Raw genomic sequence first — 72,089 nt, 5'->3', positions numbered from 1 at the left:
CCTGCCTGCATTGAGGTTTGTGAGGGTAGGGCATGGTATTGTCCGCTGTACATAATGATGGTTATGGGGTGCTTCTTTCTTTCTGTGCACTGAAGCGGGTGTTCATTATTGCATCCAGCCATTTGTTGGTCTCGTGAATAAACTGGCTTGTTCTGTACACTTGTCTTTGTTAGCATTCACGCACACCTACATGGCTGCACATGCACATATACAGTCACGTGAAAAAGTAAGTACACCCCTGTAAAGTTTTGACTTTTTCAACATATTTCAACATACAGCTATTTGATCTTAATTTCAACAATATTGATAGATAAAGGTGATATAATATAACAAATATCATGAAACATTTACATTTTGTAGTCCATTGTATAATTTAAATAAACATAAATGCAAATTTCGCATGTGGAAAAAGTAAGTACACCCGTGGCTCTAATAGGTGGTATTGCCCCCTTTGGCAGAAACAACCTCAAGTAGGCGTTTCTTATAACTGTCTACCAGTCTCTGACATCCACTTGGAGAAATTTTGCCCACTCCTCCATGCAGAATTATTTCAGCTGTGCGATGTTTGAGGGGTTTCTTGCATGCACAGCTCGTTTCAAATCCCCCCACAACATCTCGATGGGATTTAGATCCGGGCTTTGACTTGGCCATTCCAGAACCCTCCATTTCTTTCTTTTCAGCCATTCCTTGGTGGATTTACTGGTATGTTTAGGGTCATTGTCATGTTGCAAGGTCCACCTTTGGTTGAGCTTCAACTTTCCGACAGATGGCCTCACATTATCCTCAGGCACCCTCTGGTACAATGAAGAATTCATAGTGGATTCTATAATGGTGAACTGCCCAGGCCCTGATGCAGCAAAGCTGCGCCAAACCATAATATATCCACCACCATACTTTACAGTTGGTATCAGGTTCTTGTGGTCAAATGCTGTCTTTGGTTTTCGCCAAACATGTCGTCTGATACTGTGGCCAAATAGCTCTACCTTTGACTCATCTGTCCAGAGCACATTGTTCCAGAAGTGCTCGTCTTTGCCGATGTGTTCATTGGCAAACTTTAGTCGAACCCTGATGTTCTTTCTGGACAGCAAATGTTTCCTCCTGGCACACCTCCCATGTAGATCAAATTTGTGCAGCCTCTTTCTAATGGTAGACTCGTGCACTTTGACATCCACAGTGGCAAGAGCTACCTGTAGGTCCCGTGATGACATTCTGGGGTTCTTAGAGACTTCTTTCAGCATCTTGCGGTCTGCTATCGGGCTGAACTTGCTGGGGCGCCCTGGCCTGCACAAGTTGGCAGTTGTTTGGAATCTTCTCCACTTGTAGATGATCTTCCGGACAGTCGAATGATTGATTTCAAATTGTTTGGAGATCTTTTTAAACCCCTTCCCAGACTCGTAGGCATCTATAACCTTCTATCTGAAGGCCTCAGAGAGCTCTTTTGATCTCGGCATGGTGACGCCGCACACTTCAACAACAAAGAGCAAACAAACTAAATGTCTGAGGTTTAAATAAGACAGGTTCCTTCAAGATCCTCTCTAACGATGTTCTAATCATTTGCACCTGAGCTGGTGCACCTGATTCTAATTTTAGGTATTTGAAGTAGTGATAAATGTAGGGGTGTACTTACTTTTTCCACATGTGAAATTTGCATTTATGTTTATTTAAATTATACAATGGACTACAAAATGTAAATGATTCATGATATTCATATTCATTCTTTATCTATCAATATTGTTGAAATGAAGATCAAATAGCTGTATGTTGAAATATGTTGAAAAAGTCAAAACTTTCCATGGGGTGTACTTACTTTTTCACGTGACTGTATGCACACACCTGCACCGACATGCCTATCGACCCAACTACACCTACACACCTATCTACGCCTCCACACCTAGCTACCTATCTACACCTACCTACCTATCTACACCTACACACCTAGCTACACTGGCACATTTTTCGATACCTCGCGCTACCAATAGCTAGTCCGACACACACGCACAAGCACGGATTACCTACACATGCATGTACCTACGCATGCACGCACATAGTACCTACTACACATGCATGCACGTCGTACCTACCTGCGCATGTACCTGCCTACCTACCTGCACACCTACCTGCCAACACACACACACACGAGGTGGATACTTTGAAACCTTGGAGGTCCACTTTCTGAAACCCACATATGCAGATAACACCCGACCCCCACACACGCATGTGCACATACCTCCGTGTGTACCGACTGACACCTACCTACCTACGCAGATCCAACTACATATGCATGCACCTAGTACCTACTACACACGCACGCATGTCATACCTACGACACACGCATGCACATAGTACCTACCTGCACACGTATCTGCCTACCCACCTGTACACGTGCTTACCTACTTGCACACGTGCCTGCCTACCTGCACACGTGCCTACCTACCTGCACACGCACCTACCTACCTGCCAACACACATGAGGTGGATACTTTGAGACCTGGGAGGTCCACTTTTTGAAACCCACTTATGCAGATAACAACCGACACCCACACACATGTGCACATACCTCCGTGTGTACCGACTGACACCTACTTACCTACGCAGATACCTACCTTTGCAAACATCTACCGACACCTTCGCACAGCTTTTAACCCTTTATCCTTTATCCTCACCTTTTAACCCTATTTAACGAGCTCCATAGAATCCTGGATGACTTTCCCCCACCGAATAAAGACGTTATCCTTGGACCTAATGTTCCATAGTATTCAGATGCCCTTCAAAAAGCCAAGCAGGATCGAAGGAGAACTGAACGGTTATCACTTAAGTCAGATCTTCAGGTTCATGAGATATACCAGAGTCAATGTAAGATTTTCTGGGCAAGATTGATGTCTTATGAGCATTCGTTTAAGAGTGGAAAAGTCTTTGTCCTCACCAGCCCCAACACAGATTCTACCCCACTATGAGTGTCCTCTACAGTTAGCCAACTCCTTTGGTGACTTCTTCGATCAGAAGATCCAACTTGTACAAGACGAGCTCAATATGGAAGTAAATGAAGACCTGTCAGTTGAAGTCGTTGAACACCGTGAAGCATCCATGGAGCAGTTTTGTGCCGTCACGGAAGATGAAATTGTCAACATCCTCGAGGCTGCAGCCACCTCATATTGTGAGCTTGACCCTTTACCAACTTCACTATTGAAAAAAATGCATCTGTGTTCTTCTACCTGCTGTAATGAGGATGATGATGAATACTAGCTTGCAAACTAGGGGAGTCTCTGGTTTGATGAAACGTGTCCTTGTGCCCCCTCGGCTGAAGAACAGTCTCACATGTGAGGTGCTCAGTAGCTATCGCCCAATATCTAATTTTAACTAACTATTCGTCCGTGGGCCAAAAGCAGAAATTTCATTTATTGTTACCATCTTGGGTGGCAAAATCTGACTGATTTTTGAATTGGTCTATGTCTATAGGATATATTTCTCTTGCCATGAGTTATAGCGTACCAGTGTACCAGATTATGACCAAATGAGCTTGCATACCTTTGAACAATTTGGGGTGCATCGCTTTGGTACCTGGTACCTCTCACCAAATATTGTAGAAAGAGGCTGACAGACTCTGGAATAAATGGGTCCACTTTCCTTTGCTTCTGCTACCTGTGGTAGCCAGGCTTAGGGGGAAATTTTGCTTCATGTCTGTTCTAATCTGCAGGGTGGTCACGGCTATAACATCTGCAGTGAGAGACTTAAGGGTTTTCAGTGCCTCGTTGGCCTTTGCAAGTTTAGTAATTGACAGGTTGTTTACCATAGAAGTTTATAGAGAAGACGTTTCCCTTGCTCATTGGGGAAGATGTGTAGAGCTTCACCAAACACACTTTATAGCTTTTGGCGGAGGTGCTTTGTGGAAGAGTCCTTCACCTGGTCAATGCCAATATACTTCATTGATGCAATCAGTTTAGTTGTGAGATTGGCCATCGCTATAGAGTCGAGATTCTGAAATTCTTCAGGACAGATGCAGCATCATTCTTCCACGAGAAAGTCATTCAACTCCACCTGTTTGATGGAGGTGTAAAACGCTGTCTTTGGCATAGTTCCAGAATATCCCATAAATGCTTGGATTGGGTTCAGATCTGGTTACTGAGAAGGCCATGATGTATGGATAACATGTGTGATGCTCATCAAACCATTGGGCGACCACACGTGCTCTGTGGATTGGGCATCGTCATCCAGGAAGACACCCTTCCCGGCAGGAAAGAAATGCTGCAACACGGGGTGAAGATGATCACTCAGTACCATTAGGTAGCGATTGGCATTGATCCTACCTTATGAGGGAATGACTGCATCCAAACCATGCCAGGAAAATGCGCTCCCAACATTACAGAAACACCAGAACCCTTCACGGTTGGAATCTAGCACTCAGGGTTGTAGATTTATTTAGGTTGGCGCCACACGTGCGCTCGTCTGTTTGTTGAGAACATGGTGAAGGATGATTCATCTGAACATATCATATTTTGGAGTTCCATGCCGACATCACCTTGGACACCGTAGCTTGTGAAACGTCAGCACTTGAGCTGTCTTTGTCACTGAAGCTCCTGCCAAACTTGCCCCAACAATCACTCCTCTTTGAAAGTCACAGAGGTCTCCTCTTGAAGCCATTCTGACCATAATTTCGGCAGCCCGGTCTGTGCAGAATTTTTGTACATGACCCAAAGCATGCTGGGATATTATTTGCTTCATTAAAACAACCACACCTGTGTGGAAGCCATTGCTTTCAATATACGTGGTGTCCCTCATTTACCCATATGTTCTCCATTTTTTTGTCCACTCCCTGTAGATATTTGTGTGTAAAAGATTCATCCTGTTTGATCTAAATTATATATTTTTGGAGTCGGTTCTTGGATTTTGACTTGTCCTCTTGATGGGAGACAGAAACCAATTTGTGTCAACCAATGTGACGCTTCTGTCAGCCTGCCAGCAGGTGGTGCAATGTATCAGTAAAGTTCAGGTGTGAACAGGACAATTTCAATCTTCCTGCCTTTTACACTCTGTAATCATCCAGACTTGACTGCGGAAAACAAAAACAAAGGAGACATTCTATTTATTACATGTGCAAATGTGGTGTTTTTTTGTTGTTTTTTCACCATATCCACATCCCGCACCACTGCCACTTATGGTATACTCCACACATACTGCTTCCCTCTCCTTTTTCTCAACACTCATCCCACACCCCTCAACCTCTCTCTTTTTTACTCGATCTCTCTCAACCAATCAAATCTCTCTCTGTTCTCTCATTGTTTTTTGTCGTTTTCCCTTCAACACACCATTTAAAAAAATATATTTACAGGGTCAAAGCTCATGGAGGAGCTACGACACAAATTACGGACACATGCAGACAGACGAGACAACATCAGAGTTGACTTTCACACAAACAACCACTTAGATTGGGGGAGATGACCACTTCCTGGATCACTCTGAGTACCTGCAACGTCATCTTTGTGACCGCTTTTTCTCTCCACCCTGAGTGGGGCAATCAAGGAGGAATTTCTTCCTCCACATGGAGGCCAACCTATGGTGGTAAGTAACAAGTTGATGGCACAGAAGTAGAATATCAACTGATTGTTTAATTCCAGAATGGTTTGAAGTAATGGATTTCTGTTTGTTTGATGTTGATTTATGAATATTCCCAGTGCACAAAGTTAGTGGATTATCAAAGTGATGATGACAAGGTTTTCCCGAACCATGGTTCTGCACACGGCGAAACTCAGCACCAATGTTCGCCCTTTCCTTGGAATTTTCCAGCTCGTGTCACACATTTTCCCAGTCATGGGGGAGTTTCCTGATGTCATCGGAGTGTGTATTTCTATTATTAATTGTAAAAGGGAACAAGGTTTTCGTTCTGCCTCATACTTTTATCAGATTTGTAACTTCGTGTTTTTAGTGTTCTGTTTTATGTTCATGACTTTGAACTGGCCCAACGAAATATATACATGAACGATAACGAGTGAAAGAGAATGGACCGAGCACGATACCCAAAAGGGGAAACGATACGAGCACCAATTGCCAGATATTACAAATCTGTTTTGCTGCCCCCGAATGCCTGGGCTCCCACAGAACACTGTTGTCGCATGATACATATTCACAATATCTGGTGTCGTGGGCTTGCTTAAGGGAAGTTTTTCTTTTCCAGAAAGCTTTTTTCAAAGGCGGCTGATATTATCTTAGGTGGGTGGCTTAACGATAAAGGTGGCTGGCTTGAGGTCTTAAGGTCCTGAGTTTAAGCCTCTGTCGTGCTATACATATAACACCTGGTGGGTCGACTCAGCTTGGCATCATTCAGAGGTCGACAAAATGACTACCTGCTCTGGAAAAAATGAGCCATTGGAGTATCCTGCGATGGAGTGGTGACCTGTCTAGGATTGTGCCCCCGAGCAATGAATGAAACTGTTTTGGTAGCTCGATGTGCCTGATGGAATGAAAGAAATGGTTATTGTTTTTCATTTATATCAGGATAACTTGTTTGTGCGAATGCCTCTGTAAAACTAGAATAGCACTCAGTAGGGTGTGTACCTCCACCAGGCTGAACGGTTTACATTTTGGACCTTACTGATAGGCCGGATCTGGATCCAGACCTTAACCAAAATCTAATCAGCTTGTTCTTGTCACCGACCCAACTCATCCACCAAGTTTGGTCATAAACTGTCCATAACTTTTTGATGTATCATGCTCTATATTGTTTTTGGCCCTATCCGGATCTTCACCAAAATCTAATCCATTTGTCCTTTTGCACATCCAATATGTTCAAGTTTTATCCCAGTCCGTCCATAACTTTTTGAGATATCTTGCTCACGAACAGATAGACAAACAGGGATAAAACATAACCTCCCCGTCTTACCTTTGGTGGCAGAGGTGACATATCCCCCCTTTATCATATTCCATTAATCACATATTTTGGTTCTCGGTGAGCCCTGTGTACCCCAAAGTTGGTTTTCACACTCGGAGCGGTAACGTAACTGGGTGAACCTGCCTGCTCCGTTCCATCACTTATTGAAATGGGGGAACTAAGGTTGTATTTTCGGTGGTTGCTGCAATTCATTTCATCAAGTGTACAACTTTTATGTGTTTTTAAAAGACACAACAATGACTGATTGATGGGGTTCGTTCACACAAGAAACAAAAAAGGAAATTATTGCGAAGGGCACTTTTTGGTGGTTTTCCAAAAGCGAGGGAGAAATTGGAGGCTGAGAGAGTCGAGGAGGCGGTGAGAGGTTCCGTATTTTTTGCATCCTTTGGAAATGTCGTTTGTCACGGAAAAACCCAATAAAGGGATTGTTGATCGCACGGGACTTTGCCATTGCTAATGTTATGCCATCATGTTGCAGTCAGTGTTGCATAAAAGGATTCTTAAAAGCAACTGCCAATCTTTCTGACAAGTGGCCTTGTGTTGTCTGCCTCTACCTTGCTGTTGCTGTGTTTTCTTTGTTTTTCTTGCATGAATTAAGGCTCAGCATGGAGCCGCACCCAACGCAGATGGACATGCAGATCAACACATATGGCACAAACAAGATTGTTAGATGAGCTAGAAAACAGCCGCTGAGATTAGGGGAAGTGATGTCCAGGTACCAGCGACAGCACAAAAATGGCTCCGCCTTTCCACGCACTTTCTGAGGATGCAATTCCTCCTCCCCATGGATGCTAACTTTTAGGAATTGTCCATGTTCTTATCCTTTTCAGATGTTGAATATCACGCAAGGAAGCAGCAAGTACCATTTTTGAAGTCTTTGGTACGGCTCAGCCGGGGTTTGAACCGCCGACCTCCCAGACCCGGAGCGGACGATCGAACAATTACAACTCCTAGTTGGGTTTTCCCTGCTTTCTTTTGTATTTTAGCTGTTCTGTTTCCTACCTCTTCCATGAGCCTCAACTCTGTTCCTTCCAAACAAAGCTGAAGTACTGTGAAAGTCTTCAGCATCACACAATGTAAAAAGTACACACAGGACAGGTAGGGCGAGGCAACTAACAATTGATTCAATATGAGAAGATGTTTCAAGTTGAGCACATCAAAATTTTTGGCCATTTCCATTTTTTTTTTTTTTTGCATAAACCACCCAACGGAACATGAACCTCAAAGTTTGATGAAGATACTGTTGCAGATATGAGGACTGTATTTTTTTTTGATTGTGCTTTATTATTAATATTGGTTATTCTGCGCCTCCTGCCTCCGGAGCTGTGTAAAGGTCAAAGGGCGTCCCATAATTAGTCCATAGAGCACCCACACAACAGCTAATCATAGAATACCCCTGTTCGATAGCTTATATCTTATTATGTGTTTTAGGGTAAGGCTGTGTCTCCCATTAATTTAAATACTCCATTGCACCAGTGAAAGAGATAGATTCCCTTCATTCCCATTCCCAAAGCCTCCATTCCCCCTTTCGTCGATTGGGAACTACCTCCGCTCCAACAATTGCCACCATTGGCCACGAGGCAGGGTTGGGGAAGAAAGGGGGGCCCCACCTCGTCATAGAGGGGAGGAGTGAGTCAGCCCCACTCAACCAACCACGAACAAGGGGTTGGACTTGGAAAGGGTGTGGAAAGAAGCATCGAGGAGGTTCGCGAAGGTTGAGGGGTGGGGCCTATATAACCCGGCAGGCAGGGCGTTTCCCAAGCGGCGGAGATGAGATGAGCTTTTACCGAAACTGTGAGAGAAGTCCAGAGTTGAGCTGCAGATCGAGCCACCGAAACTGCGAGAGAAGTCCAGAGTTGAGCTGCAGATCGAGCCACAGCAACTGCATTTTACTGCAGCTGGAGCCACCGCAACTGCAGCCACAGCAGCGTGAGGCCTGGACGGCAGTTTGGAGCAGGGCCGCGAAGGGGCGGCGGCGGCCCAACGAGTCGATCGGGGCAGGACCAGTTGGACCTCCCTATCCTGCCAGCCATCCACCTCCCGCCCGTCCTATCATCATTCCCCGTGTAAGTGTGCTCGTAGTCTGTCTTTTGTCTTGTCCCTGGGTAGTAACAATAAGTCTGTATAAGCTAGTATTTTCACTGTGTCACCTGCGTCTCATGTGCTTGTAAATAAACGTGACTGCTGTCTTTTTGCTTATGTGTGTAAATAGTAAATAAATTTAGTAGTATTTCCAAACCTTTCTTTGCCTTCGTTTTCCTCTTTGCATTCGGTCGCTTTAGAGTTTTCCCGATTGAATAGCGGTGGCGCGATCCGGCCAAAGTTTGGGGCAAATCGGGTATTAGTCGGGGAATAACTGTTCGGTCGCGGTAATACACCACCGCTCGGTCAAAATAACATCTTAACCGCGTCCGTAACAATACATTTGGCTATGCCTGAGAAAATGGCGACACATACATGCACACAAACACACTTCTCTTGTCGTTATAGATTCAAAGTCCCACACCTGTCACCTTTATAATCCGAATAAATCTGATCCTTATTAAGCCGATAATCATTTAAGGATTTTCCAATTGAGGATTAACATATTTATCAAAGCTTGTGACTTGATGTATCTTACTATAATTCACCAAATGTCCATTCGAAGGTACCGCAAAAACGGCTGAACCGATCGCAACGATATTTTGGGTGGGTAATCCTAGGACCCCCTGGAGTAAAATAGGCTGTATTGTTTTTCCAAGTTTTCCAATTTCCCAGTTTTTCCAAACACGATGGAATAATATTTACCGATATGAACAGTTATGTGGCTTTTCTTGAAATTCTACGTACCAGGAGAGAGTAGATCGACTCCTGACGAACTCTTCCTATATAGTCAGGTTCACTATGTTTTTTCGTTCAAAATCATGGTAGATTAGCAAACCTATACATTTTTGGAAACGTTATTACATGGAAAATCTGAAAATCAATGTTTACATTTGCCAATTCCGACCAATTCGATTCGACCAATCGACCAATTCCATTCGACCAATCGCTTCGATCGACCATTCGTTCGATTCGATTCATCGAATTCGATTTGATCGACCATTCGACCAATTCGATTTGCCAATCAATTTGACCGACCTTTGCTTGTGTGGAACGGACTGAAAACGATGCGGACTATATTGTCGGATACGACACACAGGACAGTGATGACGAACTCTAAATGGCATATTCTGTAATCGTGTATGTTTGATGCCATTGACTGCCTGTGTATATTTTGTCATTGACTGCCTGTGTAGATGTGAAGTTATACTGACTGCATGTGTATATATGATTTTGCTGACTGCCTGTGTATGTTTGGTGATATGAATTATTGTGACACATTTTGATGTTATTAACTGCCTGTACAAAATGATAACATGTATTTGATTATGCAACTTATTGCGAATATAAAGACAGTATTTTGCAATTCAAAACCTTTGATTCGTGTCTTACCATTCCCCAGAGCACTAATTTGATACTTTCATTGGATTCCTTGTCCCTGAAAATATAGGTTTGGTATATTTTAAAAAGTTTTTAGGGTAATTAGAGGCAGAAATAGAACAAAATATGTATTTTACAGTGGCCATTTTGAAAATCCAAAATGGCCGCCATACAGGTATCTCTCCAAATGTAAACATTGATTTTTAGTTTCCTTATGCTATAACCTTTCCAAAAATGTATAGGTTTGCTAATCTACCATGATTTTGAACGAAATATAATAATTTATTGACATAGTGAACCTGACTAATATAAACGTGCGGCTCCGAAGTAACACGGCAGCGTGTGCAAAGTGACTGAGAAACAGGTGTAGCGGCCGCTTCCGTGTTACAGATTCGGCGAGCACTCTTCACACGTAAACATGCGACTGAGAAAAACCGGCCGCTTCCGTTTTGCAGAATTCAATCTTTTTTCAAAATGGGTGCCATGTACTGTTTCGATTTTGATGATTTGCGTGTGATATGATTCAACGGATGTTTATATGAATCGTTTAAAATAAAAAAAGCCTTCAATTTCTGATATTTTGCCTTTTCATTTGGGCTTCCCAATTGAAGCCCCGCCCATAGAGCGGGTACCGTTGCTAGTTTGTATGATGTAAACATGAACTGATTAAATTTTGGGTCAAGAGGTCAGAGGTCATGTTAAGTGATAATTATGTTGTCACACCAACTCATGAACCAGTGATGGGATTTTGACCAAACTTGGTATAAGTAAATATTATAATGCAAAGATGAACTGATTAGAATTTGGTATCAAAGGTGAGGAGTGAGGTGATTTTGGTGATGTCGGAGGTCATGTCAGGTAAAAATGTGATATTTGAGAACAGCTGAAAGGACTTAAATCATACTTGGTACAAGTATTATAATGATGCATTAATGTGGGCGGAGGCATATCGGTCGACGTTGTGACCTGACGTCAGAGTGTAGCTCTCCAGTTCACTTCAACTTGTGATTTGGCTGAAGCATGGTCTCTCTGTTTTTGCTGTCTCTTGTGATGGTCTCGATGTTTTCTTTCTTGTATTCTCCAACAAATTGCTCCCTCTGCTATATCAGGCCTCCCCAACAACCCAACAACAACCAACCCTCCCCAACAACTCCCCGATGTACGCGCTCCTCCAGTAACTGCCTTCCTGGTTAAGCTTTCAAAACCCAAGTTGATTGCACACTTCAACTCCTTTCTTCCTCACTTTTCCTGTCTTGGAGCTGCCTTTCAGAGGCTGTTCTCTCCCACTCGAGGATTTCAAGCAGGCACTGCACCATCACCTCGTGTCATCCCCATTAACCCTTCCAAACCCAACTCTCTTACTTTCTGGTTGCAGTGTTTCCTCTCCCTCTCTTTCTTTATCTTTTTTCACTCTTTTTGTTGTTCGTTTAGTCCCTTACTGGTTTTGTCCAATTGTTCCCCCACTACCCCATTGTCAATTCACCCTTGCTCTTCCATGAGCCTCGTTATTGTGGAGAACTCCCCACTAAAGTCATTTCTGACAGAATATTTCATGTTCTGCTCGTATAAATTAGCGCTGTAATTTGGTTGTTGGAATAACATCACTTTATAGCTCAGATCCATGATATATCATAGTTTGTGCACTTGTGGAAAAGTACATGTATTGATTTGTAATTAAAGGAAAAATAGGACCGCGGGTCCTAAAGCTCACCTGGATCAGGAGCAAGTCAATGACGTCATAAAATATGGAAATTTTGTTCATGCTCAGAATATGGTCACATGATTGGTTACATGTAAGCCCTCTGGATGCTGATTGCAGAGATACATGTTTACAGGTCATGTTCTTACAGGTTGGGGATAGAGCCTGTGATTGATGCTGTGAAGAGAAACAGGTTGAGATGGTTTGGTCATGTGTTGAGGAAGGATGAAAGTGACTGGTTGAGAAGAGTGACGGAAATGAATGTAGAAGGAAGTAGAGGACGGGGAAGACCGAGAAAGACTTGGCTAAAGATGGTCGAAGAAGAAATGCGGGCAAGGGGGTTAACAAGGGGAGATGCAGAAAATATGGCAAAATGGAGAAGATTGTCATGGGGACCGCAAGGCTAACCCCCGCTCTTGCAGGGAAAATGGCCTTAAAATGCATGTTGTTGTTGTTCTTCTTACAGGTTACAAATCATGTTTTTATAGGTCATGTTTCTACAGATACAGGTCGTTATTTCAGATACAGGTCATGTTTTTACAGGTTACAGGTCATTTTTTAAACATGTTTAACGGTCATGTTTTTACAGGTTCCAGGTCATGTTTTTACAGATACAGGTCATGTTTTTACAGGTTACAGGTCATTTTTTTACATGGTTAAAGGTCCTGCTTTTACAGGTTCCAGGTCATGTTTTTACAGATGCAGGTCATGTTTTCACAGATACAGGTCATGTTTTTACAGGTTACAGGTCATATTTTTTATACAAGTTTAAACGTCATGTTTTTACATGTTTAAAGGTCATGTTTTTACAGGTTCCAGGTCATGTTTTTACAGATGCAGGTCATGTTTTCACAGATACAGGTCATGTTTTTACAGGTTACAGGTCATATTTTTTATACAAGTTTAAACGTCATGTTTTTACATGTTTAAAGGTCCTGCTTTTACAGGTTGCAGGTCATGTTTATTTCAGATGCAGGTCATGTTTTCACAGATACAGGTCATGTTTTTACAGGTTACAGGTCATATTTTTTATACAAGTTTAAACGTCATGTTTTTACATGTTTAAAGGTCATGTTTTTACAGGTTCCAGGTCATGTTTTTACAGATACAGGTCATGTTTTTACAGGTTCCAGGTCATTTTTTTTTACATGTTTAAAGGTCCTGTTTTTACAGGTTACAGGTCATATTTTTAAAGGTCATGATTTTACAGATACAGGTCATGTTTTCACAGATACAGGTCATGTTTTTACAGGTTACAGGTCATATTTTTTTCAAGTTTAAACGTCATGTTTTTACATGTCATTTTTTTGCAGGTTACAGGTCATATTTTTGGCTAAGGGCATGGCTGTGTTGCTGATATAATGCCCACCTGTCGGTTAGGGCAGGAATTATTTGCGTTTTTGACCTGAGTTCAACCCGTTAATGAGCGCAGATTTTGATGCGGTCATTACACCTTCATTCGGCATCAGATATGAAGCTTGTGGCTAAGTTTAATCAAAATCATGTGTTTGGTTCAAGAGACAATGACTGAAGTGTTTACAGACTCACTGACTGACTGACTGACTGACTTACCTACAGACACTGCACGATCGCATAAGCTCACCGGACTAAAAACACAAGAATAGCCATTGATACAAACTTTCAAATTGTCTTATCGCAGTTCCTACAGCAGTGTCACATAAACCTCAAAATGTACACCTAAGAATGAGCAGAAGCCTCAATGATTAATTTTCCTATTGTAAGAAACACATGTTCACATCGGCACTTTGTCCAGAACTTGCAATTAACTTGACTAGAGAAATACCCGTGCTACGCACGGGTGGGAGACCAGAAGCAAACAGGCAATGCAGATACGGTGAATGCTAAAGCTTAAAACCAATAAATTCCACGTTCCTGTAGCACCTTCAGTCGCACGTCAGACATGGACAGCAAGTTCGTGAAGGACCTCCATGAAAAACGTACCCGTTCGCAAACAAACGGGTACGTTCACGTATACTCAGATCCTGGGGGGACAGGGCCTTCTCCATCGCTGCTCCCATAATCTGGAACTCACTACCTCAAACCATCAGAGACTCCTCCTCACTCACCACATTCAAATCATCACTCAAGACCCACCTGTTCAACACCGCATTCAACCCCTGACCGTCTCTTCTCCTCCTTCCTTTCTGTTTGGTTATTTAATTATGTTTTTTTGTCTTTGTTTTACGTACTATGTCAAAGCGTCTTTGGGTTTCTTGAAAAGCGCTAAACAAAATAAATGTATTATTATTATTATTATTATTATTATTATTATTATTATAGAAACATCGATCGTGGGTCCGTGGCGAATCTGCATATGGCGATGGCAAAATATCAGAAATTGAAAGTTTTTTTATTTTAAACGATTCATATAACCATCCGTTGAATCATATCACACGCAAATCATCAAAATCTAAACGGTATCTTTACTTTAGAATTTCAATAAAAGCCACATCACTGTTCATATCGGTAAATATTATTCCATCGTGTTTCAATTCGTGATCGATACACTATGATCGTGATCGATAATCGTGTTCACAATCGCTATGTCGTATGTACACCCGATACGTGTACTAAATTCCCGATACGTGTAACTGTACCAAATCAACAGTTAAAAGGATTTTGAGCCGATAGGTGTTGCGGCCTTGGCAAGATCGATGGAGACAGCGAGTTCTGTTACTGTTAGATCGGATCCTCCTTCATGCCGAAGTGCAGATCCTCCTTTATGCCACATCCGATCGGTGCAGCCGTTTGTGCGGCACACTGTGCAGCGATTGGTGCAGCCGTTTGTGCGGCACACGGTGCAGCGATCGGTGCAAAAGTGGACTCCCACACTGCCACATCCTGGTGATACTTGCTCCCGCATGACGTTATTTTCCCGGGTGCCGCACAAACGGCTGCACCGATCGAGATTTAACGGATGTTTATATAAATCGTTTAAAAGAAAAAAAGCCTTCAATTTCTGATATTTAGCCTTTTCATTTGGGCCTGCCAATTGAAGCCCCGCCCGTAGGGCGGGTACCGTTGCTGACGTAAGAGACGTCACAATGAACGTCATGCAAACGCGAATGTTATGCAGGAGTCCAAACCTGAGAATGCTGGAGACTAAAGCTGAAATTGGGAAAACTAAATAGCCTATTTTACTCCTGGGGATCCCAGGATTATCCACCCAAAATATCTTTGCGATCGGTTCAGCAGTTTTTATGGTACCTTCGAACGGACAGACAGACATTTGGTGAATTATAGTAAGATATTTGCGATCGCCAAGGGTATGTCTCCCCCGGCTTACCTTTGGCCAACGATCCAATGATGGCCATATTTTTTTTTGGATCGCCATATAACTTTGACCTTCAACATTTAGGGATAGAGTGTAAATCAAGGAAATGCGTATCCATCTACAATACACCCATAAAACTCAACAGCATGAAAATCGGACGGAAATTATTCAAGTTATGATCAAAAATGTGTGTTTTGTTAATTCGGTCAAAATCCGAAAAAGGTAGGTCAAGGACACTAAACAAATATCAGGTGCACAACTTCAATGCAGCTACATTATTATGATGCAAGAACATCTTGGAAGGCCAAGTGGTCTTTACGATTCCGCATTGGCAAAATTGAGAGACGACGAAAAGCGCATTGTTTTTTTCAGACCACCATTTGACTTTGACCTTTAACCCATAGGGGTAACACTTAAATTAAGTGAAAATTATCTTGGCTACCTAGATGGGGCAATTTTGTTCTGATCCAACAAAAATTAGTCAAGTTGTGGTTAATAAATGTAAGTTTATAGAATTAGGTCATGACCTTAAAATTAGGTCAAGGTCAAACCCATTTATGTCTTCCGTGTGCTTTGCATCCCCATTATTGATGTAAAATTTCATTATTAAAAGTCCCAGCTGGATCCGAGAGACATCTCGGACATTGGCAGAAAAAAGAACCCAAATGGTGGTTTGCTAGTCCTCGGGGTCTCAAAAAACTCAGAGGTACCATTGAAATTGGGGGCACTAATTGTAGATAACTAGCAACAGATAACAAATACCAGGAAAGCCAGTTGGGCATGCTGTTTACCTGTCCTATCAAATCGTCCCTCACCTACATTTACACAAATTTAAAGGGAAGCTCTAAATTCAAACTTCAAAACTGAGATTTTACAATATCCGGTCATCACATAATTCTCACATTCCATACCCAATGCTCTGTTGGGCAGTTCCGTATATATGCAAATGGGTTTCCCTGTTATGTCTGAGCAGGCAGACATGGGAAATTTAATTACTTTCCAAATTAATTTTCATTTTGTATGGATGTGAACTTCACTTCCTGTAATGATTACACATAAAAATAATCCATTTTTATACAATTTGGAGTTAGCCAGCCATTTCAGGAGTTGTGGCCGGCGACAGTCGAAGCACTTTCAGTACAAAGTACTTGTGTGTTGCTTCATTCAATTAAAGATAGTGATGTTGGTTTTGTGCAAGGCCAACAAAGATTTTTGGCAGCAAGAGTGAAATTCAGGAATTTGTCCGAACATGCCATCGATTTTTGAGGCAGCGTGGGAATTGATTCCCTCTTAAATTATTTTCTTAAACAACTAGCGCATTTACACTCTCTAAAGTTCAGCTTACTCAAAAAATCCGCATCTTTAAACCAAACACTGATGTTCAGGTACTGTGAGATTTTTCTTTTTCTGGAGCAACAACATCCACAGGGAAAGTGTTGCCAAAGCCATGGACCAGTGGGCAAGGAAAGCCTTACTATCATGGTCTCCAGTAAACAGTTGATTAATGACTGAAAGGTTCAAACACCGTCTTTGGTACGTTTCAGTTGTTGTTTCATATGCCGCCTACGGTTGTTGGTTCCATCATTTTCTGGGAGTGCAGATGTGTCGCTGATGCAGTTTCCTTGCTACAAGTAAGCTGGTACTTTTGCCAACCTCAGAAGGACGACAGGCTGAGTGAAGAGACAACTCAGGAGCCGAAGATCTTAAGCCAACCACCTTAACCGTGAAGACAACACCAGGCTTTACCTTGCAGTAATAACAGGTCACCAACCATTGCAGCTTTAGACTTTAGAGGAAGATGAGGATGCCTGCCACCAAGTCCTGAATGCTGTTTTAGAAAGAACAAACCAACATGAACTTTGTTCTTGGAGACTTCAATCCAGAAGTGGGATCAGACAGAACAGGATGTGCCACAACAATATTGGATCCCATGGAATTGCTTATAGGTATAAGAAATGATAATGGAGATTATTGATCTGGTTTATAGACAAAGTTTACTTCCACTGCAAAGATATTCACCGTATGACTTGGTACAGCAGCGACAGCCGCACAGAGAAGAACATCCGCCACATTCTTGTAAATGGCCAGTATCCAAAACATGCGTCTGTAGAAGCGCTGACTTTGGTCCAACTAATCACCATCGAGTACTTGTGGTCAGGGTTACACTGAATCTTGTGAGAAAAAGGAACAATCCAAATCGATGCAAGAGCAGTGGATCAGGCCCCCTACGGCCCTGTTAAAGGCCGAGATGCAACTTCGTAGTCCAAGTCCGATTTGGAGCCGATCTCACCTTACCATCTCTCTCAGGCAGTGCCGGATTAAGCCTTGCCAGGGCAAAGAATATTTTTTAGGTCGGTCTCAACATGAGTGCCACCTTGGGAGCACAAGTTGTCAGGTTGAGTAAAGTCATGAGTTAGTATAGCTTGTAGGCATCAACAACATATATGTGGATTAAATCAACTGAAAATAGTAACCCGACTCTGAACAAATCACTGATGGAAGTCGAGTTAGTATTGCATGTAGGCATCAACAACATATATGAAGATTGAATTGAACTAAAATCTCCAATTGGGTGGAAACGATTCGGGGAAAAGGTATCTCATGTGTGTTGGCATTAATAAACAATTGGCAACAACTGAAAACCATTACTGCAGATATGAGCCTTCACAATCTCAACACAATCAGGATGAGACTCAATCGTGCAGACATCTAGGCGGTCGCCAAGCGTGACGAGCCACACAGGTCGGGTGCAGGTGATAGCTGAGGGCCAGTCAGCTGTCGCACCGAAGCATGGATCGGCTGACTACAGGGTGGAAGGTAGCGATCCATATCAGGCTGTACGGTTGTGGCAACCTGCAAAGGGACCTCCGGGACCTGGAGCGGCAGAAGCGGTATAGGTGGTGACACGGGATGGTGGTGTCCAACAATCCCCGGTATACCCCAGGTCGCAATACAATCAAACTCCAACGGATAGGGTTGGAAGATCGTGCAGGCGGGGGAAGGATGGACTTGAGCCGGAACCCGGCAAAATCCGTCCTGGCGAACCTCCTGCTACCGTGTCTGGGGAGCGCACAGTTGACTGCTCAATGGTTGGGTAAGGAAAAGGAAAGTATGCACCAAGGTTTATGGGGAGGTCCGTGGTGCTAGAAATTCCGCTCTGATCAGCTACAGAGTGAACATAGCAAGGCTCAGACCAAAATGGCGGAGGTGGCTCTGCGTGGTAAATCTGTTTGAAGTCGGAGATTGTCACAAGTTGCTTAGCCTGATGGAGGATGATACCTCACATCAAGGAAGGCTCAGGTCTCACATCAAGGAAGGCTCAGGTCTCACATCAAGGAAGGCTCAGGTCTCACATCAAGGAAGGCTCAGGTCTCATATTAAGGTTGTCTTCTTCAGAACAGTCATTGAACCCCACAAGCTGAGCACTAACCTCGTAGGCATGAATCTCAGGCTCTACATCAAAGTTGTCTTCCTCCTCCTCCTCTTCTTCTTCATAACAATTGTGAATCGTTAATGAGTAGTCGTTAATCCCCGTCGTTAATGTGTATAGTCGTCGTTAACTACCACGTGATTCTCGGCCATAAAGCGACGGTCGGACTCGGGTAGAAACTCGCACTTACTTAAGAAATGCTGTTGAGGCCTACCAGTTGCCTTACACAGTGGACACCATTTGCCCGGCACACTTGAACGATCTTTCAGGTGGCCATTAGGTGAACGGTTCATTAAATCAGAGTTTATGAAATGGATCCCAGATATGTGAAATCCGAAATGGAGCCGAATGGCTTGCCAAATATGTAGAGGCCATCACAATGGAGTTTCTGGAGATGATGGGACAATAATTAGCGATTTCATTCAGCATTAAGTCCAAGTGCAGCACCTTCTGTTGGGCATTGTGTCGCACGGCAGCAGGGACGTCTCCCTCTCCAACATCTGCAAGGCCTCGAAGGGGCGACTGCTTTGTTTCTTTCCCCATGTGATGCCGTCAGCCCATCGATAAGAAAATGTGAAAAGTTTAGATCGAAGGAAAGACTATACTGGACATTTTGTCGCCAGTTCTCAAAAGACGTAACGGTTTCCTGCTTCATTAGACTCCATTGTTTGGGAAGCCTATGTGCCGCCATATTGGCAGTGCGGAGTTCTTCGGCTGTTTCGGGGAGCCGGTCAGGGGCTCTCCTTCCTTCATCGGTCCAAGATGGACGAGATAGGACGGAAACTCCTATTATGCATGTATGAGCTAAATTAGAATCATCTCACTTTCATCAGAGGGTCCATGAGCAACCGGATTACGTAATAGTTCATGTGCAGACTATACTTTTTTTCAGCAAGTAATGCACAAACTCCACCCTCCCGGAGGGTCATGGGTACTCTGCTATCTTATATAATAAAGCAGGTCTGTCTGTCCATACCTGAACTACTCCCTCAGTTTAGGGGCTCAACCCCCCAAACTTTCTGTGGAACCTTTTGGGGTCCCAGCGGGTGTCCTAAGGTGGGTGCGAGGTTTCATAAACTTCTCAATACAATTATGATTTTGAGTTTCCACCCGTATGGAACTGCTTCCTCTCCGCATGTAAACTCATTCACGGGTTCGGCATTCACACTTTCGCCATTCACTGCATGTGGAAACATTCGCTGGTTCGGTAATAACTCAGTACAATTGAGAGTTTGTGTTTCCACCAGTGACATCAATCTTTCAACCTTCAAATTCTTTCAATTTCAACTTTCAAAGATGGAAAAAAAAAAAGACAAGGAATCCAATCTATCAAGGAGTTTTGCAGTGAATGAAATTGTCAGCATGATAACACATTAGGGGGTTTGTCATTGGCCATTTCATCATCATCTCTATCCGTGTATAGACTTTTCTCTCAACATCGCACAAACAGCATTTGCTTAATACTTTTTGCTATTTTTCTGTAATAACTCATTTCCTTCATCGTGACACAAAAGAGCCAATCCCTGCCATTGTTATCAGCTTCATCATCATCATCATTAAAGGTACAGTGATTTTACACAGTACTGTACTACTCTCACAGTTTTGGGGCCAGCCCCACCAAATTTTCTGTGCAGTTTCTGGAGTCCCTGCACTGTCCTAAAGTGGGTGGGAGTTTTCATCAAATTCCACGAAACTTTTTGAGATATTGCGGTCTCAGCCGTGCGTAGCACAGGTGCCTCGCTAGTATAATCTAATATCTGTGACGATAAAATCTGAGTATGTACTCCAGAGTAAGAGACCCTGTGGCTGGATTATGGACCTTGAAATATATTTCATCCAAACATGGGGTCTGGCAGTAAGTGAACGAGCACGTTTTACATCGGTGATGTCATTTCAAGGTAATGCTGGGAGTACGTTAGGCAATGCTACCTTTCTGCACTGTAGATGGATGGCTTGTGGGAAGGGAAGTGTGCAAGAGGCCACAAATGTAATTTGCTGCAGCGATGTCACAATTTTGACTGTTGCATCATTTTCGTTAAACGTGCCGACCATTACAATACCATGGCTCAGGAGGCCAGTGTTGAGGGTTGTGGAATTTGCTGTGTTTTGCACAAAGTGCATCCATTGCTCTTTATGCGCCATATTTCCTTTTTCATATTTGTGTGCCAACAACATCTGTTTCGGCATCGTTGAACAACACAATGTTTTATGGATCTATTACAAATCGAGATGACATTCAATCACAGTTGGGAGAGAATGCCAGGATATCCTATATAATATTGATGGTATTTCATGATGGAGTGACTTAGTTGATCCACATCACAACTGCTCTGAATGAAAAGTGGTGACTGCTCTGGAAGTCAGTTTATAGTGAGGAAGGTGGGCCTTTTAACCCATAAAATGCTGAATTTACTGGTTAGTAGGCCACAAATACTTTTTTGGCTTGGCTTTTATCCACCAATTAGAAGCAAGCATTCATAATATACCATGGGTATTATGCACTGTGAGAAACGTCGTGATTCGTTCTTTGGGTTGACGTCAGTTTAAACCTGTTTGCACACAAATAGTGGATAGAACACACCCATATAATGACCCTATTTGGTTGACCTGTGCGTGTCGGCCACGATTGCAGCCCGACACGCTTTATGGTTTTTTTTTTTGTGTACAAGATCGAGGCTCGTGTAAGAGCTAACTGATCACAAAAAAAACAAACATAAAAACATATAATAAAGGGAGCGGGAGACAAGATGGGGAGAGAGAGGGAAGCACACCAGTACAAGATTTGAGAGCAGGGACATCGGGAGATCTGTGGGAGGGAGAAGGCTTTGGGGGAGGAGGCACGGGAAGGGGGGGGGGGGGGGGTTAACACTGAATTAAACATAAATGGATTCATAATGCATATCTAACCCTTTGATTTCCATAGAATAAAAAAAAAGAAGAAATCCATGCTCCGATTTTTTGGGGGGCGGGAGGTTGGGGGGGGGGGGGGGGAGGAGGCAGTATCCACTGTTGACCTGTTACATACATATTTTTGTGTTATGTGGGCCGAAGTTGTCTTCGTGTATTCCACATTGCACTCATATACAAGTTGTGTAGGATTAGTAAACACATAATTATCTTCATTTTGACGCATCACTTTGACCTTTTCAACAATGGCTGTGTTGTCTCTTTTTGTGTGTTTTCTTCATCTTAAGATAAAGTGCAGAAAGTGAAATCCAGCTTGGTGAGGGTTCAAGGTTGGAAAAAGTAATTGTAAAGTCTGCCAGCGTTTGCACACCGAGATGTACAGAACAAAAGTTGTACACAATCTCAAGAGACATGTTTAGTTAACCCGTGTGTGCGAAGTGAAAAGTGCGGTTAAGTAATAGGGTCACGTCTGTCTGTAAACGTCAGGTTATGATCGAGGAACAACTTAATTTCGATTGAATGTTAAATTTTGAACATGAATCGGAAGACGTATCTGTAACTTAGCAGTACTTTGGCCCTGAAGTCGACCTGGTCACTCATGCTCAAATAGATGAGATTTTTTTTTAGTCTGGCAGTCAAACAAAATTGAAAATCATTCCAAACAGGACACTTGCTGTTTTTAGTGACGACAGATGACACAAAAAAGCACGAATAACTAATGCAACGTGTTACGCAAGGTGCTGTAAAAGACGCCACATCAATGGTGGTAAACTTCTGAAGAAATCTTCTCTGTGGCCTCCAAAAAAAAAATTATTTCAATTTTCTTCTTCTTCTTCATATAAAAAGCTGACTTTGCGTCTGGGGGTGGGTCAGAATCCCCGCCCATTCTACAGGCCACGCCCTCCATCTTCTTCCCCCCTCCCCCACATCACAAGCAACGCCCATTAGTCAGGCAATGCCAGTGGGTCAGAAATCGCCGCTATTTTTTCCTCTCCACATAGTTCTTTGACTTCATTGGCCTCTGGCATACATTTAAAGACTGAACAATGCGTCTTCTATCATTGAGTAAAGGTTACTGTTTTGAGGAAACAAAGGTACATTTTGATTGTAACTCATGCAGAGGTGGCAACTCGTGCAGAGGTGCAGCAGTCTAATATACACCACCCAAAGAAGGTGCGTTTTTATAATCAAGGGGAAAGGAAATAGTGAAATCTTTAATAAAAATATAAAAAACTTGGTTTACGCCCGACTTTTCAAACTATTTCACAAACGAAAATTGGCTTGGAGGTGAAATGCCTGCATACTTACTTAGTCGGGAGGCCGGGGCAATTCCCGAGAGTTATTCTTTTACTTCTTCTTTTACAAGTTATTATGTGCACGTACACTTTAAAAAAAGTTCTGTCCATGTACACTATTAAATACTATACACGTCCACTTTTGTACACTCAACATCACGTCGAGTTTATGTACATTTTAAAAACTAAAACCGCGTTGAATACTGGACGAGTTACATGTTCATTACAAGGAAAATGGTCATCTATAATAATAAAAGGGTGTGTGTGTGTGTGTGTGTGTGTGTGTGTGTGTGTGTGTGTGTGTGTGTGTGTGTGTGCGTTAGTCTCCTCCATAACTCCAAAACCATGAAACCTAGCAGCCCCAAGCTTTGCATGCACACTAATGGAACTCCAAGGGGGTGCATGTATGAAAACTGGAGTTTTGGGTGTAAAATATAACCTAAAAATGCTTATAACCAAACACCCAAAAAGCCTTAACAAAATGGCAATTCACCATCCTGGTCAGCCCACTGGGACATCATGAGGTTCTTAAGCCGCTATTTTGTTTCAGCCTATTCAAACGTGCTTTCCCTTGGAAATACTCTCATGAAATAATTGAAGCATATAATCATTAAATCATCATTAAAGCCCAATAATTAAAGCCCTCACTCCTTCCTCCTCCCTCATTCCTCTCTCTACCCCTTACTCTCCTCTCCCTCCTATCCTTTCCCCCACCCGTCACTCATTTTCCCCATTACTGGTCCTCCCTTCCCCCCTCATCTTTCCCTTCCATCCCCCTTCTCCTCCCTTCCCCATTACCATTACCCCCACATCTGCCCCTCCCCCATCCCCTCTGCTCCCTCCCCTTCCCTCCCCCTCCTTCCCTATCCCCTCCTTACTTCTCTCGTGCCTCACTCCTCTCCACCCTTCACTCTCCTCCCCATTACCATTCCCTCCCCCCATCCCTCCTCATTGTTCCCTTCCCTCCCATCCTCCCTCCCCCATTCCTCCTCATTGTTCCCTTCCCTCCCGCCTCCCTCCTCCCTTCCTCCACTTACGATTTTTTTTATTTTTTTTTTATTTTTTATTTTTGTATACAAGATCGAGGCTCGTGAAAGAGCGAACATTAATCACACAGAAAGACAAACAGACACATAAAACAAATAACATCGGGAGCGGTAGACAAGATGGGGGGAGAGGGGGAAGGACACAAACACAACATTTGAGAGCAGGGACCGAGAGTACTTACTTACCACATTACTCCACATTACACTTACTTACCACCCTTACCCTTCCCTTCCTCACCCTTCCCCCCACCCTTTTCCCCTCCCCTACCTCTGCCTTCTTTCCCCCCTCCCCTACCTCTGCCTTCCTTCCCCGACCTCTGCTTTCCCTTCCCCTTCTTTCCACCTCATTTCCCCCATCCTTCCCCTCCCCTCCCTCCACCTTCCTTCTTCCTTTCCCTTCCCTCCCACTCTTCCCATCCTCCTCCCTTCCCCTTGCCTTTTCCCTCCCATCCCCTCTCTCTCCCCCTCTTAATATTCCCATCACGAAGTGACTGTGTTACCCGGCAATGCTGGGATTTTTGCTCGTGATTAATATTTAAAGTTTTCAATAAAAAAAACCGTCCTTTTGTTGACGTTTTGTATGTACATACTGTACGCTGTCCAGATGTCCAGGAGTGTTTCGGTTACCAAGCAGCTAGCTTGCATTTGTCAAGCCGTCCGTTCCCTTTGAACGGTTTTGAATGGAGTCCTTGCTGGAGTGCTTAAGCCATTTGAGTGCTTGAGTCACCCTTCTTCCTGATCCCAACTCACCCCCTCCTACCTCCTGCTCCCCCTAACTGTCCTACTGCGTCCTCCTGCTCTCCCTCGTCTCCCTCCTCTCCTACTCTTCCCCCCTCCTCTCTCTCCCCCTCCTCTCTCCCCACCCCCCCACCCCCTCCTCTCTCCCCGCCTCCTCTCAATATTCCCGTCAGCAAAGCAACCCTGCATTGCCTGGCAACACCGTGAGTACCTTTGCTACTTGAAGTACATATACACAAAGAATTAAGTTAAGCACCCCTACACAACGAATTAAGGTAAGCACCCCCTAATATATATTCTTTGTGTATATGTATACATTGGCATATATTCTAAGGTATGTGAGATCAAATAATGATTGGTATGACATTAGCAATTATCCATTGATGAAATGCAGATGAGTGCACTCATCTGTGACGCCCATCGCTCGTGCAGCACGTGTTATCATCCACGTGGTCGTGATTTTCTGTAAAGGTCGCTAGAGGTCTTCTCAGAACAATGACTGTACGTTAGAAAACATAAACGTCATCCACACTGTCCGTGATGGACCTATAGCTCCATACTTAAATTGAGGTGAAAATATGCCTAAAATTCCCAAAAAAATTCACCTTAAATTATTCAGAATAAAATATTGAAAACGGCATGATTGTTATGTTTTTATGTGACCATAATATCACTTCTCCAGAAAATATAGCAATATCATGGGTATATTACACTGTTTTGAGGACAACAAACTTGTAATGTGCGAGGTTGTAAAAAAACGGGGGGGGGTGCTTAACTTAATTCTTTGTGTATACTTGAACACTGTAGAACACAAATCTCCTCTTTGGAAATTTCACAAACCTTTCATTTAGTAGGACTTGGGCATAATATTACATCATTTACATCATCTCGACCAATCAAATTTGCGTCTCACGGACCCCACCCATGTCTTACTTTCTCAAGACTGCTTGGGGTAACGTGTTCTATGAACTCTCTAGTGAAGACAATATTTTGTTAAATTAACCTGAACAAACAGATTTCATCACTTGTTTAAAATGCTTTAATAAAACTCAGGTAGTTCACCAACGAGGTAAGCATTTCAGCCCCTTCTGTCTCAAAACATCAATGTTTCTGTTTCAATGCAAAAGCTCAACTTCTTGAAATTCTTAAAATATTTAATAAATACAATAAGCATTGTTGTCTTTTGCCTGTAGATTTAATTTGTAGATAACATATTCTCTTTTGTACCTCACCATCCCAATTGGACCATTGGGCGGGTACCATTGCTGGTTGTCATAATTTTCATTCTCTTATTGTCATGATATGAATTAATTATTTACCATCTCCCTGATAATGCTGTTTACTTTCTAAAAAAAAAATTACCATAGGAAGTCTGGTTAGTGAGAGTGTGCTGGAAAAGGAAGAGTCTGACCATGGAGTGATGGGTCTTGATAATTATAATGACTAGCAACGGTACCCGCCCTATGGGCGGGGCTTCAATTGGGAAGCCCAAATGAAAAGGCAAAATATCAGAAATTGAAAGCTTTTTTATTTTAAACGATTCATATAAACATCCGTTGAATCATATCACATGCAAATCATCAAAATCTAAACAGTACATGGCGCCCATTTTGAAAAAAGATGGAATTCTGCAAAACGGAAGCGGCTGCTACACGTCTTTCTCAGTCGCACGTTTATGTGTGAAGAGTGCTCGCCGAATCTGTAACACGGAAGCGGCTGCTACACGTCTTTCTCAGTCGCACGTTTATGTGTGAAGAGTGTGCGCCAAATCTGTAACATAGAAGCGGCCGCTACACCTGTTTCTCAGTCGCTTTGCACACGCTGCCATGTTACTTCGGAGCCTCACGTTTATATAGGAAGAGTTCGTTAGGAGTCGATCTACTCTCTCCTGGTACGTAGAATAAACAGTATTTGTAGAATTTCAATAAAAGCCACATCACTGTTCATATCGGTAAATATTATTCCATCGTGTTTGGAAAAACTGGAAAATTGCAAAAATTGGAAAAACGATATCCTCTATTTTACTCTCAGGGGTCCCAGGAATACCCACCCAAAATATCGTTGCGATCGGTAAAGCCGTTTTTGCGGTATCTTCAAACGAACGGACAGACATTTGGTGAATTATAGTAAGATGATGATGTTTGTGATTGTAACAATTTATACAATGATTTGTTTGTAACCTTGAGACACAAGAGGAGTGTATTCTCATCCATCATGCCCATATTGCCTCTGTAATCGATGTAATAATTCTGGCTGGATTTGGAGCATGGCCATGGACCCGTAACTGATGGTAGCCATAGACCCGTAATTGATGGTAGCCATGGACTCATAACTGATGGTAGCCATGGACTCACAACTGCTGGTAGCTATATACCCATAACTTATGGTACCCATGGACCCACAACTGATGGTAGCCAGAGACCCGCAACCGATTGTAGCCATGGACCCACAACTGATGGTAGCCATGGACCCGCAACGGATGTAGCCAAGGACCCACAGCTGATGGTAGCCATGGAATTGCAACTGATGGTAGCCATAGACCCACAATTGATGGTAGCCATAGACCCACAATTGATGGTAGCCCTGGACCCACAATGGATGTAGCCATGGACCTGCAACGGATGTAGCCGTGGACCCGCAACGGATGTAGCCGTGGACCCGCAACGGATGTAGCCGTGGACCCGCAACGGATGTAGCCATGGACCCACAATGGATGTAGCCGTGGACCCGCAACGGATGTAGTCGTGGACCCGCAGTGGATGTAGCCGTGGACCCGCAACGGATGTAGCCATGGACCCGCAACGGATGTAGCCATGGACCGCAACTGATGGTTTCTAGCGCCTCGCTAACAAAGGTTCATCTTTGAGACCTTTCCAGCAGGTTATTATTACAATGGGCATAATATAATATAATATACTGTTACGGTTTTCCGCCGCCCTTCCTACCCTTACCAAGGGGAGATTAAGCCCCTTGTTCTTTCTGGGCCGGCGTAACCGAGACTTGAAACGCCCCTTCCGGGCAAACGTAAGGTAGGGTTTCGGGACCAGTCTCGCACGTACCTAAATACCTGCGCTGCCACGGAAGCGGGGAATCAAGCCTCGCACGAGCCACGTGTAATTTGGGTACACCAGGCGGATTGCGTACCACGTGGTCCGTGCAATTACCGTTAGTATTGGAACCCGATTAGAGCGGTTCTTTTCTTTTTGTACCACGCTTAGTCAATGATGGAAAACACGAGACGGTCGAATAAAGAAATAACAGGTTTAATTATTATTTACACTTATATGTACAAGTCGGTAGAAAGCAGACACAGAGCAGCCTTATACAGTCTTATGCTAAATCCCAGACACGGGCCCGATGACACTCACAAAGGGGAAATGCAGGTAGAATGGTGTTCACGTGCTGCCGTGGTCGTCCAGGAATGGCTTCGCCTGGCGTGGCTCTCCACGGTCACAGCACGTCCGCGATGAAGGCAAGCAGGTGGTGGAAAGGACCCTTGTAGCGCGTCTCTCGAACGAAGGGCAGATGAGGCAGGAAGGTGGGAGGGAATGTGCGCATCTCTCGGCGGCTTTCCACAGCGCATTGAGTTACCGGCGCGCTATCACTCGCGTAAAACAATAGAGGCTAGGCCTCAAGCTCAACCGAGCGTCACTTTGGTACGAGCGCTTGTACTCAGTTCATGCGCGTCTTTTCTCCGAACTCGTAACTCTCATCAATACTTAGTCAAGCGCCTCCCTTCGCAGAACTGCAAGCTCACCTCTCCACAGAAGGACTCCTTACCCTGAACTGCTAACTCTAAACAGAACTCACAAGCTCAGCTTTCCACTCAACTGCTCCTCCAACTGCTCATAACTCACCGAACTGCTCGTGGGGGCTTCGTGCAATGGGTTTTCTTGCCACACCGTAAGCCTTCTCGAATGTTCCAACCACACCCTGTGATGCCGCACCGCAGCCACTCCCTTTGAGTCCTGATTGGCGGCTCGCGCTTACCTTCAGCTTCTCTGCCGCCCTCATTCGGTCCCTGCTCGATTTGCCAGGCCTGCCTCGTGTTAATTCGCGCCAAAAAACCAAAGGCAGCACAAGGAGGCATAAGGCAATGGAGGCAATGAAAGGACCTACTCTCATTATTCTACTCAACGCAAAACTAACACAGGAAAAGGACTATGCTCACAAATACTAAGAAATAACTGCACTATCGCGAGGCTACGTGTTGTTATGTGACTAAACTATGAGGGGGAAATTTAACCTTTATTGTACAAAACTCAAAACCGCAACAATACATTGGCAAAAAAAAATACAGGATATTCCAGGATCACTACTCCCCTCCACTCATTCATTCCTCTTTCTCCACCTGTGGAATCAACTTCCACATTCTCTTCAATCTCATTCCTTCTTCCACGTTTTTAAGACAGTTGTTCACCACCATCTCAGATCATCCCCCATCCAAACCATGATATTTTCTATCCTCATTAACCCCTTAAACTCTCAACCCTCAAATTACCAGTTTTTCCTTCCTGAGAGTTTGCTTCTGTATCCTTACCCACATCTCTCGTTGTCCATCTCCATCTATTTCGTCCTTCAAACCTGCATGCTGTTGGCGTCCTGTCCCGTCCCCCCCCCCCCCCCCCTCTCTTTCTGCTGTTCCTTTTGTTCTGTTGCATCCTTATCCATTCTATGCTCCAGCTTCTCCATGAACAACAACTTGGTATAAATAAAATGTAATCCTGAATGAAGGATACTTGAGAAGGGAATTTGATGAAAATGATTTGTTTTTTTTCTGTACAACCATCAAAACGGACAGAGGAGCTCGGAGCCACACAATTAGCAGATGAATAACAGAAAAAGCCTGGGGAATTGGTAGGAGTGGAAGAGAGCAAAACACAGTCTGGTCTTTGGGAATCCTGAGCCACATCCTGACGTGATGTCTCATTGCACATCCAGCTTTTGGAGTGGACCGCCTCGCACTGCCCAAAACACGCATGAGGCCAGTGTTGTCGCAAGAGGGCCAGTGTTGTCGCATGAAGCCAGTGTTGTCGCATGAGGCCTGTGTTGTCGCATGAGGCCTGTGTTGTCGCATGAGGCCTGTGTTGTCGCATGAGGCCAGTGTTGTCGCATGAGGGCCAGTGTTGTCGCATGAGGCCAGTGTTGTCGCATGAGGGCCAGTGTTGTCGCATGAGGACCAGTGTTGTCGCCTGAGGGCCAGTGTTGTCGCATGAAGCCAGTGTTGTCGCATGAGGCCTGTGTTGTCGCATGAGGCCTGTGTTGTCGCATGAGGCCTGTGTTGTCGCATGAGGCCAGTGTTGTCGCATGAGGGCCAGTGTTGTCGCATGAGGCCAGTGTTGTCGCATGAGGCCAGTGTTGTCGCATGAGGCCCAGTGTTGTCGCATGAGGGCCAGTGTTGTCACATGAGGGCCAGTGTTGCATGAGGGCCAGTGTTGTCGCATGAGGGCCAGTGTTGTCGCATGAGGGCCAGTGTTGTCGCATGAGGCCAGTGTTGTCGCATGAGGGCCAGTGTTGTCGCATGAGGGCCAGTGTTGCCGCATGAGGCCAGTGTTGTCGCATGAGAGCCAGTGATGTCGCATGAGAGCCAGTGTTGTCGCATGAGGCCAGTGTTGTCGCATGAGGGCCAGTGTTGTCGCATGAGAACCAGTGTTGTCGCATGAGGGCCAGTGTTGTCGCATGAGGCCAGTTTTGTCGCATGAGGGCCAGTGTTGTCGCATGAGGGCCAGTGTTGTCGCATGAGGGCAGTGTTGTCGCATGAGGCTAGTGTTGTCGTATGAGCGCAAGTGTTGTCGCATGAGGGCCAGTGTTGTCGCATGAGGGCCAGTGTTGTCGCATGAGGGCCAGTGTTGTCGCATGAGGGCCACCATTCGTTGCTGTAGCTTCAGTGTTATGCACCTGTAAAGGTAGTGCCATCTGAAACCACCACTCCTTTCAGTCGGAACTTCATTCACATGTACTTCAATTTGTCTGCAGCTGTTAGCACGTTCAGGCTTCCCTCTCGCAAGCTGAACATCTGCGATGCGTCACCCACGTATTGCTTCACCTTCCGAGTGAATGGTGATTGCTCAGGTTGCAGAAACCCCCGAGATAATCATGAAGCCAGCTGCTGACAGGTTAGCATGTGCAGATTTCGCTGACACTTGCATCCTGACAGGTGTCCTGGCGCACACATGATAAGGTCATCAGCCAGTGCTGGAATGACGGTGCCTCCCACTCTCTGTGGAAGGCTGCTCAAAACCTCCTCCGGAACATCAATTAACAGTCTGGGGAATAGCGGGTCACCTTGCTTGACACCTGGCGTCGTGGCAGCAGTCGTGGCAGCACACCATTTGTATGCACCACGTCGTGCCCCACAGATAACCGGACTGTGATTGCCCGAGTCAAAGGCCTTGGAAGCATCCGAGATAAGAGGGGCCAAGGGTCCTTGTGGCAACCTGGAGGATGACTGCAGGCTCAGGACAAAACAAACACGATTTTATGAAGGAATGTGGATCGTTGTTTAGAAACTGGATCAACCTTGGAATGGAATTAGCCATAATCCTGAAGGACTTGGAAGAGCAAGGTTGGGCAGGAACAGGTGATCGTAAAATCAGGAGTAAATGGGACATTGACAAAACAGAGTTGATTTGGGATTCCTAAAAGGAAGTGCCTTGTAGTTGAGCGTGTGTGACCAGCTGTATCTTGAGGGATTGTGGGGGGAGAGGGGGTGCATATCGGACAAGGGGGATGTTGTAAGTACGGCCAGGTAGCAGAAGAGTGCGAGGTCCTCAACCAGTTTTCCAGGAAAGAGCAACATGTTCCGATTTTTTGGCTTCTGAATGGAAGATGTGTCAATAATCCTTGAAGCTTTGGATTTGTTACCTTCAAGGAGCAGCCGACGAGGCCACGTTATCCATCACATTGCAAACCAAAGAGACTTTGCTTGCAGTGAAACTGTGACATTCTATGGGTGGTTCCTCCACTACAGTAATGAGTGATCGGATGTATCCTTGTTTCCATTGGAAGTGTCGCCGCAGCAGTTTTTCCACATCACGTTCGCAAAACCAGTTACTGCCAAGCAAGCAGCATCTGTCGGTAGAATGGGCCAAGAGGGAGTTCCTCACACAATCATTGAGTGGACACCGATCTGGTTGAGTGTTGTCCTGGATTCATTACTAACACCAGCAGCACCTTCGCTGCAACCGCAACCATTTGCCATCACATTTGTCATTGTTAGGCGTGATTCTTTTTGCTATCACGGAGGGAATAACCACGAGGATCTGGGTGCGGATAAGCTCAATGAGCCCAGGTGGTGCATTCTAATCACAATGTTTGTTTTCCCGGCAGGATTGCAATTTTAACCTGCATTGGTGTATACCAGCAGGTGCGCAGGAGCTCTGCAGTACCTACTCTTCTGTTCAGCGGAAAGGTCTGTTGGGCAAGGAGTACCCTCATGTACAATGTACGCATATTCAAAGATGCTAACCGTGTGGGTAAAAAATGAGATTTGTTTGCCAAGTTTGAGATTTGGATCAATAAACTATTGGGATGAAGATGGTAAGTCACTAGGCTGTCCTCTGCGCAGCGGGAGATGGGTTTTTTTTAATTGTGTGTGTGTGTGTGTGTGTGTGTGTGTGTGTGTGTGTGTGTGTGTGTGTGTGTGTGTGTGTGTGTGTGTGTGTCTCTCAAAGTTTTTACCATTCGAGCTATTGTCATAAAAGTTTCACCAAAGCTTTATTATGATAATATGGAGAAGCCAAATAATAACTTGGTGAAAAGGTTAAAGGTCATCAGCTAAAATCGTCAATTTTCATCCGATTGACCTGAAATGTAAAGAATTTGCATATCGCGTCACAGAATTGGTTCAGCAATCAAAAACTACAAGCAGATTGTTTTTTTTAGATCAAAAGGTCAAGGTTATACCAAGGTTGTGTAAAATCACCAATTTTCTCCCAATTGACCTGAGATTTAAATAATTTGCATACTAGGTCACAGAATTGGTTCACCAATCAAAAGGTATTAGTCGATTGTTTGTTTGTTTTTAGATCAAAAGGTCAAGGTTGCGTAAAATCACCAATTTTTATCCAATTTACCTGAAATTTAAATAATTTGCATATTGGGTCACATAATTGGTTCACCAATCAAAAGCTAGAAGCTGATTTATTTTTTTTAGATCTAAAGTTCAAAGGTCAAGGCTGCATAAAATCATCAATTTTCATTTTGTATTTTTTTAAAACTGTTTTTGTTATTTCAGTATATAATAACAATAATAATTCATTTATTTTGTATAGCGCTTTTCAAGAAGCCCAAAGGCGCTTTGACAGAGTGCAAAACATAATGCATAACAATACATGAAAACAACAATTGCAAAAAGACAAGAATCAATAGGGAAATAATCAAAGCAAAAGGAGGGAGAAGGAGAGGAGATAGTCAGGGGTTAAATGCTGTGGGTTGAATGTTGAATGCAGTGTTGAACAGGTGGGTCTTTAGTGATGTTTTGAATGTGGTGAGTGAGGAGGAGTCTCTGATGGTGTGAGGTAGTGAGTTCCAGAGGGTGGGAGCAGCGATGGAGAAGGCCCTGTCCCCGCAGGATCTGAATTTGGTCCGGATGGAGGGGGTCAGGAGGTTGGTACCAGCAGAGCGGAGGTTGCAGGTGGGAGTGTGTCTGGAGAGGAGGTCAGCCAGGTAGGATGGGGCCAGGTTATGGAGGGCTTTGTATGTCAAGAGGAGGATTTTGTACTGGATTCTCTGGGGGATGGGGAGCCAGTGAAGCTTGTAAAGGACGGGGGTGGAAGAAGACCTCTGAATACAAGGTCTCTGAAATGTTTGTTTGTCCGCACAGAAAAAATATGATTTTCTCTGCAACCGTTGGTCTGATTGTCATAGGTCACGTGGTATGGGCGCCATCTTGGAAAAACCGAAAACTTTGCACCTCTATATCTCCGAAAGCACTGCATAGAAAAAATTGAGACATGGCTCATTGTAAAGAACTCTCCATGGGAAATAAAATATGTTAATGATGATGTTATAGGTGCCTCCATTATGACGTCATAATTTGACAAGTACAAAACTTCATCCAATCAATATGAAATTTCTTGAGCATCATCTGGGGATAAATTGGTGGAGAAAAAAATAATTATTATGATGTCATCGGCCACGTGGTTCGGCCGCCATATTTGTTTTAACACAAAAGCCTTAAAAACCACTGAAAACACGTCCGGGCGAGGGTTTGCAATCTCTGATTGCTCTTTCTCGTTTGTATTTGTCCTATCCTAATGGGCTGACAGGGTAGCTTAAAGGTAGGTACACTTTCCTTCAAGCTGTGTAGCCTGGGTTTGAATCCTGACCCAGCTATAACCTGTCATCCTGGTGTTTTGCAGCTCTGGCAAGGCATCTATGTGTGTGCTGCCCCTAGGGGGGGTTGTTACGTCAGAAGACCTATCTGCCAGCACTTGTGAAGGGTGTGGGAGATGGAAGTTAAAGATCCCACGGTGTCTTTCTGGCTCTCTTCACAAATTACTAATGCCTGCACCTCCAATCAAACATCAGCCCTCACCATCCCATTCCAGAAAGACCTGGCACAGAACTGTTTCTTTGGCTGAACCTCAAGGTGAGAGCAATGGTGGCCGTTAGAGAAGAAGAGGATTCACTCATCACTGGATGGATTCTATTTTCTTATTCTTCCAAGATAATTGCAATCATTTTTATTGCTGCTATTTATTTGCTTGTTCATGGCGCTTGGTTTCACACTCTCCAAGTGGAATGTCTTATTTAGGCTTTACATATGGAACTATCACCTTCTGATGTTGTGGTGGTAAATTGACGACTTTTAGTACAGATTGTCTATCCATTACACACAACAACAACAACAACAACAACATGCATTTTAAGGCCATTTTCCCTGCTAGAGCTGGGGTTAGCCAGATTGTGTATCCAATAAAAAGTTTAACATCATGTGATTTTTATTCTTGTCAGGTGTTTGCAGCTGGATGCCCTCTCCTCTGTAATCCGTTGTCACTCTTCTTGTTGAGCTCTTCTGGACCTTGGCTGGTCACCCAGCTCCTGCAAACTACAGTCAACCACACAATGGATGAAGAACGTGCGTTGTACCCACAAGGAAGACCAGACATCAGAACTTCAATGGACTGGGTAAGTTGGATACCCAAACTCAGATATCAACACCTCGGTTAAGTTAAAAGAGCAAGAATTGGGATCAAGACAACGTCAAAAAGATGCTCGTGTGTGTGTGTGTGTGTGTGTGTGTGTGTGTGTGTGTGTGTGTGTGTGTGTCTGTACGTGTGTGTGTGTGTGTGTGTGTGTGTGTTTGTCGGAGGTCATTCTGCCCATTATGGGTGTGCTGTATACACACCCAATTAAGTAAACTACCTAATTTCACTCCCTGGGTGGGGTGGAAAGGAGTGCGATTGTTCTTGCTTGGGAAAAGTTGGCATTTGAGAGAGAGCGGAGGGTAAAGTTCCTACTTTGTAAAACACATCGGTGTTTATCTTTGTTGCACTTGGAGTTGAATCATGTGATGGAAGCTCCTGTTGTATGAACTTTCCCTTTCCCTTTTCCACCACTCCTCATTTTTTTCCTGCAGTGAAACAAAAGCTCCAAAAGAAAGACCAACGTCAAGGTTTCTGCCCTGGCAAAGAAACAAGAGAGCAGCCATGGGTAAAGCACTAAGTGCGTAAGCTGCTGATATTGTGCTTAATATGATCTCTCTGATTATATAACCCCACCCAAGCGAAGCGAAAAGCAGGGTTAAGCAATTGGTTCTGTCTGTCTGTCTGTCTCTGTCGACAAACGTCAGTTTTTGATCGAGGAACAACTTGATTGCAATTTAATTTTATATTTTGAACATGAATTAGAAAACACATTGGTGTTTTAGCTCTTTCACGAGCCTCGATCTTGCATACAAAAAAGAAAAGAAAAAAAAGAATGTAGTTTAGCAGTACGTTGGCTCTGAATTTGGCTTGATCGCGCATGCGCAGAGTAGCGAAATATCTGTCACTTGCAAAATCGAAGATTTTTCAAGTACGTATTGTTGCGAATATGGAATTTGGCCTCCATATCCGCTTGTAAATATTCCCCTATTTTCTCCAATACTCCCCAACTTTCCCCGATCCCCCATTCCCTAGTCCCATTGCATGTAAATAACAATCAGTAGAGCCGACCTTCCCCTTATTCCCCCATTAAATGTCGTGCCCAGGTCCACCGCACCACACGTAGACAACTTTCGGACATCTTCCTAGTTATTCTTATTCTATGTCAGTTAAGGCCTCGTCTCCATTAATTATGACTCTTCGTTGCACCAGAATGTGATTATATGGCATCAGTAGTGAGTTTAGGACCTTTCCCATACCTCCTTCCATCTTCTTCCCCAACAATTACAACAACAACGGAGGAGATGGCGGCGGAGCGGGGGAGGATGCGTCCTCACACCGGCTCGATTAGCGCCATAGACCATGCGCTCCACGGGGTTACCACGAAGGGGCTCCTTGTCAGCTCCTCGTCAAGGGCGGAGCCTGGTAAACCCCCCGCACGCACCCAATGAGAAGCAACGTGCCGATTCCACGAGGCGGAGCTAACGAGCCGAGGGCGTGTCACTCCCCGCCGGATATACGCGGCCACGCGCCGGATGTGAAGAGAGATGCGCACCCAGCTTGGAGAAGGAAAGCCACCTGCGAGCGCTGAGTCAGATGCGCACCCAGCTTGGAGAAGGAAAGCCACCTGCGAGCGCTGAGTCAGATGCGCCCCCAGCTTGAGACGACAAGACGCCACCTCGAGCGCTGTGAAACCTCCTGCATCTACTGGACCGTACAGTACCCTGTCCTTGAGCCAAGAGTGCACCTTGAGCCATCGATTCTGCCTTTCCTAGCCATCAATCCCCGTGTGAGTCAGCCTTGTCCCGTTTATCTGTCGTCTGTTGGGAATAATATAAGATTGTGTCTAAGTGCTTGTCTTTCTATGCTGTCCCTCTTGTAGTTGTAATCTAACCTTCCGCCTTAATATAACCTCCTCCGGAGGTCTTGAGAACTGAACCCCTGGTGTCGTATTGTGTTATTGTAATCCAGCCGGGTGTCTTCTTTTTCTTATTGAGCCAGCATAGCGCGACTAGTCAACGTTCGGGCACAATCGGGTAACTTGTGCAGACGTGGTCATACCATAAAACCGCTCGGTAAATAACATCCAAGCCACGTCTGTAACAATTGGTGTCGAGGAGTGGAATTCGAACCCGGGACTAAATTTACTAGGCCCAAATTGGTAACAAGTAGAATCGATTCGGAGCGCGTTTCCCGCGCGAAATTATAACGGCGAAATTTGTATTTGTTTTACGAAACTCGAATTTTGCAAGTCGCGCTATGGCGGATCAACACGGCTGGGGTCCGGTAGGGGAGAGAGAGGTAGGGTCGATCCAGGACCAAAATGAGGGACAGGAGGAGAGCGAAGCAGTGAGGGCGGCAGGTTCGCAAAATAGCGCCGTCACGCACGAAGAAGCGGGCGCGCAAAATGGCGCCTCGCTGATCACCGCGCCAGCGACCGTGGCAGCGCCCCCGGTGGATTTGAACTTGTTTTTTATACAAATGAAGGCCCTTATGGCCCAGAATAGTGAGCGATTGGAGGGCCGGATGGATGCTCAGAGTGAGCAATTGGGGGTAATGGGGAACCGGATGGATGCTCAGGGTGAGCGATTGGAGGGCAAAATAGGGGTAATGAGGGACGAAGCGAGGGGTACCAGTGAGGGATTAGACAATAATTTTAAGGGATTAGACATGAAATTTGGGAAATTAGACGATAGATTAGGGGAAATACAGGAGGGGTTAACGGGGGTAGAAAACAGAATGGCCGCTCAAGAGAATCAAATGGAAGGGATGCAAAAAGGGTTAGAGGGGTTAGAAAACACCATGGAAGGCAAATTGAGGGACATGAGGGACCAAGCGGAAAGGGAAGTTAACCAAATGGGGCAGCAGATAGAGGGGGTCAGAATGGGGGTAGAAACCAAACTGGATGCTCACAGGGAGGAAATGGAGCAGATGAGGGTGGCATCTGGGCAGGAGATGCACAAGTGATGGAGAGGAGATCAGAAGAGGAGTGAGTGAGGAGGTCGGAGGAGTGCGCGAGGAGGTGAGGCACTGTAAGGAGCACATGGAGAAGGAGGTGAGAAAGGGGACTGTAAAGTTACAAGGGGGCATAGAGGACCTGACGCAGGAGGTGGAGCAGCTGACGGTGGGACAGACGGAGTTAGTGGAGCAGGTTCAAAGGGAACACTGCGGTATTAGGAGGTTTAAAGGCGACACAAAAAGAAATTAAAAACGACTTGATAGCGACACAGAGGCAATGTCAGATGGTACGTGAGGGACTGACAACGAGGTTGGACGAGGTGGTAGAGGTAATGGAGACGAAGGACCGGCAGGTGAGGACGCACCTGGAAACGGTCAAGGTAGCCTTGGAGGACGAGCTTGAGGAGACGTACCGGGACATAAAAGAGGTGAAGCACAAATTAGAAGAAGTGGAAGAAGGATGAGCGAAATTAAGAAGCGACGGAGAGGGGATAAGAAAGAGATAAAAGAGGAGATAAAAGAATTGGTCCAAAGTCTGTGTTTGGATCGTGATGATGTGCTCATTAACCGGATGAGGGATTCGCAGGTGATGGAGGGAGAAGCGAAGAGGAAGAGGGACCCGGTGTAAGTGGTGACCAATATGGTCGTGCGTATGATGCGCCAGGGGATTTAAAAAGCTTGGGGATTGGTTTGGATCCGGGTGTTCGTGAGAGGCCACTGGTGAAGTGTGTGACAGGTCTGGTGTGCGAAAGAGGAGGTGTGCGAGAAAGTCCGACTCTGGGGTTGTGTGAGGAAAAAGTGCATGCCAAGGAGTGAGGGTGTTGGCGAGAATGAGTCGGTCGTAGCGCGTGTGCGAGGGAGCACATGGAAGCGTGCTGTGGTGAGTGTTACAGAGGGTGTGACGGGAGAGTGTGCGCGAGGAAGGTGTGTGACGGACAGGTGCATGGGAAAGAGTGCGCTGTCAAAGGCAAGGAAGAATGCACACCTGTGGTGAGTGTTACAGAGGGTGTAACTGGAGAGTGTGCGCGAGAAAGGTGTGTGACGGACAGGTGCATGAGGAAAGAGTGCGCTGTCAGAAGTAAGGAAGAGTGTCCACCTGTGGGGAGTGTTACAGAGGGTGTGACGGGAGAGTGTGCGCAGGAGGTGTGCGCGAGAAAGGTGTGTGACGGACAGGTGCATGGGGAAAGAGTGCGCTGTCAAGAGTAAGGGGTGAGTGCTCTGTCAGGAATGGAGGTGAAAGTAGTGAGAGTGACATGGAGCGTGAGTTAGTTGTGACAGGTGAGCGAGGATGTACACCTGGGATGGAAGGATGCACACCTGGAATGGTAGAGCGTGAGTGGGAATGCACGCTGGAAATTGGTAGTGAGGCACGTGGTTGGGTGTGCGAATGAGAGCACACCTGTGATTGTCACAGAGGAGGTGACAGAGGAAGGGGGCGCGAAGAGGTGTTTTGGTGAGGTGTGCTACCAACGAATGTGTGCCAAAGTGTTCGGTGGTCAGGGTGTGTGACCAAGGCTGTGAGTGGAATGGGTGTGCCTGGGTGTGTAAGGAACGGTACGAGGAGCATGGGCACAGCTGGATGTGTGAGCAAGAACGGGCTGCGGGGGTGTAAGCGTCCAGGTGAAGCATCGACGTTACACGGGTTAGAGGTTAGAGCGACTTTTAGCCGAAGCAGGCCCTCGGTGCGTGCCGGGCCTCGCTTTGAACGGCCGCGTCCAGGCTCCACTAGGCGGAGCTGGCAGCCCGATAGAAAGGGTCGTCATGGCGACCACCTTTTGTTGAGGCATTCCGGCAGGTCGAGATCGGGACATTGGATGGCTCCACGCCGAGGTGATGCGTGGGATCTCGGCCCGGGTAAGCCCCCGTCCCTGCACCGAGTGCCGGACGCATCCAGCCGCTGGCACAAAACAACCAGCATCCATTGCTTGGCTTTACGAAGCCGGGCTTTGGACAGGGATTGGCGCACCGAGAGGTATTAGTGAGTAGACTGGGTGATGAGGTTAGTGTTTTGGACCCAAAATTAGAGAAAAGCAAAATTTGATGATTGGCAAGGGATTGGCAGTAGTGATTGGCAGATGATGGGCAGTGATTGGCAAATTTTTAATTTGTTGAAATTTGATGTGCAAAATTGGTAGGTGAGAGACCCCCCGATGTGGGGGGATGGCAAATCCACCATCCTTCCCATATGGGGGGGCAAAGGAGCACTAGGTTTATGGGGTGTATGGCAGTGAAAACTAGCCCGGGGTGGGTTAGGATATATTGTGTGTAGGGATCTAGCGAAGATGACAGTAGGTAACGTAAGTTTAGTTAGTGACTGATACCTGTAGTGGGGACGCAGGTAGATTAGTGTGGATGATAATGACGAGGGAGCGCAATAGTTTAAAGGGACGACTGGGAAGCGCAAGTTTCAGAAGGGAGTAGTTAGCTGAGATGATGCCGTGTGTGTGTGAGAATTGAACAGGTGTGATTGCACAGGTGTGCAACTGGACAGGTGTGATTGCACAGGTGTGCAACTGGACAGGTGTGTGGAGCAGTGTATGAGTAGTGAGTGTGTGGATCAGCGCGAATGCGCTTGGGGAGAGAAGGGTGCAGGTGGCACCAGGTGTGAGAGCACAGGTGTGCAAGTACAGGTGTGTGGAGAGAGTTGGAGTAAGTGGTATGGAGTGGTGTCATGGTGCGAAGGTGTGGATGGGGGAAGAGTGGACCCCTTTCACGAGTACCCGGGGGCGGGTAGTGTAAGTGTTAGGTAGAGGGTGCAGGTAATTGTGGTTGGATATTGGCATTTGTGGTGCGGTTGCAGAATGGTGTTGTGAATGGGTGCATTAGTGTTGTGGAAATGGCTGGGCGTGTAGCCTGTTAGTGTGTGTAGTTGGTTGGGCACTCCACCACTGTGAGGATGTCGGCCAGGTGAGGCCGCAGGTGGGCTCTGGGAGCCGGTAGAGTTTGTGGATGGGGCCCGAGGATCCGGAGGATGGACCCGGGTAGCCCAGTGCCAGAGAGGGCACCGAGTGGGGAGAGTGCCAGAGGGCCTTCCCCAGGTAGTTAGGTTAGGGTAAGGAGCAGGTAAGCTCGGAGGCAACTGCAGTGGTGGAGGTGTGCAGGTGGGTAGACCCACTGGGAGAGGTCCACGTCGCAGCCCAGAAATTGTACGAGGGCACCGGGAGATGAATCGGGGGAGTGAGACCCCAAATTGAAAAGCACCACAGTTTGGCCAATGGGAATTGGTTTTTAGAACCCATAGTGTAAGAGGGCCAATGGGCTGGCCGGAGGAAGACCCCGGGTAGTGTAAAGTTGTTAAAGTCATTTAGGAAAATAGTTAGGATTGAGAGAACCTGTCGCACCATACGCAGCCACTTACCTGTGGTGATGATGATGACTCCACACCTGTGTTTTCTTTGTTTTGTTGCAGGAGATGAATCGCTGTGTGGATTTGTGAGACGCATCACGACGTGGATGAGACATTGGGGTGATTCCATCTCTCCCTCCCTAGGAGGGACTGATGTTGAATTGGTAATGGCAAATTTTGATGTTGAGTTGAAATGGCAAATTTTGATGAGAGTTGAAAATGGCAAATTTGATTGGTTAGGAGGGAGAGAAGACGAATTTGGTATATGGGAGGAACGGGGAAGACAGTAGGGATGTTTGTTTGATTTGTAAAGTAGATGTTTATGGGTAGTGTTGTGTTGTGTGGATACAGTAAGGGGTAAGGGAGGGGCCATGTAGGTTACCTGGTGGGGGGGGGGGGGGGTGGGGCGTACGATAGGAACGTACCTGTCTCACCTGGTTCCCATGTGCCCCCAGTGTGCATCACCTTACATTGCGTGCACTTTTGCGCCCTTACCACCTTACTCACTTGTTTCTTCTTTGTCTCCCACCTCCGAGGATCTGGCTTTGGGGTAGAGAGAGAGGAGAGAGAGGTGCTGGCTGCGCAGTTGTGGGCCTGCACTTTCGCTGTTTGCTGCCGGGGATCGATACACCATATGGACCGCAATGTTTGTGGCCACCCACAATGGACCGCAGTTCGTTTGCGGCCAAGCACCACCCGGGGATGGACCTATGGATCAACGTGGCACCTATGCCATACAGGGTGAACCACTAATAGTTAACACCACAAGTGCACCACAAGAAGAGCAAGAGACACCTGCAGGGTTAGGGGGTTGTCGAATTTATTTTTATTCCAATGAACAATGGTGACTGCACCGATTGGTGGTGGGGTGGTGCTGTTGATGCTCGGGAAGGGTGCCCTGCACGTTATTAAAGGCCGTCGGCCACAGAGCACTCGTGGGTTGGTGTATCGATGTTGGCAAGCGCGCTCTCTCTATGCATAACATCTGCATGTGTTCCTCCAAAGACAGGTCCTGGATCGTAGTGTAAATAGCAGCGTAGTCTTGTAAATAATGCTCCCTACCGGCTGTATGTTTAGTTTGAGAATTCTTTCCGGATTCGGTTATCCTGTGGGGTGTGTTTCTGTTGAGGAGAAGGGGTGCAACGTCGCAGGGGGACATATTTACTCATTTGTGAATATCTGTAAAACTGTCGCACTCAGGGTAGAGTTAATAGTAGAGGAACTACATTGCGTGCCACACTAAAGTAGGTAAAAATTTATCGGGTCGGGACGCCCCGAGGGTAGAGAAGGGTGCAATGTTGCGAATATGGAATTTGGCCTCCATATCCGCTTGTAAATATTCCCCTATTTTCTCCAATACTCCCCAACTTTCCCCGATCCCCCATTCCCTAGTCCCATTGCATGTAAATAACAATCAGTAGAGCCGACCTTCCCCTTATTCCCCCATTAAATGTCGTGCCCAGGTCCACCGCACCACACGTAGACAACTTTCGGACATCTTCCTAGTTATTCTTATTCTATGTCAGTTAAGGCCTCGTCTCCATTAATTATGACTCTTCGTTGCACCAGAATGTGATTATATGGCATCAGTAGTGAGTTTAGGACCTTTCCCATACCTCCTTCCATCTTCTTCCCCAACAATTACAACAACAACGGAGGAGATGGCGGCGGAGCGGGGGGAGGATGCGTCCTCACACCGGCTCGATTAGCGCCATAGACCATGCGCTCCACGGGGTTACCACGAAGGGGCTCCTTGTCAGCTCCTCGTCAAGGGCGGAGCCTGGTAAACCCCCCGCACGCACCCAATGAGAAGCAACGTGCCGATTCCACGAGGCGGAGCTAACGAGCCGAGGGCGTGTCACTCCCCGCCGGATATACGCGGCCACGCGCCGGATGTGAAGAGAGATGCGCACCCAGCTTGGAGAAGGAAAGCCACCTGCGAGCGCTGAGTCAGATGCGCACCCAGCTTGGAGAAGGAAAGCCACCTGCGAGCGCTGAGTCAGATGCGCCCCCAGCTTGAGACGACAAGACGCCACCTCGAGCGCTGTGAAACCTCCTGCATCTACTGGACCGTACAGTACCCTGTCCTTGAGCCAAGAGTGCACCTTGAGCCATCGATTCTGCCTTTCCTAGCCATCAATCCCCGTGTGAGTCAGCCTTGTCCCGTTTATCTGTCGTCTGTTGGGAATAATATAAGATTGTGTCTAAGTGCTTGTCTTTCTATGCTGTCCCTCTTGTAGTTGTAATCTAACCTTCCGCCTTAATATAACCTCCTCCGGAGGTCTTGAGAACTGAACCCCTGGTGTCGTATTGTGTTATTGTAATCCAGCCGGGTGTCTTCTTTTTCTTATTGAGCCAGCATAGCGCGACTAGTCAACGTTCGGGCACAATCGGGTAACTTGTGCAGACGTGGTCATACCATAAAACCGCTCGGTAAATAACATCCAAGCCACGTCTGTAACAGTATATTGGTTGGTTGCGTTTGTTATTCTGTGTGTTTGTTTGTCACTCGCCTACAGGTCACAATTCTAAACCGATCATCATGAGACTTCACCAAGTTGTCGAGGTCGTCACAATTGAGAAGCCGATTGATTAAGGTCAAAGGTCATCTGGAGGTCGAATTTCTAAAATCGCCAATTTTCATCCGATTGACATGAAAATTGAACAGCATTTTTATATTGAGTCAATAAATAGGGAAACTAACTATTTTTGGGTCAAAATGTCAAAGATCAACTCATCAATTTTCATCTGAAAAATCGGCACTTTTCATCCTATTGATCCAAGCTTTGATGAAGATCGTCAATTTTAATCTTGATGAAATGGACAATTTGCTGGATCAATGGCAACCTTTTTTGGGGGTTGTGTGGGGGGGGGGGGGGGGGATTTTTGCAAGTATCGGGCTCTGCGTGATGCCTTCTTGTTTTAGTCTGTCTGCCTGGCAATCAAACAAAAATTCCGAACAAATAAATTTCAAAAAAATCATTCCAAACAGGAAACTTACTGCTTACAAGGATGTCATAAATGAGAAACAATAGGAACAAATAACTAATACATGTTAAATAAGGAGGTCTTAAAGACGCTGCATCAACGGCGGTAAATTTCTGGAATTTTTTTCTTCCACCTTTAAAATCTTTATTTTATTTCATATTAGAAACATTGAAATTTTAATATAAAAATTGAAAAATTAAAATTTTTCTTATTTTTCAATTTAAATTATGAAAATTGAACACGGTGTAACTCAAATTGCTTTATTGGGACTTTCAAAAACTTTTCGTTTGGCAGGACATGGACAAAATATTACGGCATTTTACATCATCTCGACCAATCAAATTTGCCACCCATGTCCTTTTCTCTCAAGATTGCGTGGAGTAAGGACTCGAGACTAGTAAGGACTCGTAAGGACTAGTAAGTTCTTCGAGACTAGTAAGGACTCGTAAGGACTCGTAAGTCTAGTCTACTAACTCGTAAGTCTAGTGAGTCAAGTTTACTAAGGGAAGTATCTAAGTAAGTATCTCGTATCTAGTAGCCTAGTAAGGTACCTAGTCGTCTAGTAATCTAGTAGTCTCGTAAGTATCGATCTATATCTATCTAGTAGTCTCGTAATCTCTAGTCCAGTCCAGTCAAGTCCAGTATCTAGTAGTCTAGTAATCTAGTAGTCTCATAAGTGTCCATCTATATCTATCTAGTAGTCTAGTAATCTCTAGTCCAGTCCAGTTAAGTCTAGTATCTAGTATCTAGCAGTCTAGTATCTCGTATCTAGTCTAGTCTAGTATCTAGTCTAGTCTGGTATCTAGTAGTCTAGTCTAATCTAGTAGGTATCTAGCAGTCTAGTATCTAGTATCTCGTATCTAATCTCATCGAGTATCTAGTCTAGTCTAGTATCTAGTATCTAGCAGTCTAGTATCTCGTATCTCGTATCTAGTCTAGTCTAGTATCTAGTCTAGTCTAGTATCTAGTAGTCTAGTCTAGTATCTAGTAGTCTAGTCTAATTAGTAGGTATCTAGCAGTCTAGTATCTAGTATCTCGTATCTAATCTCATCGAGTATCTAGTATCTAGTCTAGTCTAGTATCTAGTAGTCTAGTAAGGTAAGTATCCAGTAATGTATTAGTAAGTCTAAGTCTAGTAAATCTAGTCTAGTAAGTCTAGTAAGGACTAGTAAGCCTACTAGTAAGTCTAGTCTAAGTACTGTCTCATCTAAGTCTCGTAAGGACTATTAAGGACTAGTCCAGTAAGTCGGAGAAAGGACGAGTAAGGTTCATCGCGGAGTAAGCTATGAACTCTCTAGTTACCCTCGCCAGAGGAGAGGATATTGTATTTGAGTCCGTTTGTTTGTCTGTCTGTCTGTTTGTCCGCACAGAATAAGTATGATTTTCTCTGCAACCGTTGGTTTGATTGACGGGACATTTATACCAAAGTTAGCATTTTTAAATGATAATTAATTTAATCTTACTATAATTCATTTAATGATAATTCGGCTTTCCAAGCTGGCCTCCAAAGCCAGTCGCCGACTGGGCATCCTCCGTCGTGCGAAGTCCTTCGTTGGCACACCTGAGCTCCTCACCACATACAAGGATTTCATCCGCAGCTCAATGGAATACTGTTCCCCCCTCTGGGCCGGTGCTCCTGCCTCACACCTCGCTCGGCTTCACGCTGTTGAAACCAAAGCTTTCAGAATCATTGGAATCTCCTGCGATGAAGCTAACTCCGAGGGCCTTTCACTCACTCACCGCAGGCAGGTTGGTGGTCTTTCTGTCTTCTACCGACTCCTATCCGGCCTAGCTCCTCCAGCTCTCTCTGTACACTGTCCCCCAAATATTCCTACAGGTCGCACAAGATCTTCCAGCAACCCTCTTATGGTTAAACTGTCAAAATCAAGACTCATTCACCAATTCACCCCAGATCCACTTTTTTGAAATACCGACTTCTTTCCTGGAAGTTCTGGCAGTGTCCATGTGTTTTTTACCTCTCCCACCCCCCCCCTCTTTCCACGCCTCCTCCCCCCAAACCCCCTCTCTCCTACAGATCTCCCGATGTCCCTGCTGTCCATCTTGTCTCCCGCTCCCTTTATCATATGTTTTGTGTGTCAGTTTGTCTTTTTGTGATCTTTGAGTTTGCTCTTACACGAGCCTTGATCTTGTATACAAAACAAAAAAAGGTGAAAGGTCACGTGGTATGGGCACCATCTTGGAAAAACCGAAAACTTTGCACCTCTATATCTCCGAAAGCGTTGCATAGAAAAAATTGAGACATGGCTCATTGTAAAGAACTCTCCAAGGAGAAAGAAATATGTCAATTAGTCATAGGTGCCTCCATTATGACGTCATAATTCGAAAAGTACAAAACTTCATCGATCAAGAGGAAATTTCTCGACACTCATCTCGGGATAAATTGGTGGAGAAAAAAATAATGATGACGTCATCGGTCCCGTGGTTCGGCCGCCATGTTTGTTTTACCACAAAAGCCTTAAAAAAAACCACCAAAAACAAGTTCTGGTGAGGGTCTGCAATCTGTGATTGCTCTCTTGTTCTTATTATGTATTATTTATGGTCGTATTGTATATTTTATTGTCCGGCTCTTATTGTTCCACATGGGTATGATCTGTTTTGTCAAAGTTTTATTACCATTTGCGGCACGCAGCCATCGAGCGAGGCATTGCCATGTTCTATTGCAAGAGTAGTGTTTGTAAGCTTCACTTTTCATGCGCTAGTCTTCATGGATCTTTTGATTTCGTTAAGCCTGATGCACAATTTCCATGAACTTAAAAATCAACAAAACAATCGTCTGGGACAATATCTATTATCATATTTATTCCAACTGAAGAATAACTGTCTGTGTTCTGTTTTTTAAATGTCGTTGTGACCTTGGTTCCAAAGTACTTGCTCAGGTTTGATTAATGTGTTTATAAGGTCGTCTTAAATATCACTGACCCCTTACCCTCTTCCTCTACCAAATACCTTTCTGAAAATTGTGCTTGTAAATGATGCCACCTGTTTCAAAGGGACTTTTGAAACAATTTTCTGCACATGTAATATGTTTTGCAGGTTGGAATACAATTTGGTTTTTTCCCCTTTGCTGTTGAGGCCTGGGAGGATATCTCAAGGTACGCACATTCGCCTCTGAGCTGTCTAGTCTGCGTTCGATGTCTATGATTCATCAATGTGTGTGCTGTCCCTCTGATGGATGCTAAGCTGGGTGTTAAAGATTCCATGATGTCCTTTGTGAAGAGTCTGTGAGCTATTGACGAACAAATGACACTCTGAACAAATGACAAATTTCCTGCTCACTCTCTATCGAGGTATCCTGGGTCGGAGTGATTACCTGTCTCCAGTAATGTAACAGTAGCCAAGAACCGACACTCTGTATTGAGCACCGTGCATGATGATGATTGTTTTTGGCAATGAAGACCTGGCTGACACCTTAAATCTGACTTGGTTTGATTGAAGGAAACCACACATTGCTGTGAAGCTGAGCTGAGTGTGATTGCTGGAATTTTCAATTTGCGCATCGTTCTCCGTAAAAATTGCAGCGGAGCCAGCATACCCTCACGTGAAGCACCTGGGATCATTTTGGGGTTTGGGTGGGGTCTATTGAGAAGTTTGCTTCTGCAAATTTATGCATTGTGTCTTTTTTTAAAAATTGTTGTGTTTGTGTTGATTTTGTGATGACGAAGAAGACGTATGCAATGTCGATTTTTTCCTTTTTCTTTTGCCGATGTGTTCGTTCGACTCTCCATGATGCTGCAGATAACCTGTTTTAAGGGAATTTGTGGATGCCCTTATCCTTCTCCCTCCTTTGTACCACCACAAGGTTGTTGGAAGGTCAGGCTGGTGAGTGATCTGTCAAAATCTAGACGTTACTCTGGCCATGTCTTACCTTTCTCCACCTGATCTTTATAAAGAAGAGGGAAACAGGAGATAGGGGAGGTTAAAGGTTGTTTGTGTTGACAAGTTGAAATGGAGAAAGGGTGCCCTGTGGGTCATTGTTAGAAAAGAGTACAGTTAGAGATGTGCACCTGGAGAGATGGTGTACCAGATGCCATCAGGTATTCATTATGACTCTATAAAACGCAAACAATAGCATGCTGTCTTCAACTCCGAGGCAAATATCCTTGTGGATTGATTTATGGCTGGGATAATCCAAAGATATTTACAGGAAGTTAGAGGAGTAAAATTGTTTCGTTGAACATCCCCCATCAGATCTCGTACTCATGATGCTGCGATTGCAGCCCCAAATCCTATTGCCTTCATTAGCTTGTCCAATGTCGACTAATGTCCTGATTCCATTCAAGCTGCACTGTACTTGGACTGTGTGGTATTCCAAGCACTTCAAAAACAATTATTTCTTCTTCAACAGAAACTGGCGATTTACATCCACAGCTTGGTACAAAATTGCTTACGTATGTCCTGAAATCTCTCTGGGGTGGAAACATGGAAACAACCTGCAGATTATTCGGTTAATATGGTTTGTTCACTACCTCTTGTGAATGTACCTCAATGTTTTCTTAGAAATAGGAGAATCCTTTATTCTACTCTCTCCATATTTCAATACATCCACTCTGGCTCTAGTATGTCGGTGGTTCATTCCAACCCTGGCCAAGTCGTACCGATGATCTTAATAAAGGTGCGTGCTGCGATTCCTCGCTTGATGTTCAGCAGAATTTAGAGGCTAGAACACCGATTAGAACCCGTGGGAGGTCATATATACGTATATACAGTATGACAAATGTTGAATCCATGTGAATGGGATCGAGTATTACAAAACAAGAAAAGAGAAAATGGAAAGGTTTAGCAGAAATAGGATATGGGGTGGGGGAGGGCAGGAAGGGACATGCACAAGGGGTGGGGGAAGAAGGGAATATAAGCTGTTATATTAAAAGTTTAACATATTTGTTCGTGTGTGTGTGTGAATGCATGTGTATATATATATGTATATATATATATATATATATATATATATATATATATATATATATATATATATATATATATTGTTGCGGATATGAGGATTGTATTTTTTTGATTGTGCTGTATTGTATTGGAAATTATTATTATTATTGCTTGAGTCTGGCCCCTCCTGCCTCCAGTGTTGTGTAAAGGTCAAAGGGCGTCCCGGTAGTTAATTCCATAAAGCATCCATTGAAGGACACTAGAATACCCTTGTTCAGTAGCTTATATCTTTATTATGTGTTTTAGGGTAAGGCCTTGTCTTCCATTAGAATGACACTCCATTGCACCAAGGAAAAAGATAGATTCCCTTCATTCCCATTCCCAAAAACCTCCATTTCCCCTTTCGTCAATTGCCATTCGCATTGCCAACTACAATTGCCGCCATTGGCCACGAGGCAGGTTTGGGGAAGAAAGGCGTGCCTGCCCGTCGTCATCAAGGGCGGAGCCAGAGGGTCGCGCGACCAACCAGGGCCGAGGTGAGCACACCGATGGGCGTGTCCTGAAGGCCGGCGGCTTAATCGCCGGAGGCGCTATAAGAGCGCGCGCGCAAGAGTGACCAGGGCTGAGCTGAGCTGAGCTGCGTGGTGAGGTGCAAAGAAAAGAGCTGGGTCGTCAGAGGAGAGCTGAGTAAAAGGGTCCAAGAGAGAGCTGGGTTGTGAGGTCCAAGAGAGAGAAGGGAGATCATCCAGCAGCGATTCTTGTTCAAAGGAGATCATCCAGGGAAGCACAAAGCCTGCTATTCGTCGCCTTGCTCGCCAGCAGCAGCGTCCACAGCAGCAACAACACTCGACAGCCGCTTGGGGCCTGGGCGGCAGTTTGGAGCAGGGCCGCGAAGGAACGGCGGCTGCCCAACGAGCCGATCGTGCTGCAGGACCAGTTGGACCTCCCTATCCCGCCAGCCATCCACCCGCCATCCCTATCATCATTCCCCGTGTGAGTCCGTTTCTGTTTGTTCTGTCCTGGGTAGTTAATTAAGTCTGTATAAGCTAGTATTTTCACTGTGTCTCTAAAAGCTTCTGTATATTATTTTATTATCTTTCCTTCTCCTTGGTTATTTTGAGCCTGTACATAGTAAATAAATTTAGTAGTATTTTCAACCTTTGCTTCGTCTTCTTATTCCTTTTCTTCACATCCGTCGTCTTTGTATTTTCCCTCATTGAATAGCTGTGGCGTGATACGGCCAACGTTCGAGTGAATCAGGTGAATCGGGGGAACTGTTAGGTCACGGGGCCTCCGCTCGGCAAACATAACATCCTTAACCGCGAACCGTAACAATATATATATTGTTGCGAATATGGAATTTGGCCTCCATATCCGCTTGTAAATATTCCCCTATTTCCCCAATACTCCCCAACTATCCCCAATCCCCCATTCCCTAGTCCCATTGTCTGTAAACAACAATCAGTAGAGCCGACCTTCCCCTTATTCCCCCATTAAATGTCGTGCCCAGGTCCACCGCACCACACGTAGACAACTTTCGGACATCTTGCTAGTTATTCTTAGTCTATGTCAGTTAAGGCCTCGTTTCCATTAATTATGACTCTTCGTTGCACCAGAATGTGATTATATGGCACCAGTAGTGAGTTTAGGACCTTTCCCATACCTCCTCCCATCTTCTTCCCCGTCTACAACAACAGAGGGGCACGGCGCTGCGCGGGGGGGGAGTGTGCGTCCTCCCACCGGCTCGGTTAGCCGCCATCGACAATGCGCTCCAGACAACGCGCTCCAGACCATGCGCTCCACGGGGTTACCACAAAGGGGCTCCTTGTCAGCTCCTCGTCAAGGGCGGAGCCGGTAACCCCCCCGCACGCACCCAATGAGAAGCAACGTGCCGATTCCACGAGGCGGAGCTAACGAGCCGAGGGCGTGTCACTCCCCGCCGGATATACGCGGCCCCGCGCCGGATGTGACGTCAGATGCGCCCCCAGCTTGAGACGAAAAGACGCCACCTCGAGCGCTGTGCAACCTTCCGCATCTCTGGACCGGACCGGGTCGATCCTGCCCTGAGCCCAGGTGCACCTGGAGCCATCGACAACCGCTTTCCTGCCATCAACCCCCGTGTGAGTCAGCCTTGTCCCGTTTACCTGTCGTCTGTTGGGGTTAATATAAGGTTGTGTCTAAGTGCCTATCTTCCTTTGCTGTCCCTCTCGTCCCTGTAATCTGACCTTCCGTAACGAATATAATCTCCTCCGGAGGTCTTGAGAACCGTATCCCTGGTGTCGTCATTTTAATCCCAGCCGTGTGTCTGTTCCTTCATTGACCTAGCATCGCGCGACTAGTCAACGTTCGGGTATAATATCGAGTATAATCTTGTGCAGACGTGGTCATCCCAAAACCGCTCGGTGAATAACATCCAAGCCACGTCTGTAACAATTGGTGTCGAGGAGTGGAATTCGAACCCGGGACTAAATTTATTAGGCCCAAATTTGTAACAAGTAGAATCGATTCGGAGCGCGTTTCCCGCGCGTTATTAGGCCCAAATTTGTAACAAGTAGAATCGATTCGGAGCGCGTTTCCCGCGCGTTATTAGGCCCAAATTTGTAACAAGTAGAATCGATTCGGAGCGCGTTTCCCGCGCGAAATTATAACGGCGAAATTTGAATTTGTTTTACGAAAATAAAAAAAAAACCGAATTTTGAAAGTCGCGCTATGGCGGATCAAGACAGCTGGGGTCCGGTAAAGGAGAGTGAGGTAGGGTCGATCCAGGACCAAATTGAGGGACAAGAGGAGAGCGAAGCAGTGAGGGCGGCAGGTTCGCAAAATAGCGCCGTCACGCACGAAGTAGCGGGCGCGCAAAATGGCGCCTCGCAAGAGCGCGTGGTAGCCGAGGCCGCTGTATCAACGGGCTTTAACATGCAGCCGATTGACATGCAGGCCCTCATTGCGCAGTTACAGGCAGCTGTACAGATGAGTATGGAGAGCCAAATTGAGCGATTGGGTGAGCGGTTGGGGAACCGGATGGATGCTCAGGGTGAGCGATTGGAGGACCAAATGGGGGTAATGGGGAACCGGATGGATGCTCAGGGTGAGCGATTGGAGGGCAAAATGGGGGTAATGGGGAACCGGATGGATACTCAGGGTGAGCGATTGGAGGGCAAAATAGGGGTAATGAGGGACGAAGCGAGGGGTACCAGTGAGGGATTAGACAATAATTTTAAGGGATTAGACAATAATTTTAAGGGATTAGACAATAATTTTAAGGGATTAGACATGAAATTTGGGAAATTAGACGATAGATTAGGGGAAATACAGGAGGGGTTAACGGGGGTAGAAAACAGAATGGCCGCTCAAGAGAATCAAATGGAAGGGATGCAAAAAGGGTTAGAGGGGTTAGAAAACACCATGGAAGGCAAATTGAGGGACATGAGGGACCAAGCGGAAAGGGAAGTTAACCAAATGGGGCAGCAGATAGAGGGGGTCAGAATGGGGGTAGAAGCCAAACTGGATGCTCACAGGGAGGAAATGGAGCAGATGAGGGTGGCATCTGGGCAGGAGATGCAAGTGATGGGAGAGGAGATCAGGAGAGGAGTGAGTGAGGAGGTCGGAGGAGTGCGCGAGGAGGTGAGGCACTGTAAGGAGCACATGGAGAAGGAGGTGAGAAAGGGGACTGTAAAGTTACAAGGGGGCATAGAGGACCTGACGCAGGAGGTGGAGCAGCTGACGGTGGGACAGACGGAGTTAGTGGAGCAGGTTCAAAGGAACACTGCGGTATTAGGAAGTTTAAAAGCGACACAGAGAGAACTAAAAGATGACTTGGTGGCGACGAAGAGGGAATGTCAGATGGTACGTGAGGGACTGACAACGAGGTTGGACGAGGTGATAGAGGTAATGGAGACGAAGGACCGGCAGGTGAGGACGCACATGGAAACGGTCAAGGTAGCCTTGGAGGACGAGCTTGAGGAGACGTACCGGGGAATAAAAGAGGTGAAGCACAAATTAGAAGAAGTGGAAGAAGGGATGAGCGAAATTAAGAAGCGACGGAGAGGGGATAAGAAAGAGATAAAAGAGGAGATAAAAGAATTGGTCCAAAGTCTGTGTTTGGATCGTGATGATGTGCTCATTAACCGGATGAGGGATTCGCAGGTGATGGAGGAGAAGCGAAGAGGAAGAGGACCCGGTGTAAGTGGTGACCAATATGGTCGTGCGTATGATGCGCCAGGGGATTTAATAAGCTTGGGGGTCGAGATAGACCCGGGTGTTCGTGAGAGGCCGTTGGTGAAGTGTGCGACAGGTCTGGTGTGCGAAAAAGGAGGTGTGCGAGAAAGTCCGACTCTGGGGTGTGTGAGGAAAAAGTGCGTGCCAAGGAGTGAGGGTGCTGGCGAGAGTGAGTCGGTCGTAGCGCGTGTGCGAGGGGGCACATGGAAGCGCGGTGTGGTGAGTGTTACAGAGGATGTAACGGGAGAGTGTGCGCGAGAAAGGTGTGTGACGGACAGGTGCATGGGGAAAGAGTGCGCTGTCAAAAGTAAGGAAGAATGCACACCTGTGGTGAGTGTTACAGAGGGTGTAACGGGAGAGTGTGCGCGAGAAAGGTGTGTAACGGACAGGTGCATGGGGAAAGAGTGCGCTGTCAAGAGTAAGGGTGAGTGCGTTGTCAAGAGTGGTGGTGAGAGTATTGAGAGTGACAAGGAGAGTGAGTTAGTTGTGACAGGTGAGCGAGGATGTACACCTGGGATGGAAGGATGCACACCTGGAATGGTAGAGCGTGAGTGGGAATGCACGCTGGAATTAGTGGTGAGGCACGTGGTTGGGTGTGCGAATGAGAGCACACCTGTGATTGTCACAGAGGAGGTGACCGAGGAGGGGGCGCGAAGAAGTGTGTTGGTGAGGTGTGCTACCAACGAATGTGTGCCAAAGTGTTCGGTGGTCAGGTGTGTGACCAAGGCTGTGAGTGGAATGGGTGTACCTGGGTGTGTAAGGAAAGGTACGAGGAGCATGGGCACGGCTGGATGTGTGAGCAAGGAACGGGCTGCGGGGTGTAAGCATGCAGGTGAAGCATCGACGTTAGACGGGGTAGAGTTTAGAACGACTTATAGCCGAATCGGGCCCTCGGTGCGTGCTGGGCCTCGCTTTGAACGGCCGCGTCCGTGCTCCACCAGGCGGAGCGGGCGGCAGGATAGGAAGGGTCGTCATGGCGACCACTTTTTGGTGAGGCATTCCGGCAGGCCGAGATCGAGCCATGGGATGGCTCCGTGCCGAGATGGTGCGTGGGATCTCGGCCCGGGTAAACCTCCTTCCCTGCACCGAGTGCCGGACGCATTCAGCCGCTGGCACAAAACAACCAGCATCCATTGCTTGGCTTTACGAAGCCGGGCTTTGGACAGGGATTGGCGCACCGAGAGGTATTAGTGAGTCGACTGGGTGATGAGGTTAGTGTTTTGGACCCCAAATTAGAGAAAAACAAAATTTGATGATTGGCAAAGGATTGGCAGTAGTGATTGGCAGATGATGGGCAGTGATTGGCAAATTTTTAATTTGTTGAAATTTGATGTGCAAAATTGGTAGTGAGCGATGGGCCCGGTGGGTAAGGGTGGCATCCCTGCCACCCTTCCCATGGTGGGGGCAAAAGGAGCAATAGCTTATGGGGTGTATGGCAGTGAAAACTAGCCCGGGTGGGTTAGGATATGGTGTGTAGGGATCTAGCGAGGATTGACATTAGGTGACGATAAGTTTAGTTAGTGACTGATACCTGTAGTAGGGACGCAGGTAGATTAGTGTGGATGATAATGACGAGGGAGCGCAATAGTTTAAAAGGGACGACTGGGAAGCGCAAGTTTCAGAAGGGAGTAGTTAGCTGAGATGATGCCGTGTTTGTGAGAATTGAACAGGTGTGATTGCACAGGTGTGCAACTGGACAGGTGTGTGGAGCAGTGTATGAGTAGTGAGTGTGTGGATCAGCGCGAATGCGCTTGGGGAGAGAAGGGTGCAGGTGGCACCAGGTGTGAGAGCACAGGTGTGCAGGTACAGGTGTGTGGAGAGAGTTGGAGTGAGTGGTACGGAGTGGTGTGCATGGTGCGAAGGTGTGGATGGGGGAAGAGTGGACCCCTTTCACGAGTACCCGGGGCGGGTAGTGTAAGTGTTAGGTAGAGGGTGCAGGTAAATTGTGGTTGGATATTGGCATTTGTGGTGCGGTTGCAGAATGGTGTTGTGGATGGGTGCATTAGTGTTGTGGAAATGGCTGGGCGTGTAGCCTGTTAGTGTGTGTAGTTGGTTGGGCACTCCACCACTGTGAGGATGTCGGCCAGGTGAGGCCGCAGGTGGGCTCTGGGAGCCGGTAGTTGTGAGTGGGTGCCTGAGGATCCCGGGTGTGGATCGGGCAGCCCAGTGCCAGAGAGGGCACGGAGTGGGGAGAGCGCCAGAGGGCCTTCCCCAGGTAGATAGGTTAGGGTAAGGAACAGGTAAGCTCGGAGGCAACTACAGTGGTGGAGGTGTGCAGGTGGGTAGACCCGCTGGGAGAGGTACACGCCACAGCCCAGAAATTGTGCGAGGGCACCGGGAGATGAATCGGGGGAGTGAGACCCCAAATTGAAGAGCACCACAGTTTGGCCAATGGGAATTGGTTTTTAGAACCCATAGTGTAAGAGGGCCAATGGTTTGGCCGGAGAAAGACCCCGGGTAGTGTAAAGTTGTTAAAGTCATTTAGGAGATAGTTAGGATTGATGAACCTGTCGCACCATACGCAGCCACTTACCTGAGGTGATGATGATGACTCCACACCTGTGTTTTCTTGGTTTGTAGCAGGAAATGAGATTGCTGTGGATTTGTGAGACGCATCACGACGTGGATGAGACATTGGGGTGATTCCATCTCTCCCTCCCTAGGAGGGACTGATGATGAATTGGTAATGGCAAATTTTGATGTTGAGTTGAAAATGGCAAATTTTGATGAGAGTTGAAAATGGCAAATTTGATTGGTTAGGAGGGAGAGAAGACGAATTTGGTTTATGGGAGGAACGGGGAAGACAGTAGGGATGTTTGTTGATTTGTAAAGTAGATGTTTATGGGTAGTGTTGTGTTTTGTGGATGCAGTAAGGGGTAAGGGAGGGGCCATGTAGGTTACCTGGTGGGGGGGGGGCGTACGATAGGAACGTACCTGTCTCACCTGGTTCCCATGTGCCCCCAGTGTGCATCATCTTGTATTGCGTGCACTTTTGCGCCCTTACCACCTTACTCACTTGTCTGCTTCTTTTGTCTCCCACCTCCGAGGATCTGGCTTTGGGGTAGAGAGAGAGGAGAGAGAGGTGCTGGCTACGCAGTTGTGGGCCTGCACTTTCGCTGCTTGCTGCTTGGATCGATACACCATACGGACCGCAATGTTTGTGGCCACCCACAATGGACCGCAGTTCTTTTGCGGCCAAGCACCACCCGTGGAAGGACCTATGGGTCAACGTGGCACCTATGCCAAACAGGTGAACCACTAACAGTTGGCCCCCTGACGGCCGCAATATAGAAATGGACGCGGTTGGCGCCTTTCTTTATTTTTGAAAAGAAGTAAGAAGGCCAAGTGCACCACACGAAGGCAAGACCAGCAGCAGCCACACAATGATTCATAGACACTTTATTGGTGCACCGGATGGTGCTCACTGTGTGATGGGGTGGTGCTTGATGCTTGGAAGGGGTGCTCTGCACATTATTAAAGGCCGTAGGCCACAGAGCACTCGTGGGTTGGTGTATCGATGCTAGCATGCGTGCTCTCTCTATGCATAACATCTGCATGTGTTCCTCCAAAAACAGGTCCTGGATCGTAGTGTAAATATCAGCGTAGTCTTGTGTAAATAATGCTCCCTACCGGCTGTATGTTTAGTTTGAGGATTCTTTCCGGATTCGGTTATCCTGTGGGTGTGTTTCTGTGAGGAGAAGGGTGCAACGTCGCAGGGGGACATATTTACTCATTTGTGAATATCTGTAAAACTGTCGCACTCAGGGTAGAGTTAATAGTAGAGGGAACTACATTGCGTGCCACACTAAAGTAGGTAAAAATTTATCGGGTCGGGACGCCCCGAGGGTAGAGAAGGGTGCAATGTTGCGAATATGGAATTTGGCCTCCATATCCGCTTGTAAATATTCCCCTATTTCCCCAATACTCCCCAACTATCCCCAATCCCCCATTCCCTAGTCCCATTGTCTGTAAACAACAATCAGTAGAGCCGACCTTCCCCTTATTCCCCCATTAAATGTCGTGCCCAGGTCCACCGCACCACACGTAGACAACTTTCGGACATCTTGCTAGTTATTCTTAGTCTATGTCAGTTAAGGCCTCGTTTCCATTAATTATGACTCTTCGTTGCACCAGAATGTGATTATATGGCACCAGTAGTGAGTTTAGGACCTTTCCCATACCTCCTCCCATCTTCTTCCCCGTCTACAACAACAGAGGGGCACGGCGCTGCGCGGGGGGGGGAGTGTGCGTCCTCCCACCGGCTCGGTTAGCCGCCATCGACAATGCGCTCCAGACAACGCGCTCCAGACCATGCGCTCCACGGGGTTACCACAAAGGGGCTCCTTGTCAGCTCCTCGTCAAGGGCGGAGCCGGTAACCCCCCCGCACGCACCCAATGAGAAGCAACGTGCCGATTCCACGAGGCGGAGCTAACGAGCCGAGGGCGTGTCACTCCCCGCCGGATATACGCGGCCCCGCGCCGGAGATGTGACGTCAGATGCGCCCCCAGCTTGAGACGAAAAGACGCCACCTCGAGCGCTGTGCAACCTTCCGCATCTCTGGACCGGACCGGGTCGATCCTGCCCTGAGCCCAGGTGCACCTGGAGCCATCGACAACCGCTTTCCTGCCATCAACCCCCGTGTGAGTCAGCCTTGTCCCGTTTACCTGTCGTCTGTTGGGGTTAATATAAGGTTGTGTCTAAGTGCCTATCTTCCTTTGCTGTCCCTCTCGTCCCTGTAATCTGACCTTCCGTAACGAATATAATCTCCTCCGGAGGTCTTGAGAACCGTATCCCTGGTGTCGTCATTTTAATCCCAGCCGTGTGTCTGTTCCTTCATTGACCTAGCATCGCGCGACTAGTCAACGTTCGGGTATAATATCGAGTATAATCTTGTGCAGACGTGGTCATCCCAAAACCGCTCGGTGAATAACATCCAAGCCACGTCTGTAACAATATATATATACATGTATATATATATATATATATATATATATATATATATATATATATATATTTATATATATATATTTATATATATATATATATATATATATATATATATATATATATATATATATATATATATATATATATATATATATATATATATATCAACACAACAACAGCCATTCTAAAGCCATATTCCCTGCTAGAGCGGGGGTTAGCCTTGCGGTCCCCATGACAATCTTCTCCATTTTGCCCTATTTTCTGCATCTCCCCTTGTTAGCCCCCTTGCCCGCATTTCTTCTTCCACCATCTTTAGCCAAGTCTTTCTCGGTCTTCCCCATCCTCTACTTCCTTCTACATTCATTTCCATCACTCTTCTCAACCAGTCACTTTCATCCTTCCTCAACACATGGCCAAACCATCTCAACCTGTTCCTCTTCACAGCATCAATCGCAGGCTCTATTCCCATCATCTTTCGCAATTCATCATTTGTCTTCCTCTCTCTCAACGATACTCCGCACATCCACCGAACCATTCGTATTTCCACCATTTCCAGCCTTCGTTGCTGCTCTACGTTCATTACCCATGTCTCGCTCCCATAAATCATAACTTCAGCTTCAGCGACACTCCCCTCCTCGTCAGCACGCCACTCAGTTCCCGAAACTTCTTCCATGCACATCTCACTCTAGCAACCGTTGCCGAGTCTGGTCCACCTTCTCCTTTCAGCATGTCTCCGAGGTAGCAAAATGTTTTCACACCTTCCAGCTTCACGCCATCTCCAAGATCCAACTCAACATTTCCTCCATCTGCAGCTCCCTCTGTGCACACCTTACACTTGAATATAGCTGCCACACTGGTTAATGACCCTCTCAGACCACTACATTTTTGATGAACCCATTCAGCGCACATTGTACATTGAATGGAATACACTCCGACACCGTTCCTGCACACAGCACACGGCCACTTCCCAGTTCATTCCACCTCACCACATGCTTTACCACTTGCCATCACCTTCATCTTTCCAATATTCACCTTCAGACCTTTTGCCTCCATACATTCCTTCCACTTGTTCATCTTCTCCTTCAGTCCATCCATACTCTCCCCAATCAACACCAGATCATATATATATATATATATATATATATATATATGTATATATATATATATGTATATATATATATATATATATATAGATATATATATATAATATATATATATATATATATATATATATAGACATACATATATATTGTTACGGACACGGTTTTTAGATGTTATATTGACCGAGCGGTGGTGTATTTAACCGCGTCCGAACAGTTACTCCCCGATTAAAACCCGATTTCACCCGACGTTGACCAGATCGCCCCACGGATATTCAATCGGGAAATCTCTAAAGCGATCGCAAGAGAATGAAAAAGAAGAAGAAGAATACGGAGGAAGAACAGATTTATTATACACACACAAGCAATATTTTAGAGCGACCAATATTATTTACAGCAATAGATGGAAAAGAGCAGTCACACAGTGCATTGTTAACTTATTCTATTTCATTTACTTAATCCCCAAGACAAACGAGTAGGACAGGACGTTCACATTCACACGATGGATATTGCAGGCAGGTAATGGCTCGAGGTTGATTGCTTGAGAGGAAGGCAAAGTCGGAGGCCGCAGCACCCCTCGCGGTTTTGGCGGGAAAACCTCCGTCGCGTATCCGCGGCCGTCACGCGCTGGCTCGGCACACCTGCTCCTCTTCCTGGGGTGGAGCCGTCTCCCTCCGTTCAGCGCGTCTCTCCAACGACAGGGGGGTATTGCAGGCAGGCAGGTAGGTAGGTAGGGCTTGCGGTGGATTGCGCTCCTCTTCCAGGTCATCCCCCAGCGTATCTCTCAAGGCCTCTCTCCAGTCATCTCTCATCTGGACTTGTAAAGCAGTCCCCTGCAGTCGCTTTTATCATCTCTGGCGGAATTAAGCCGCCGGTTCCGAGGGCACGCCTACCGGGTCACTCACCGCGGTGTTGATTGGCTGTTAGGGCCGGTTCACTCCTGCCCTCTTCTGACGAGGTGGAGACACGCCTTTCTTCTCCAACCTTACCTCGTGGCCAATGGTGGTTTGAAGAAAACCAGCCAAAATGCGGAAGGCAATTGGAAGGGAGGTTTTGGGGACATTGGAAGGGCCTACGCTTATTTTGTTTGATACAATGCAAAGTCAATCTAGTGGAAAACACATACTTAGCCTACATGGAATAAGGAAATACACTATTTAAAAGATATATCGTGACCTGCGTGTATGTTCTATGAAATTAATTAGGAGGACGGCTGCGACCATTATTTACATTACCAGGATGTTACCATACCAAAACCATACTCTTCACATCCGTTACCCTTCCTCCAAAATTGTTACACTCCTCAAAACCCGTTACACTTCCCAAAACCCGTTACACTTCTCAAAATCGTTACACTGCACCCTCCTTTCTTCAGGCACGTCCTCCGGCCTACTAGACTTAACTGAGTGTGACATGTAGGTGTAATTCCCTCTACAATTAACCTGACCCTGAGTGTGACAATTTTAAAACACAAATAAGTATGTCCCCCTATTGCATTGCATCCTGTCTAACAGACTCAAGCCCACAGCTAACCGAATTACGGAATTATTCTGAAACTATACATTTACGGTGGGGAGCATTATTTACAATGACGTGATTTCTTATTTACAACGCAACCCAGGACCTGTGTGTTTTTTTCTTTTTCTTTTTAGGGAACAAGAGAAAGAAATTCCTGTTGGGAGGGAGGAGACAGCACGCATTGCATCGATGCACCAGTACCAATACCACCAAAGCACCCAAACACCACAAAGCACCCAAAAGCACCATCCGGTGCGGTCACCATGGTCCATAATAAACACAACAAAACAACTGGTGGTGGTCTTCTCTTTCTCTGCTGGGCCGATGTTCTTCCCGACGTCTTCTGGCTTCATGCGGCCTATTTGGACATAATAAAAGGCACAACTTGTGTCCATTTTTATTTAGGGCCTCAGGGGCCAACTAAGGGTGGTCCACCTGTTTGGCATAGGTGCCACCTTACCGAGGTCCGCAAGCAAGATTCCCTGGCCACTATGGCCGGTTTCCAACAGAGGTGCCCTGCCCCAGAACCTGGGGTCCATCAAGTGGTACTTGGCCGCAGAACAGCGGTCCATAAAGTGGTACATCAACGCAATGCATGCTGGTTCTGGGAATCTCGGGCGCACAATGGCCACCTCACGCACGCTCCCATCGGCACCCAATGGCGCACAGGTCATGTGGGAGACAAAAGAAAGACAATTGAGCGAGGGGCAAGGTCACAAGGGTACACGTCAATAAGGCAATGCAAGGTGAAATGCGTACGGAGGCCGAAGTGAGAAAGCTCGTCCCTACCGTACGTCACCCCCCTGTCACCTACCCTACCCTTGTTCTCACCCCATATGTACAAAAATCTACACATTTACAAATTCGTCACTACTGTCACGTCTTCCCCATATTTCCCCTATACCAAATTCGTCCCCACAATCCCGTTACTTCAAAATTTGCCATCACCAATTCATCATCAATCCTCATAAGGAGGGAGAGATGGAATTACGCACAATGTCACACCCACGTCATGATGTGTCTCACAATCCAAACATTTGCATCATAAAAAATAATCAAAACATGGCATGGTGTGGAGTACCTGTCACCTCAGGTGAGTGGATGCAGATGGTGCGAGGAGATCCTTCATCCTAACTATCCTCTAAATGACTTTAACACACTTTACACTACCCGGGGTCTTTCCCTGCCAATCCATTGGCCAACTTACACTATGGGTTCTAATAACCAATTCCCATTGGCCAAACTGTGGTGCTCCTCAATTTGGGGTCTCACTCCCCCGATTCATCTCCCGGTGCTCTAGCACAATTTCTGGGCTGCGACGTGTACCTCCCCCAACAGGTCTACCCACCTGCACACCTCCACCACTGTAGTTGCCACCCGAGCTTACCTAGCTCCTCACCCTAACCTAACTACCTGGGGACAGCCCCTCTCCTGGCTCTGTCACCCCATGGTGCCCTCTGGCACTGGGCTACCCGGGTCCGTCCTCCGGATCCTCGGGCCCCATCCACAACAACTACTACCGGCTCCCAGAGCCCACCTGCGGCCTCACCTGGCCGACATCCTTACAGTGGTGGAGTGCCCAAACCAACTACACACACTAACAGGCTACACGCCCAGCCATTTCCACAACACCAACGCACCCATCCACATACCATTCTGTCACCCGCACCACAGATGCCAATATCCAACTACAATTTACCTATACCCTCTACCTAACACTTACACTACCCGCCCCGGGTATCCGTGATGGGGGTCCACTCTTCCCCCATTCACACCTTCGCACCATCCACTCCACTCCACAATTTCCACCATACTCACTCCACGACCATCCATTCCAATACTCCATACCATTTATTCCATACACCTGCCCTCCATTCACCTGTCGTTGCACACCTGTGCAATCTCACCTGGTGCCACCTGCACCCTCCTTTCTTCCTGGACCACTTGGTCATCACAATACACAATCACCATCACTCACTCATACACTGCTCCATCCACCTGTTCAGTTGCACACCTGTGCAATCACACCTGTTCAATCACTCCCACACACGGCATCATCTCAGCTAACTCCTCCCCTCTGAAACTTGCGCTTCCCAGTCGTCCCTTTAAACTATTGCGCTCCCACGTCATTATCAACCACACTAACCTACCTGCGTCCCCACTACAGGTATCAGTCACTAACTAACCTTATCGTTACCTAAGGTCATCTTCGCTAGATCCCTATCATTATCCAAGCCCTCCCTGGCTCGTTTTCACTGCCATAAACCCCATAATCTATAGCGCATTTGCCCCCACCTGTGAGGGATGGTGGATTTGCCATCCCACCACATCGGGGGTCTCTCACTACCAATTTCGCTCGTCCAAATCCAACAATTCAAAAATTTTCCATTTACTGCCAATTCTATTCACTTTTCTAAATTTCGTTTCAAATCACTACTATCACTATCACCATCACCCGTCTACTTATTACATCCTCTCGGTGCGCCAATTCACATCACCCGTCTACTTATTACATCCTCTCGGTGCGCCAATTCACATCTACAGCCCGGCTTCGTACAGCCGAGCAATGAACGCGGGTCGTTTTTTGCCAGCGGCTGGATACGTCCCGCATTCGGGGCAGGGACGGAGGCTTACCCGGGCCGAGATCCCATGCACCACTTCGGCGTGGAGCCATCCAATGTCCCGATCTCGACCTGCCGGCACGTCTCAATAGAAAGTGGTCGCCATGACGACCCTTCCTATCGAGCTGCCCGCTCCGCCTTGTGGAGCCCGGACGCGGCCGCTCCACGCGAGGCCCAGCGTGGATCGCGCACGGCGGTCCTTTCGAACCCGCCGTGGCTCGGATCTCCGCTGGTTCTCGCGGCACGCGAAGCCCGGCACGCACCGAGGGCCCGATCCGGCTAAAAGTCGACCTAACCTTTAACCCGGTTACCGTCGACGCTTCACCTGCAGGCTTACATGCATACGCTACCTCTTTCTTGCTCATACATGCAGCCGTTCCCATTCTCCTCGTACCTTTTCTTTCACACCTCGGTACACTCACTCCGCTCACCGACTTGGTCACACACCTGACCACCGAACACTTTGGCACACATTCGTTGCTCGCACACCTCACCAATACACCGCTTCGCGCCCCCTCCTCGGTCACCTCCTTTGTGACAATCACAGGTGTGCTCTCACCCGCACACCCAACCACGTGTCTCACTACCAATTCCAGCGTGCATTCCCACTCACGCTCTACCATTCCAGGTGTGCATCCTTCCATCCCAGGTGTACATCCTCGCTCACCTATCACAACCAGCTCACTCTCCTTGTCACTCTCACTACTCTCACCTCCACTCTCGGTCGCGCACTCACCCTTACTCTTGACAGCATGCGCTTTCCCCATGCACCCGTCCGTTACACACCTTTCTCGCGCATCCTCCCGCGCACACTTCTTCGTTACTTCCTCCGTAACACTCACCACAGGCATGCATTCTCCCTTACTCTTGACAGCATGCGCTTTCCCCATGCACCCGTCCGTTACACACCTTTCTCGCGCATCCTCCCGCGCACACTTCTTCGTTACTTCCTCCGTAACACTCACCACAGGCATGCATTCTCCCTTACTCTTGACAGCATGCGCTTTCCCCATGCACCCGTCCGTTACACACCTTTCTCGCGCATCCTCCCGCGCACACTTCTTCGTTACTTCCTCCGTAACACTCACCACACCGCGCTTCCCTGTGCTCCCTCGCACACGCGCTTCGACCAACTCACTCTTGACGGTACACTCACTCCTCGGCGTGCACTTTTTCCTCACACACCCCATGGTCGGACATTCTCGCACACCCCTTTTTTCGCACACCTGTCCTGTCACACACCTCACCAACGGCCTTTCACGAACACCCGGATCCAAACCAATCCCCAAGCCGACTGAATCTCCCCTCACATCATGTACATTGCCACTCACCTCCGTACCTCGTCGCACCTTCTCTGCCACCTGCAAACTTTTTATTTGGTTAGTGAGCACCGCATCATGATTTGAACACAGACCTTGTACACATTCCATCACCTCCTCCCGGATTTCTCTCTTAGTTTCTGTCCGTCCCTTCTTAATTTCACTCACCTCTTCTCCCACTTCCTCTAATTTTTGTTTAACCTCTTTTATTTCTCGGTGCGTCTCCTCAAGTTCGTCCTCTAAGGCTACCGTGACCGTTTCTACGTGCGTCTTTACCTCCCGGTCCTTCGTCTCCATTGCTTCTGTCACCTCTTCCACCCTCATTGTCAGTTCCTCCCGTACCATCTGACATTGCCTCTGCGTCGCTATTAATTCGTTTTTAATTTCTTTTTGTGTCGCCTTTAACCCTCCTAGTACCGCAGTGTTCTTTTGAACCTGCTCCACTAACTTCGTTTGTCCCTCTGTCAGCTGCTCCACCTCCTCCGTCAGATCTTCTATTCCCCCTTGTAACTTTGCCGTATTATTTCTCACCTCTTTCTCGATACGCTTTTCGCCTCGCTTTACCTCCTCGCGTAGCCCCGAGACCTCCTCACTCATCCCTCTTCGTATTTCCTCCATCTGGTTCCCCATCTGTTCGATTTCCCGGGCGGATTGTTCCCCCATTTCCCGCAATTTGTCCTCCATCCTATTTTCTAACCCCATTAATTTCTTGTCTAACTCCTTAAAATTATTGTCTAACCCCTCACCGGTACCCCTCGCTTCGTCCCTCATTACCCCCATTTGGTTTCCCATTACCCCCATTTGGCCCTCCAATCGCTCACCCTGAGCATCCATCCGGTTCCCCATTTGTCCCATTTTGGCTTCTAGCCTGTCCATAAGGGCCCCCATTTTTCTGCTTTCCATTTTCTCACTATCGTTATTTTTCTGCATTTCCACCATGAATTGGGTCATGAAGGCTTGCATTTGGGTCGCGCTCATTGGTTCCGCGACCGTGGCCCCCTCAACCACGTGCGCGAGGGCGCCATTTTGTGCGTCTGAAACCTCCGCAACCACATTGCCATTTTTCTCCTCCTCCCTTTCCTCCACATACATTTCCCCGAGGTCCTGGGTCGATTCCACCCTGTCTATCTCTCCCACCGACATCCGATCGCCTTGATTGTCCATGGCGCGATCTCAAAATTCGGGTTTTGCTTTATAAAACAAAATAAATTTCGGCAGCTTGTAATTTTGAGCGCGTTAAGCGCGCTTCGGGTCCGATTTCGGGTCCGATCTCCCTCCTCGACACCAATTGTTACTCTAATAGTACAATTGGTGTTCCAAAATTTGGGCCTAACAAATTTAGTCCCAGGTTCGAATCCAACTCCTCGACACCAATTGTTACGGACACGGTTTTTAGATGTTATATTGACCGAGCGGTGGTGTATTTAACCGCGTCCGAACAGTTACTCCCCGATTAAAACCCGATTTCACCCGACGTTGACCAGATCGCCCCACGGATATTCAATCGGGAAATCTCTAAAGCGATCGCAAGAGAATGAAAAAGAAGAAGAAGAATACGGAGGAAGAACAGATTTATTATACACACACAAGCAATATTTTAGAGCGACCAATATTATTTACAGCAATAGATGGAAAAGAGCAGTCACACAGTGCATTGTTAACTTATTCTATTTCATTTACTTAATCCCCAAGACAAACGAGTAGGACAGGACGTTCACACTCACACGATGGATATTGCAGGCAGGTAATGGCTCGAGGTTGATTGCTTGAGAGGAAGGCAAAGTCGGAGGCCGCAGCACCCCTCGCGGTTTTGGCGGGAAAACCTCCGTCGCGTATCCGCGGCCGTCACGCGCTGGCTCGGCACACCTGCTCCTCTTCCTGGGGTGGAGCCGTCTCCCTCCGTTCAGCGCGTCTCTCCAACGACAGGGGGGTATTGCAGGCAGGCAGGTAGGTAGGTAGGTAGGGCTTGCGGTGGATTGCGCTCCTCTTCCAGGTCATCCCCCAGCGTATCTCTCAAGGCCTCTCTCCAGTCATCTCTCATCTGGACTTGTAAAGCAGTCCCCTGCAGTCGCTTTTATCATCTCCGGCGGAATTAAGCCGCCGGTTCCGAGGGCACGCCTACCGGGTCACTCACCGCGGTGTTGATTGGCTGTTAGGGCCGGTTCACTCCTGCCCTCTTCTGACGAGGTGGAGACACGCCTTTCTTCTCCAACCTTACCTCGTGGCCAATGGTGGTTTGAAGAAAACCAGCCAAAATGCGGAAGGCAATTGGAAGGGAGGTTTTGGGGACATTGGAAGGGCCTACGCTTATTTTGTTTGATACAATGCAAAGTCAATCTAGTGGAAAACACATACTTAGCCTACATGGAATAAGGAAATACACTATTTAAAAGATATATCGTGACCTGCGTGTATGTTCTATGAAATTAATTAGGAGGACGGCTGCGACCATTATTTACATTACCAGGATGTTACCATACCAAAACCATACTCTTCACATCCGTTACCCTTCCTCCAAAATTGTTACACTCCTCAAAACCCGTTACACTTCCCAAAACCCGTTACACTTCTCAAAATCGTTACAATATATATATTTATATATGTATTTTTTTTTTTTTTTTTTTTTTTTTTTTTTTGTATACAAGATCGAGGCTCGTGAAAGAGCGAACATTAATCACACAGAAAGACAAACAGACACATAAAACAAATAACATCGGGAGCGGTAGACAAGATGGGGAGAGAGGGGGAAGGACACAAACACAACATTTATTTATATATATTAAGTCAAAAGGATTTAGGAATAATTTTAGACATTCACTTAAACAACATTCACGTTGCTAAGCAACAGCAAACAAGGCAACTGGAGTTGTGGAGTGCAAGAGGGGTGTAATGTAATAACATTCGAATTAGAAACTCAGGAAAATGGAAAATTGCCCCACCCTGAGAGATGTGACCCACATTTACAAAACTTTGAGTTGAGGGTGTGTTGTGTGTAAGTTAATACATATGCTTGCATTTTACACCAGCACACATGTTCACAAACCATTAAATTTGTGTGGAAAAGTGTATTAGAGTTTGTTGTTGGTAATGGAATGCTGATGTTTGCAGTGTTAGGTTAGCAGACTTGCTAACAATTCCACTGGCAGGTGCACAAAACATTTGGTAATGGCTGACTGAGTTCCAAAGAACGAGGCAGGAATTCTCATCTTTAAGACTTGGAGACCTAAGGTTTAAGTAGCCAGTGCAAAACACACCATTATATACCCAGCATGCATAGTGGAGAAAAGCTGAATAACACAATGGGGATTTCAATAAAATATTAACACGCGACTCAAACAACATGTTGTCCATAAATAAATAATATGCAGGATAAACACAGTAGGGAGACATCTGTGCACTCTTCGTGAATTACAAGGACATTTGTCCAGATGATGGGCACAGTGCAATCCCAACACCATGAGTCACATGCGCAGATGGAAACATGGAAACACTGCATGACCAATCCCAGAATGCTGATTGCCAATTTTCGATCTACTTTGGACATGTGTCGCAATACAGTCTAGAGGACACCATTGCATCGATGGAAACCTGCAGACATTTGTTCCAAATGAAAATGCATTAATAATTTTATGTGGAAACGTGGGATGGTGGGTTGAGGGGGTGGGGGGTGGGGGGAGAGGGGTGGAGGTGTGAGGGTCCATAGGTGGATTGTTGTAAGAATAACATGGTCCATGTGATTCACATGTTGCATAGATGTACACTTGTAAACAGAGAAAATGTCAGAGTAAGTTAGCTTGTTAAACGTGATTCTGAGGCAGCGTATGTAATTTCTAGACATTGTTGCGAGGGATGAGATTGTGGTGTAAAACTCCCTTATTTTCTGGCAAGGCTAGGTGAGGACTTGGGCATAAAGCCACACGGAAAGTGCATTACACTTTAAAAGGAGACAGGCATGAACTGTTTGGCCAGTGGACCGCAGGCCATAGCAGCAAGATTGGTCGAAGAGCTCCAGAGAGGACTCTGCAGCCAATCTCGCTTTTAGACTTTTAAAAGTTTTTTTTTCAACTTTCTTTTTTCTTAAGTGTAAGACTTTTTAAAATTGGGACCACCCCTGGGTTAGGACAGCCCACAATATGGCACGCCAACAGAAGCAGACGGCAAATGAGCGGAACACACTGACTAAGTGGTGGTTGCAAAGTTTACCAGGACCGTAACCATGTCTGAGCGCTGCAGTGGAGTTGTGAATTTTGAAATTGTGAAAAATTCGCTGCAGTGAATTTTGAGGTGAGTGAGTGCGAGTTCTGCAGTGTTGCAGTTAAGTTTATTTCGTTCTCTTTCCAGTGCAGTTCACTTCTGTTTGAGTTCTGTTCAGTTGTAATTTGAGGCTGTGAAGAGAGTCAGGAGGACAACGCCTTCGCACCTCATCACCTTTTGCGCTCCGAGCTGCACTGCAGCCACAACTATCCTGCTCACCCCGAGCCTGCACATCCACCTGCGCTGTACCAGCCAGAAGTCCTTGCCTGCCCCATTGTTTCGAGTGATTCCGTTACTTATTAGCGGCGCCATAGTGTGGTTAGTTTTCCATGTTTTATTCCTCTCCAGTATCGGTATATAAGTTTGCGTGTCCTTCATCCATATCTGTTCCGTACTTATTGATGGTCCTGTCTGCCCTTATCACCGTATTTCATTGTAAACTGGAGAGTTAATCTAACCCTTACTCCTCCTCCCTCAGTCTTGAGAAAACGGACATTGACTGTGTCCGCAAGCAGCAAATTTGATTGGATGAGATGATGTAAAATGCTGTAATATATTATATAATTTAATTAAAATAAAATAAAGATTTTAAAGATTGTATAAAACATTTATTCAAGGAAGTTTACTGCCATTGATGCAGCATCATTTACATCACCTTATTTAATACGTTATATTAGTGCTTCATGCTTGTTGTTTGTGTCCTTTATGATGTCGCTAAAAATACGTTTCCTGTTTGGAATAATTTCCAATTTTGTTTGATTGCCAGGCAGGGAGACAAATTTTTTTTAAATCTCACACTTCCCAGTGCATTTAGGATTGGGACGAATTCAGAGCCAAATTACTGCTGAACTACAGGTTTGTTTTCCCATTCACGTTACGATTCGTGTTCAGAATAAAACATTCCATTGAAATTAAGTTGTTACTCGATCATAAACTCGAGCCTGGTGTTGGCTTAGCGGTTAGGGTGCTGGTTTGGGATGCTGGGATTCTGGGTTCGAATCCCGGTCGATCGCTGAATTAACGCCAGGGGAGTTGACTCAGCCTGTCATCCTTCTGAGGTCGGCAAATTGTGTACCAGCTCACTGGTAATTCCCTGTGTGTCGTAAGAGGCGACTAACAGGGTTGGCGGCAGAAAGGGCATCGGGCCATAAAATATTGCTCCCAAAAGGGGACCATGGTGCCTGAAAAAGGCCAACCTCTGCTCTGTGGGGAAAAATGGCCTCTAAAAGTGGTTCACTTGATCATAAACTCACCTTTGTGGACAAACATCCAGACAGAAACTGAACCAATTACTTAACACTGCTCTTCGCTTTACATATGCGGGGTAATAAACACTATTTTAATTGTAAAGTAGCATTTTCCCACCTCTTGCCTGCAGCGCGTTGAGCCGTCAAGTTCGGCCTCATTTGAATGATCCTTTGGGAATATCAGTGCAGCATTAATTTAAAGCAGTATTATAAATGCCGTTTCGGGATCCGTGGATGGTCATCGGCCTCCGGCTCAGAGCGGTCCGTGTTAACGGACCCTCTGATGCGACAATATCACCAACCCCTCGGATTGCTTATAACCCCTGCTTATGTCGGCCCAAAATCGTAGTGCTGCATCAACTGGAATCATGGATTGCATTTGGAGTCGGTCAATCATCTATCCTGCTCTTCTCTGGCTCGGAAAGATGGTCCGATTTGCATTCCAAATTTTCCCAATTGGAAAAGGCAATTCAATGTGTTCTGCAATGACATTTACAGGAACAAATCTTGGCAACACATTTCCTGTCTTTGAAAATATTTCATATGTGTACTTGCTTTGACTCTATACAAGAAACTAGTGAGACCTCATCTGGAATATTAATTATGCTTGGTGTTAGTCACCACATCTGAGGAAGGACAAAGCTGCCATAGCGAGGGTTCAGCATAGAATAACTAGATTGATTCCAGGCCTAGCTAGTCTCAGCTACGACGAGCGGATGAAGGAGACAGGACTTTAATGCATGAGAAAGGAGGCGATTATGAGGGAATCTCCTTTTCCCCACTTGTGGAACCAACTTCCCCATTCCCTTCAATCTCCCTTCACTCCAGGGCTTCAAGACAGCTGTTCACCACCATCTCAGGTTATCCCGATCCATCACCATGATCTTCTCTACCCCCGTGAACCCTTCCCAAGTCCACCTCTTTCCAAGTTTACAGTTTTTCCTTTCTGAGTGTTTGCAGCTGCAGCCATCTTGGTCACCCCTTGGATCCTTCCCTAGCACTCATTCTTCCTCACGTCCCTTATTTATCCAAGTCTTCCTCTACCACGTCCCTCAACACTGCTGTTGGTGTCCCCTCTCACTTTCTACTCTTCTTTTCGTTCTGTTACGTCCTGATTCGTTCTATTTTCCAGCGCCTCCATGAGCCTCGACTCTGTATACCAAAATATCTGAAAGAGATGTTTCAGATAATGAAGGGTAGAGACAAAACAAGTTCAGAAGTGTTTTCAACAGAATGGACAGTGACAGAATCAGTGGCCACAGTTTCCGAGTGAAGGGCAGAGTTAATATGGTGGTCTTCCACTTCGAGAGTAATTAATGCATGGAATAGTCTCCATGAAAAGGTAGTAACAGCAGAAACAGTACATGGTTTTAAAATTAGGTTGGATAGGTATCAATAAGTAGTGGGGAAAGTGGAGTACCAAGATGTTGGCATGATTGCACAGGCTTTTATGGGCCTACCCTGATCATACCAAATACTTTTGAAATGGTACTGCTGTTTCCTTGCTTGATGTTCAGCATTTAAAAGGATAGAGCGCGGACAATCTCCATGGGGCTGGCATCCATGGGGAGGAGGAAATTCCTCCTGAGGAAATGCCCCGCTGAGTGCGGTGAGAAAAGCGGCGCCATTGTTATGACGTCACTGGAACCCAGAGTATCCCGGGAAGTGACGGCATTTATGGTACTTCCCCCAAGCTCAGTGGCTGTGTTAAGTGTTTGTCTCATCAACGTGCGTGTGTGTCTATCAGCTCAATTTACGAGCCTTAGACCATGTGCAAAAAATAAATAAAAAATGGCCGCCTTTGTTGAAGTTCGTTGCAGTTCCTTGATTGAAT

The 72,089-nt window shown here is 46.2% G+C and overlaps 1 protein-coding gene and 2 long non-coding RNA genes across 6 annotated transcripts in view; all 3 read left to right on the top strand.

The window, feature by feature from the left end:
• Positions 1-157, top strand: part of G3BP2 (G3BP stress granule assembly factor 2) — a 120,325-nt gene extending 120,168 nt beyond the window's left edge. For all 4 annotated transcript variants that reach the window (XR_013624401.1, XR_013624400.1, XM_068125279.2 and 1 more), the window contains one exon: positions 1-157. This exon is cut by the window's left edge. The gene's annotated coding sequence lies outside the window, so the exon portion shown is untranslated.
• A 5,664-nt stretch (positions 158-5,821) lies between these two features.
• LOC137432945 (uncharacterized) lies at positions 5,822-9,124 on the top strand. Its single transcript, XR_010985602.2, has 2 exons — positions 5,822-7,597; positions 7,713-9,124. It is a non-coding gene; the product is annotated as an uncharacterized LOC137432945 (long non-coding RNA).
• A 22,926-nt stretch (positions 9,125-32,050) lies between these two features.
• On the top strand, positions 32,051-47,262 carry LOC137432943 (uncharacterized). Its single transcript, XR_010985601.2, has 5 exons — positions 32,051-32,165; positions 34,117-34,346; positions 34,712-34,885; positions 35,337-35,422; positions 47,189-47,262. It is a non-coding gene; the product is annotated as an uncharacterized LOC137432943 (long non-coding RNA).
• The last annotated feature ends 24,827 nt before the right edge of the window (positions 47,263-72,089 follow it).

Source organism: Myxine glutinosa, chromosome 8, assembly GCF_964187855.1.
Source record: "Myxine glutinosa chromosome 8, kmMyxGlut1.1, whole genome shotgun sequence".
Classification (NCBI taxonomy): Eukaryota; Metazoa; Chordata; class Myxini; order Myxiniformes; family Myxinidae; genus Myxine; species Myxine glutinosa.
The sequence above is the reverse complement of the archived record's forward strand: the minus strand, read 5'-3'. Positions and strand labels throughout refer to the sequence as shown.